The sequence below is a fragment of the Haliotis rufescens genome, unplaced genomic scaffold (assembly GCF_023055435.1).
Source record: "Haliotis rufescens isolate VD_foot unplaced genomic scaffold, xgHalRufe1.0.p SCAF_131, whole genome shotgun sequence".
In the NCBI taxonomy this organism is placed as follows: Eukaryota; Metazoa; Mollusca; class Gastropoda; order Lepetellida; family Haliotidae; genus Haliotis; species Haliotis rufescens.
In genome coordinates this window covers 563,512-624,530 of record NW_025963815.1, presented here as the reverse complement: position 1 = coordinate 624,530, position 61,019 = coordinate 563,512, and the positions used below count along the sequence as shown (strand labels likewise).

Here is a 61,019-nt window from a genome sequence, read left to right as displayed (position 1 = left end):
AGGAAAATATGGAGCCATATAGCTGTAGGTGTGTATTACGTATTGCCTGTTTGGCTTTGATAACGTTAAAAACACACTTCCATGTGCATGTGCATGTGCATGTGCATGTGATCAATCCACCGCCACTGGTTACTTCTGAACATGACCGTGTACCCACCCTGCACCAGTTTAACGTTACTTCAGGTCGTGGCGCACTGCACACGGAATGTGCAGTTTATCACAGAACTTTTCCTTCAAATTGAACATTTAATTTAAAGACTTTGAATCAGTGAAAATTCTATGCTCTGCAGCTAATCATAATGACAGATGTTGTATAGTCGCTATGTTGGGGTAACTATATTCCAGAACGTTCTCTTATCTTCCTCCATAACAATGCGGGTGTTTGTTTTCTCGCCGATAACTGGGCCCGAACAAAGTGATCCTACCCCGATAGAGTTATTCATGAAACCCATGAATTTAATACCTGGAATTAATATACAATGCACAATTTAGTAGTCACCAAAATGTTGATACAGTTTGCTTGCAGCAACATACCCCACTCTCTGTATCCCTGTTCGTGACATTCCTTAACTCGTTATATCAGTGTTCAGGACATCCGTTATATCCGTGTTCGTGACATCTGTTAAATCGTTATATCAGTGTTCGTGACATCCGTTAACTCGTTATATCCGTGTTCGTGACATCTGTTAAATCGTTATATCAATGTTCGTGATATCCATTAAATCGTTATATCCGTGTTCGTCATATCCATTTATTCGTTATATCCGTGTTCGTGATATCAGTTAAATTGTTATATCAGTTTTCGTGACATCCGATAAATAGTTATATCAGTGTTCGTGATATCCATTAAATCGTTATATCCGTGTTCGTGATATCCATTAAATCGTTATATCCGTGTTCGTGATATCCGTTAACTCGTTATATCCATGTTCGTGATATCCGTTAAATCGTTATATCAGTGTTCGTGACATCCGTTTAATAGTTATATCAGTGTTCGTGATATCCGTTAACTCGTTATATCCATGTTCGTGATATTCATTAAATCGTTTTATCCGTGTTCATGATAGCCGTTAAATAGTTATATCCGTGTTCGTGATATCCGTTAACTCATTATATCCGTGTTCGTGATATCCGTTAACTCGTTATATCCGTGTTCGTGATATCCGTTAACTCATTATATCCGTGTTCGTGATATCCGTTAACTCGTTATATCCGTGTTCGTGATATCCGTTAAATCGTTATATCAGTGTTCGTGACATCCGTTAAATCGTTATATCAGTGTTCGTGATAGCCGTTAAATAGTTATATCAGTGTTCGTGACATCCGTTAAATAGTTATATCAGTGTTCGTCATAGCCGTTAAATAGTTATATCAGTGTTCGTGATAGCCGTTAAATCGTTACATCTGTGTTCGTAGCATCCGTTAGAGCGTTATATCCGTGTTCCTGACATCCGTTAACTTGTTATATGTATGTATGTATCTTTGTTCGCGATTTTCGTTAAGTCATTGTATCTGTTTTCGGGTAAGTGAGTGATTGAGTGGGAATTACGCCGTTTTTACCAATATTCCATGAATATTGCGACGGGAGACACGAGAAATGTCTAACTGCTTGGCTACTCCCCCGTACTTCTGGTGAATAGTGTGGGCGGTCGGGTAGCCTGGTGGTTAAAGCGTCCGTACGTCACGCATAATACCCGGGTTCAAGTCCCCACATAGAATATTGCAAAAAGCGGCGTAAAACCACACTCACTCACTGACACATGGTGTCGCACATATTGCTCTGATATGGAGACGCAACGTTAATTAAGATAAATTGATATATAATCTGTATATTATTTTATGCTTACATTGCCAAAAATGTATTAAAGGGGTGGTTTAAGGCGCAGCAATTCCCCGTACAGAGTTGCGACTTTCAGGATGCCACAAATCTATGGTCGTGGATACCTATCGAAGAATCGCACTGATTCCTTTTCCAGGTTTGTCAGCATCTACACACGGAAATATAGATCTATAATTTTACAATTCCTAATATGATATCAACACAATCACATTGATCACGGTAAGAAATTTGATATTTAATACGAAAACGCAGCTGTTTTGACATGCATATGCCTTATCGTGTATGCTGCAGGGACATCGTTTGGTAAATGGAACCATTTGATGATATAAGAAAGCACTTCTACAAATGTTTGTGCGTGCAGTAGAGTGATTAGCACGAGTCGCAGATGGGGAGATGAGGCCAAGAAATAAACCCCATGCCACACATCTGGCCCGGGGGGGGGGGGGGGGGGGGGGGGGGGGGGGGGAAGTTACGTCGTAAGTACACATGAAGAGAGAACTACATGAGCCCTTGAACGTGAAATAACCCTCTCCAATACAACCATTTATATATCAGATAGGTAAATCTACAGAGGTTGTAATCAATTATTCTTCGAAATCCGCGCCCTATATATACTCTTAAAAAAGAAAAGCAATACGAATATTTTGGCCATAAAAGCAAAATTAGCAGCACTATGAACGGTATTAAAGTGCAGGTTGTTTGATTGCCTGCCATCTGTGACAATCGAACAGTGACAGTTCAACAACATGCCATGATTAACAGAAGTGCAAAGAAACAACGTCATTGGCAGCTTGCAGGTAGGGGAATCCCGATCAACTGTAGCCAGGGTTTTCAAAGTAGCGCCATCACAAGGCTATTCGATCGGTTTCAACAGCATGGGTTAACACGGGACAACCAAAAGTACCCCCACCTCCGCCCAAAATCGCTACATCCGACTGCGCCACCTTCGTGAAAGGAGGACCACAGCCACTCAACCGCATCCCAAATACCCGGACTGCGCAGAATCTCCGACCAGACCGTACGAAGCCGCTTAAGAACAGCAGGTCTACGAGCAAGACGTCCTGTTCGACGCGTCATGTTGAGTCAACATCGACTGCATTGGTGTCGTCAACACAGGGTATGGACTCAACTGCTATGGAGAAATGTCAGGTTCAGCGACGAATCAAGATTTCTTCTCCTTCCAGGGATGGAAGAGAACGGGTCAACAGACGTTGGGGAGAACGTTACGCCGGAAACTGCGTACAGGAAGTGGACGGGTTTGGTTGGGGTAGCGTTATAATGTGGGCGACTATCTCTCATCATGAAAGGACAGGTTTGGTCCATATCTTACGGCTCAACGATACATCAACGAAATTCTCCTACCACACGTCCTCCCAACTGCAGCCAACGGCAAAGGTGTATTTCAGTAGGACAACGAGCGTCCTGTACGCAACCATGTACTGACGGTGGGTTTGATTCCCAAATTGGTTAACCTGATCCACGCATGTACGTGTTCATATCAGCAGACTTCTTAGATTTTGTTATTATAAAGACAGTAAACATTTTCATGCTAATCATTTTTATTGTACGCTGGTTCTAGTGACTACAAAATACTACATAGTACATTACGACTAAATGTATCGACATAAATACTACAGTGGTGTATATGTACACGGGGAAAGAGAAACTAAGTACCCTTTACAGCCTTTACATCTTCTATGTACAACAGACAACCTGTGCATCTACAGTGGAAGTGAACAAGAGTCTATTTGTTTGTTCAGCCATGTCACTGTAGATCAGTGTTAAATATGTCAATGCTTTTGTAACAGTTACACAAATGTCTCTTTCTTCGCACGTCATTGCGAGGTCTTTAATATCTAGAGGACAGAGTGTCTATTTGTCTGGGTAGGGTCCGGCCATGACCTTGGAGATGAAGTCCTCGTACTTGACGTTGCCCTCCAGATCCTCTCTCAAGTCGGTGCACTTGATGATGTCGTCCATCTGGGTGTCGGTCAGTCTGTCTCCCAGAGATGTCAGAACGTGCCTCAGCTCAGCAGATGAGATGAAGCCCTGGCCTTCCCTGTCGAATGTCTTGAAAGCCTCCATGAAGTCGGCGTAGGTGCCTGTGTCCTTGATCTGCATGACGGTCTGGTAGATGGGCAGGAACTCCTCCAGTTTGTAGTTCTTCTCTCCGAACTTCTCCACACCTCCGTTCTTCATGATGGTGGTCATGGTAGGGTTGAGGCCCAGACAGTACAACATGTCGCCGGTCTTGGCAGCGTCGACGGCGCCATCACGACCATCCCAGAAATCGAAAAGATCGAACACCTCGGTGACCTCCTCGATTTCGTCTTTTGATAGTTGAGGCTGAAACACAAATGACACGTTATCAGAATACAAATATAGGAACAAAGAATGATTATATATTCAGTCTAAACTGTGCACAACTCTGGCAGGTTACGTTACGTATCCCAGTTCAAACAACGTCATTTTTCTTAAACCATTCAAGGAAAAAAATACATTAAAATTTCAATTTCTTAAATATGCTTTCTGAATTCTTGTTTTTCCAATTAGCATTGGAAAGTGAAATCTAATAGCGAATGAGGTAGTGAGTGTACGCTTTCATCAACAATATTCCGACAATCTACATCCTCAATAGGTGCCAGGATCAGTGTGTGTGTGTGTGTGTGTGTGTGTGTGTGTGTGTGTGTGTGTGTGTGTGTGTGTGTGTGTGTGTGTGTGTGTGTGTGTGTCCCTGCGTCGAACCTATTATCGGCGTATGAGAGCAAATATGATAAATCAGTGAGTGAGTTAGTGAGTGGCATGTCAGTTCGTAGACACAACAGCAAGACGATGGCTTGTCGAGTATTGTCGGGGATGACCTATGATTCGAACACACGACCAGAATATCCTGGCAGGATAAGGGACGCAACTCTGCATGTAGACCAGAAGTAAAATAAAGGTGGCGTCAGTTATTCTTACCATGATGCGACTTGAGGAGCTGGACAGACCAAGTGATTCAGCGGCTGCAGGGAGGGTTGTGAAGTCAGGATGCTGTCCGGTCGTATTTGTAACCCCAGTGACCTCACCGCACCGCGGGGGTACTGACAAGATACACTTGGGTAGCTTCCAAGCCACGCCCATTGCATCATGATAAACTATTTCCCCATCTCCTCCATGCTTATGTGTACATTATATCCGATATCGAGTTAACTTTGACAAAGAATTTGTTGAAAAATGTTTACAATTCTTAAACTTCGATGACACATGTTAATTATGCGATAATTTGTGACGATGATGTACTGGGGCTTTTCTAGGGCATTTTGCTCGTTTTCTGCCGCATGGCGTTGCATATTAATACTTGTAAATAAATAAAAGCAGATTAATATTATCCAAAAACCCACATAATACTGATATCTTCATGATTGAAACTGTCCTCTTTTCAAGTCACAAGACGAAATAATCATGTCACTTGACAATAAATGTCATATGCTAGATTTATTGTGTATCTTTTTACTAATCTTCGTCGAAAATCATAATGACATTCCAGAATAAAGTGTTATTCCCCGTTATTATTTCAGTTCGATTGAAATATCTTTTTTCATATCTTCAGAAATATTACATCATCACTAAACGCATATAATTTTCTCTTCTTTTCTTTATACGACCTTCCCAGGATCCAGGAACTGGGGATAATAATCAAGTATTTAGTCACAACAAATTTATCATTTGTTTGTCGGATGTTTGTTGACAGCTACACGGAGATAGATCTTGAATTGTGTACATTATTTTTTAAAATAACAGTGAGGTCATCTTGCAGAAGACCGCATCTACAACTACAGCAACTGAAGTTTGTTTGGTTTTGTGATTAATCATAATAAGCGTCAAAACATTTCCATAATCTTCAGGAATCTTTAATCTTAAGGATTCCATAGTGCGTCCGACGATATGATGAGCATGTGTTTATGAATAATTAATTTTCTGATGATACTTGATATTGGCGAGAAAGTGGGCGTATCCTGGTGGCATCCGTCACAAACACATGCAAAGGCAAGTCAATTGTTCACATGAAAAAAACATCACACGGGAACATATGGTTCAAGTCAAAATAACGAATTGTATCGGACATCATTTTGGTCACTGATGCATCAAATTTGGAATTGTGCTCATCATCTTCACCATAATACTTTTTGAAAGCTTTACTGAGGCCTTGAATGTTGTAACCTTGATCAAGCAACTTCTGAGCAAAATTAGTATGACGCTCTTTGAAACCTTCTTAGTAAAAACATGCTCGATTGTCCCTCAAAAGTTGTGAAATTTAGTTTTGAAATCAAAGGATGGAGCTGCAGGAATATTGCTCGACATAAGAGAAATTGAATATTAAGTTGAAGTCATCCCTCTTTTTATACAGTCTTGTGGAGAGTGTTTTGTCTCTCTGAATAAAGCCATCAATGAAACCATTTCACACTCTTATTATTGCTGGTGTTTTGATTTTCAAGTTTATGTTATCAAGTAAGGTAAAACGTAGCGTTTTCTTCCCGTTAATAATTGATATAACCTGTGGATCAAGTGATCAATAAATTACACCCCGACACTAACTCTGTTACGACCGGGGTTCTTAAAACACAATTACGTAGTCATTGTATATCATGATATTCATTCAGGAATAAAAAAATGCATATGGCTAACAACTTATGGTTTATAGCATGTCGTATTATCAAACAGTTAAAAAATACATTGTGAAGCTTCGATGTCTTTGTCAGTTATTTATGATCAACAGATAGAGATGTGTATGTTTACACATTTAGAAAGTTCCCGAGAATAGTAAACTGGTAAATGGTTATAGGCTATTACAAACTAATACTACGCATGTTTGTGAACAACGATTACATAACTAACATCATCCTTTTCTCATCAGCATAACGTAAGGGCATCTAGTGTACATCGTCCATCCATTAGAAGCTCCACTGTCCTCAGTTCTTATATAATCTAATCGTAATGAGCCTCCGATACCAGCATGTGCCTCTATACGCCTGCTGGGTCACCCCAGGGGTGCGGGGGGATGAACGGGGGTCGGGACCACGCGCCGGACACATGGCTCGTCAGCGAGGGAATAGGGGGAGGGGTGGTGGGGGTGTGTGTCCGCTGGGTATAAGAAGCTCGGACAACGGTTAACAGTCATCACTCAACAAGCACCTGCCCTCAGTTTTTCGGTTGTCAGACTCAAGCAGACCCTGCTAGAAACATGGTGAGTTTACAACAGATCCAGGCTGGATCAGAGTCTGTGGAGTGTTGTTTCTATAGACGTCTACAATCAGCACACACCATCACTATCGTCTGTTTGTTTAATGCCACACTCAGCAATATTCCAGCTCTAAGACGGCGGTCTGTAAATAATCTGCTGGACAGGCAATCCAGTGATTGACATCAAGAGCATCTATCTACGCAGTTGGGATACGATGACATGCATCAACCAAGTCAGCGAGCCTGATCACCCAATCCTGTTAATCGCCTCTTACAAGCATGGGTATCTGAAGACCAATTCTCTGCCGGACCTTCACGGGTCTCTCTACTTCTGTTTAAAATTACCTAATCATCTTCATATACTGAACATTGCTGTTATCATCGTTTATATTGTTGATCAGTTACTGCTATAAATTTTGTTAACTTACTGCAGCCAAAGTTATTCATCACACACTGCAGACTTGAGTCAAAAGGTGCCCCAGTCGTCTAAGGCGTTGTAATTCGCTGTGCAGAGTTGCGTCCCTTAGGCATTCCAGAAATCTATGTTTGTGGGTTCGATTCCCGTTTCGCTCCAATTACGTTTCAAGGTTTGTCAGCACCATACCCGTGCTCGTGGGTTTCACCAAAGTGATAAACGTCTGAGACCTGCATCACTTTCTCCGTCATTCGGCTGACACGCCATGATATAACTGGAATATAACTCACTCACTCACCCCCTTGAACTTCATAAACGGGACATGTTCTTCAGTGGATGTTCAATGCTTTGTTGCTGATATCTGTGTTTTGTGTTTCAGCCTCAACTATCAAAGGATGAAATCGAGGAGGTCACCGAGGTGTTCGATCTTTTCGATTTCTGGGATGGTCGTGATGGCGCCGTCGACGCTGCCAAGACCGGCGACATGTTGTACTGTCTGGGCCTCAACCCTACCATGACCACCATCATGAAGAACGGCGGTGTGGAGAAGTTTGGAGAGAAGAACTACAAACTGGAGGAGTTCCTGCCCATCTACCAGACCGTCATGCAGATCAAGGACACAGGCACCTACGCCGACTTCATGGAGGCTTTCAAGACATTCGACAGGGAGGGCCAGGGCTTCATCTCATCTGCTGAGCTGAGGCACGTTCTGACATCTCTGGGAGACAGACTGACCGACACCCAGATGGACGACATCATCAAGTGCACCGACTTGAGAGAGGATCTGGAGGGCAACGTCAAGTACGAGGACTTCATCTCCAAGGTCATGGCCGGACCCTACCCAGACAAATAGACACTCTGTCCTCTAGATATTAAAGACCTCGCAATGACGTGCGAAGAAAGAGACATATGTGTGACTTCTACAAAAGCATTGACATATTTAGCACTGATCTACAATGACATGGCTGGACAAACAAACAGACTCTTGTCCACTTCCACTGTAGATGCACAGGTTTTCTGTTGTACATAGAAGATGCCTGCAATGGGCAGATAGTTTCCCATCCATGTAAATATATACCACTGTAGTATGTAGCTGTAGTATGTAGTATGTAGTTGTGGAACCAGTGTAGAATAAAGACGATTAGCATTAAAACATTTGCTATCTGTTTATACCACAGCATGAATTGAATTTTGTCAGTTGTGCTGAGTGAGTGAGTGAGTGAGTGAACAAAAGTAACCAAGTCCTATTGTACCCATCGAGGTCAAACTTTGTCTTACAGCTCGCAATGGAGATCTTCAAGCTATGATGCGCATTGGTCTACGAATATTACTTGCTGATGTGACGTTAAGCAATAATCACTCACTCAAAACGTATATAAATAGTTTCCTGTTCGAGGTCTGTGTCAGGGCTGGGGCTCATTAGGTTCTCTCTTCGTGTGTACCTACATCATTCCTACCTCCCGCCCACGCCCGATGTGGCACGGTGTCTGCTTCTTGGGCTAATCTCAGCTTCTCGTGTTAATCACTCTACTAGATGCACAAACATTTGCTGGAGTGGTTTCTTGTAGCATAAATAGAAGAGATCATTTATTATGTACTTGTATTTCGCGAATGTTGGCGGGCACCATAGTGCTTATTCCTGTTACAGGATATCCGCCATCCCAACAAACACGAATGATTACCTACATTTTATGTCATTCTTACATTCATCGAAAAGGATTTCTCACAAACGGTACATGAACACTGCATGTTTCCTGGAATGTGCGCGTTATTATATTACGTCATAAGCTCGTCACAAGCTACACTTGTCAGAGGGGTACACAATGTACGTGATCTACACTACCAGTTGTCGGAATTTCATTTTTTTAACGTCGGTGGCTGATTGGGTTGGATCGTTGACTTAGTTGCTGGCAATTAGGGGTGTCTAGCCGGGAGAGCCACATTTCAGAAATGGCTATTGCCGGTAGAGCCACATTTTCAGCTGAGTGCATTTCACCTAATCTAGCGGGTAATTTCTTAATCCGATTACCGATACCTTTAAATGAGTGTCCCACATTTAAATTACTAAGCGTGGTGTTACTTACTTACTTACTTATATTGGAGATTTAACGTGCGCTTTCCGACTGCAAGCGTATGTCGCACACGGGCCCGGCCAGGCCATTTAATGTGTTTCCAAAAAGGGGAAAGTGAGTTTGTGCAACCCAGGAGGGGGGCTTTAGGGGTTGCTTATATAGTAATTTTGAAATTTGGAAAGAATGCCAAGAGTGGGTGGGGGACGAACTAAGGGAGCTTGCCAAGAAGTGCCACCCGACCATCTACGAGGTAGTGAAGCTATTTCAGCGAGAGCAGTCACTCAAAGTGGTTACAGTCCTGAGACTCTCTCACCAGTGGTCAGAACCTTCACGAAGAAAGAAGTACAAGGCAATCGATGCACGTATTGCGTCCCTCAAGATCCAGCTCCTGAACCAACACCTGAGTGAGATGGAATATGCTGACCACGTGGGCGGCCACCTTTCTTCTGCAGTAATGACCTAAAATCCATTATGCTATTCATATGCTATTCATATTCATCAATGTAAAGTTTTGATGAATATGTTACTGTTATCCTTGTTGAATAAAAAATGAGAAAACAAGACTTGTTTTGTTATATACGGTAACCTGTTAGAATCACAAAGCATGTTTTGACAGCATAGCCGCGAGAGTCACATTATACAATCACGCAACCATAACCATTGCCGCGAGAGCCACATCAATTTGGGCTATCTATTTTCGAAATGTGGCTTTGCCGGCCTGTAACCCAATTAGGTGCCTCACTCTGGCAGTGTGGGTTCGAATCTATGATAGGACTCAACCAAAAAAGTACTAGAATCTGTACTTTACTCGGGATGTCCTACTCCAAATACACAAGTTATTGCATTGCGGTCAACATTGTACCTCTGCCACGGGCGGGCGAGATGTGACGGTCAGTGATTCAATATATTGCATGTGTTTTTCATTTGTTTCATGGCGAGCCTACACGTTTAGATAAAATATATCAAGAAATGTTTAACTTTCATTGTGAAAATATCCTAAAACGTAAAAAAACTATAATAGTTTGCGTAGTCGTCCTGTGTGTACGTTGGTTGTACGGCTCCACGTGCTGTCATCGAAGCCTAACGGAGAGCTAGCGATACGGTCACCTTGATGTTTTAAGGGATATTGTCAGGTACCTCGCTGTCGCAGTTGTAGTAGCATATCTATATAATTATGTAGAGGAATATGTGAAGAGCACCGAAAGTCTGGCATTAAGCCAGTTCTGCTCCGATTTCAAATACGAGCGTATGTTTACAAACAAAAGAAACATCCGGTCACGTGATATTCAAATTAGCGCGTGGCAGTGGTGTATTTCTCAGTCATCATTCCACCGGAGCGTGCCGACAGACAAGAGCGACGCCATGTTTGCAAACATCGAAAGTATCACCTACCTGAACTTTTTATGTTGCATATTTATCTGTAAATGACCCCAAAGGTATACCATTTGTTTTATCCGTTTGATTTATCCGTAAGTGTATATTCTCGTCTATAACAGACATATAAAACATACACAAAACACAAACAAAGCACACACTATATTATTAGTCTGTCATACAGACCCTGAAACAAATGTATCCGATACACTCCCATCTTTCCGAGGCAAGCGTGTCCACTAGCCCATATCATAACCTTCTTTGTGGAACAAGACTTTGATAAAAAGGCTCGTGGACGCTCTTGCCTCGGGAAGATGCCGAGAGTAAACCTAACCGTTTTGCTGATCTGTCTGTCGAAGAACATGGCGTTATATTCGACAATATAGATGCGAAAAATACCAAACGATCTACTTCGAAAGCGGTGAAGGTATATCGGGAGTGTTAAGCTCAGAAAGGAAACACGGTTGTTTTTGCATTTTTTTCAATCGAAGAATTGGACAGAACGCAAGCGAAATTCTAACTTGAAGACAGACGATGAAGGCGACCATTACAAGAAAGTATGGTCTATCAGCATAGTATTCAATGACACCTTGAACATTCCACTCCTTTCTTCTGTCGATAAAATGTATATAACAAGCATAAACAGTGAAATAACAAAATCGGAAATGAAGCTTTTACTGTCTCAACTGACGCACACCTGTGAAGGTCCGTGTAGAGAATAGGTCTTGACAATCCAGTGATTGACACCATGAGCATCGATCCCCTGTTGGGATACGATGACATGCATCAACCAAGTCAGAGAGCCTGACCACCCGATCCCTTTAGTCGCCTCTCACGACAAGCTTAGTCGCCATTTACGGCAAGCATGGGTTGCTGAAGACCTATTCTACCCCGGATCTTCACGGGTCTGGAAATTTTACGAAATGATCACAGAAAATCAGTTATGAAACCAGGTGTTCGTGAACAGGGTAAGCACGTCCTGTCCTACCGGTAGCACCAGCTACTCGGAGGATGTGCATTAACAAGTATGTGTTTGTTCCCTCACGCCGCAGATCAGCAGTCCTGACCTACGAGGCGGCCCCTTAACAAATGAGACTTGTCCAGACAATAAAGTGATGTGAACAGGTTCTATATATTGTAAAATGTTCAGTATTAAACTTAACATAACTCGCACACTACATCACAGTGAGGTCAGGTGTAGTCTGGGGACATGGCATCTCACGTTGAGAAAGGATTCAGGACACTATTGATCAGCTGTATACATATATATATTATAGCTGAATGTTTTCAACATTAACATCCCATGTATTTATATATTCAGGCAATTAAAGTCGTAGGATTTCATCTCTGGCCCAAACAACCTCCCCGGGAGTCGGGATGATGCAATGGCTGGCGGGTGGTTGCAGGAGGTTAGAGATGCGAGGGGGTAATAAGGCACTTAGAAACAGTAGGGTCTACCTCTGTTGTCAGCATCCCCCGGGTGTTGGGCGGGGTGGGGTGGGGTTGCAGCGTGATGCAAGGGGGTGGTGGTGGTTGCTGCGTTGATGCATTATTGAGATATACGAGGGTAATAAGAGACTGAAAAACGGTAGGATCTACTTCTGCTGTTAGGGGGTGCGGGTTTAGGTGGGTGGGTATGGGGGATAGCGAGTGTTGCAGTGTGATGCAAGGGATCGGGTATAACGGCCACATGGCCTCACAAAAGTGGTTGGAGGGTGGGGGGCCGCCCTTGTGATGGGGATGGGGCACGGTAGGGGTGGGGCACGGTGGGGGTGGGGCACGGCGGGGGTGGGGCACGGCGGGGTGGCCTCTGGTGGTTACCCGTGGGTATAAGTAGTCCCAGCACACACTCATTTCACAACACTCATCTTTTCTTTAAGGATTCGACAATAGTCAGATCTGCACAGATCCAGCAATCAACATGGTAAGTTTACTGGCGAGTCTGTCATTGTGATGAAACGTTATCTTCATTGAAATGTTTACCTTCATTCGAAATGCATGATGATTCCTGTTTTATATGTAAATAATACAGAATAATATCTTTGATGGCCTTGCCGCATATAACAACAATTAATGGAGAGTGAGTGAGTGAGTGAGTGAGTGTTGTTTTACGCCTCGTTTAGCAATATTCCAGCAATATCACGGAGGGGGACAACAGAAAGAGGTTTGTCACATTGTACCCATGTGGGGAATCGAACCCGGGTCATCGGCGTGACGAGCGAACACTTGACAATAGTAAAGGCATGAATACACAATACCATGTAGAATGTGGTCATATATAACAATTACAATCTGGATTACTATTTAGTAAAGTACACATTTTGGTACTTTTTTGGGTTGTATTCCATTCGGAATTCGTACTCACGCTCTCAGAGTGAGACACCTAAACCTCGTCTCTCTTCCTGAACTGTACATGACGTGTGTGAAATGTTTCTTAAAGAGGAAAGTTAAATATGGGCTCTCTGTGTGACGTTACAGCCGACGCTTTAATGCTATCCTTCATTACATCATTATTTGATCCTATAATTAACAGGTGCGGTCGGGTAGCCTAGTGGTTAAAGCGTTCGCTTGTCACGACGAAGATCCGGGTTCGATTCCAGACATGGGCACAATGTGTGAATCCCATTTCTGGTGTCCCCCGCCGTGATATTGCTGGAATATTCCTAAAAGCGGCGTAAAACCATACTCACTCACTCACTTACTATAATAAACAATACATGAAGGTTTAAAACTTCGTTGCATATAACACTTCATGTCATTTGTGTTTCAGCCTCAACTATCAAAAGATGAAATTGAGGAGGTCACCGAGGTGTTCGATCTTTTCGATTTCTGGGATGGTCGTGATGGCGCCGTAGACGCTGCCAAGACCGGCGACATGTTGTACTGTCTGGGCCTCAACCCTACCATGACCACCATCATGAAGAACGGAGGTGTGGAGAAGTTTGGAGAGAAGAACTACAAACTGGAGGAGTTCCTGCCCATCTACCAGACCGTCATGCAGATCAAGGACACAGGCACCTACGCCGACTTCATGGAGGCTTTCAAGACATTCGACAGGGAGGGCCAGGGCTTCATCTCATCTGCTGAGCTGAGGCACGTTCTGACATCTCTGGGAGACAGACTGACCGATACCCAGATGGACGACATCATCAAGTGCACCGACTTGAGAGAGGATCTGGAGGGCAACGTCAAGTACGAGGACTTCATCTCCAAGGTCATGGCCGGACCCTACCCAGACAAATAGACAGTCTGTCCTCTAGATATTAAAGACCACGCAATGTTACAAAAGCTTTGGCATATTTAGCACTGATCTACAATGACATGGTCGACAGCTGGACAAACAAACAGACTCTTGTTCAATTCCACTGTAGATACACGTGTTTTCTGTTGTACATAGAAGATGCCTGCAATGGGAAGATCGTTGCCCTTGTACATAGTAACCACTGTAGTATTTAACTGAAGTATACTGAGTATTATTTAGAAGAAGTGTAGTAAGTACTATTTAGAAGTACTGTAGTATGTAGTCTTTAGAAGTAGTGTAGTATGTAGTATTTAGCTGTAGTATAGTAAGCATTATTTAGAAGAAGTGTAGTATGTAGTATTTAGCAGTAGTGTCGTATGTAGTATTTAGCTGTAGTGTAGTATGTAGTATTTAGCAGTAGTGTAGTATGTAGTATTTATCAGTAGTGTAGTATGTACTATTTAGCAGTAGTGTAGTATGTAGTATGTATCAGTAGTGTAGTATGTAGTATTTAGCAGTAGTGTAGTATGTAGTATTTAGCAGTAGTGCAGTATGTAGTATTTAGCAGTTGTGTAGTATGTAGTATTTAGCAGTAGTGTATTATGTAGTATTTAGCAGTAATGCGGTATGTAGTATTTAGCAGTTATGTAGTATGTAGTATTTAGCAGTAGTGTATTATGTAGTATTTAGCAGTAATGCAGTATGTAGTATTTAGTAGTAGTGCAGTATGTAGTATTTAGCAGTTGTGTAGTATGTAGTATTTAGCAGAAGTGTAGTATGTAGTATTCAGCAGTAGTGTAGTATGTACTATTTAGCAGAAGTGTAGTATGTAGTATTCAGCAGTAGTGTAGTATGTACTATTTAGCAATAGTATAGTATGTAGTATTTAGCAGTAGTGTAGTATGTAGTATTTAGCAGTAGTGTAGTATGTAGTATTTAGCAGTAGTGTAGTATGTACTATTTAGCAATAGTATAGTATGTAGTATTTAGCAGTAGTGTAGTATGTAGTATTTAGCAGCAGTGTAGTATGTAGTATGTAGTAGTAGTGTAGTATGTAGTATTTAGCAGCAGTGTAGTATGTAGTATTTAGCAGTAGTATAGTTTGTAGTATATATTATTTAGCTGTAGTGCAATATGTAGTATCTATTATATTGGTCTAGTGTAATGTTTAGTATCTACTATTTAGCTGTAGTGTAGTATGTAGTATTTAGCTGTAGTGTAGTATTTATCAGTAGTGTAGTATGTAGTATTTATCAGTAGTGTAGTATGTAGTAATAAGCAGTAGTGTAGTATGTAGCAGTAGTGTAGTATGTAGTATTTAGCAGTACTGTAGTATGTAGCAGCAGTGTAGTATGTAGTATTTATCAGTAGTGTAGTATGTAGCATTTAGCTGTTGTGCAGTATGTAGTATTATTATTTAGCTGAAGTGAAGTATGTAGTATTTAGCAGTGGTGAAGTATGTAGTATCTAGCTATAGTGTAGAATGCAGTATTTAGCAGTAGTCTAGTATGTAGTATTTAGCAGTAGTGTAGTATGTAGTATTTAGCAGTAGTGTAGTATTTAGCAATAGTGTAGTATGTAGTATATATTATTTAGCTGTAGTGCAATATGTAGTATCTATTTTATTAGTGTAGTGTACTGTTTAGTATCTACTTTTTAGCAGTAGTGTAGTATGTAGTATTTAGCTGTAGTGTAGTATGTAGTATTTAGCAGTAGTGTAGTATGTAGCAGTGGTGTAGTATGTAGTATTTAGCTGTAGTGTAGTATTTAGTATTTAGCAGTAGTGTAGTATGTAGCAGTAGTGTAGTATGTAGTATTTAGCTGTAGTGTAGTATGTAGTATTTAGCAGTAGTGTAGTATGTAGCAGTAGTGTAGTATGTAGTATTTAGCTGTAGTGTAGTATGTAGTATTTAGCAGTAGTGTAGTATTTAGCAATAGTGTAGTATGTAGTATTTAGCAGTAGTGTAGTATGTACTATTTAGCAGTAGTGTAGTATGAAGTAGTAGCGTAGTATGTAGTATTTAGCAGTAGTATAGTATGTAGTATTTAGCAGTAGTGTAGTATGTAGTATTTAGCAGTAGTGTAGTATTTAGCAATAGTGTAGTATGTAGTATTTAGCAGTAGTGTAGTATGTACTATTTAGCAGTAGTGTAGTATGAAGTAGTAGCGTAGTATGTAGTATTTAGCAGTAGTATAGTATGTAGTATTTAGCAGTAGTGTAGTATGTAGTATTTAGCAGTAGTGTAGTATGTAGTATGTAGCAGTAGTGTAGTATGTAGTATTTAGCAGTAGTGTAGTATGTAGTATTTAGCAATAGCGTAGTATGTAGTATTTAGCAGTAGTGTAGTATGTAGTATTTAGCAGTAGTGTAGTATGTAGTACTTATCAGTAGTGTAGTATGTAGTATTTAGCAGTAGTGTAGTATGTAGTATTTAGCAGTAGTGTAGTATGTAGTATTTTAGCAGTTGTGTAGTATGTAGGAATAGTGTAGTATGTAGTATGTAGCAGTAGTGTAGTATGTAGTATTTAGCAGTAGTGTAGTATGTAGTATTTAGCAATAGCGTAGTATGTAGTATTTAGCAGTAGTGTAGTATGTAGTATTAAGCAGTAGTGTAGTATGTAGTATTTAGCAGTAGTGCAGTATGTAGTATGTATCAGTAGTGTAGTATGTAGTATTTAGCAGTAGTGTAGTATGTAGTATTTAGCTGTAGTGTAGTATGTAGTATTTTAGCAGTAGTGTAGTATGTAGCAGTAGTGTAGTATGTAGTATTTAGCAGTAGTGTAGTATGTAGTATGTTGTATTTAGCAGTAATGTAGTATGTAGTATTTATCAGTAGTGTAGTATGAAGTAGTAGTGTAGTATGTAGTATTTAGCAGTAGTATAGTATGTAGTATTTAGCAGTAGTATAGTATGTAGTATTTAGCAGTAGTGTAGTATGTAGTATTTAGCAGTATTGTAGTATGTACTATTTATCAGTAGTGTAGTATGAAGTAGTAGTGTAGTATGTAGTATTTAGCAGTGGTATAGTATGTAGTATTTAGCAGTAGTATAGTATGTAGTATTTAGCAGTAGTGTAGTATGTAGTATTTAGCAGTAGTGTAGTATGTAGTATGTAGCAGTAGTGTAGTATGTATTATTTAGCAGTAGTGTAGTATGTAGTATTTAGCAATAGTGTAGTATGTAGTATTTAGCAGTAGTGTAGTATGTAGTATTAAGCAGTGTGTAGTATGTAGTATCAATTATTTAGCTGTAGTGCAGTATGTAGTATCTATTATTTAGCTGTAGTGTAGTATGTAGTATCTATTATTTAGCTGCTGTGCAATATGAAGTATCTATAACATTGGTGTAGTGTAGTGTTTAGTATCTACGATTTAGCTGTAATGTAGTATGTATCATTATTATATTGGTGTAGTGTAGTATGTAGTATCTACTATTTAGATGTAGTGTAGAATGTATTATCTGTTATTTAGCTGCAGTTTAGTATGTAGCATTATTATTTAGCTGTAGTGCTGTATGTAGCATTATTATATTGGTGTAGTGTAGTATGTAGTATCTATTATTTAGCTGTAGTGCTGTATGTAGTATCTATTATTTAGCTGTAGTGTAGTATGTAGTATCTATTATTTAGCTGCTGTGCAATATGTAGTATCTATTACATTGGTGTAGTGTAGTGTTTAGTATCTACTATTTAGCTGTAGTGTAGTATGTAGCATTATTATATTGGTGTAGTGTAGTATGTAGTATCTACTATTTAGCTGTAGTGTAGTATGTAGTATCTATTATTTAGCTGTAGTTTAGTATGTAGCATTATTATTTAGCTGTAGTGCAGTATGTGATGCTGTGTAGGTAATTGAGTTGAGAAGCTGTAGGCCACGAGTAGAATAAAGACTATGAACATTACATCTACAATCTGTCCTCAAATATTACCATGTACGCAATGGCGAGGGAAGAACACTACATTTGTATTTCTGCTACAAAAGGCCGGACATATTTTGCACTCATACGATAACAAATACCTCGGAAACTAAGCAAACAGACTCTTGTCCTCGTCTACTGCAGCTGCACGGGTCTTCTCAAATGTCGTACCTACAAGCGGCTTTTAGTTTGGTGGAGAGTACTTTTTACAGTGTAAAACACAATCCTGTGTAGTATGTATGTACTTCCCTAAGAGAAGAAAGAATGTCCAAGAGAAGAAATCTTTAACTATATGTTGAAATCAATATCACATTTTGCTTGTTTGTGAGGCTTATACAGATCTGTGTCAAATGCTATATACACCCCAGTTTACAGAAATATAATATTCTATTGTCTGTTGATAACATTGAAATTGTTAGACATTCGTTTGTATTTCATGGAATGCAATAAACGAACAATAGTGTTAATGTGTAATTCAAAGACTGCTAGTTGCTGCAGTGTAACGTAAGACGTATGGGCCGATGGCCGACATCCACGCTGCTGCTGCTGTAGTGTGGTGTACTCGTCCCGGGTCACTCGGTGTGTGGAAATATAACATATAGAAGCATCCAGATGATGTCTGTCTTCTTGTACAGAGCCGCTGACAGAATGTGACCGACCTTTCAACCCGACGTGCTTGTACACTTCATGAGAATTATTGACGACTAAATGGGAGAAACGTTTGTGACCTGGACAAAGTAGTGAATTGGTCCTGATGCTGCGCTGGGAATGTGTTGTAGTACATGATGCTACTAGTATATTATTCCCAGGGCGTTGTGTAGCCGAGGGGTGAAGGCGTTGACTCGTCACTCTGAATACCAGGTTCAGAGACCATATATCGGTATATGGTCTCTGCCAGGTTCAATTCCTCCAGGCGGACATTGTGCAACACCCATTCTGTGTGTCCCCTTCAGTCTAGGACAGGATATCAGGGTAAACCATCCTCAAAGGTGAACACACGTGCGTGAGTTTCAAGTCTCAAGGTGCAGTAAAATCCAAACATCAACTCCAAAGAATAATCAGTCTCGATTATCTGCCAAAACAAATTCCATTAGGGGTAAAAGAAAAAAAAGGGTTCAAAATTATATGAATCTATCTTAGCTATTTCCTGGTAGGAACCTTGCCCAGACCAGGGAGAGCGGTATGATATATGTACACCCCCACTACATTGCTAGGTGTTGTATATCACCGGGTACTTCCCTTCAGTTCCGGTTATTCAGTTCTGCAGGTACATACACGTATACATCTGCACAGACACCATGTCGAGTCCGGGGTACCATGGGTTTTCATCAACCTATGCTTGTCGTAAGAGGCGACTAACGGGGTGGAGATGTCAGTATCGCTGCTCATGATGTTAGTCACTTGATTGTCTGGTCCAGACTCGATTATTAGCAGTTATTGTTTAGCTATTTTATATGACACATGGCAGTTTACTGAAACTGGTGCAAAACGTATGCGATTCTACTAGATAATACATTGGAACTTTTATATCCAGCTACTCGACGCCGGTCTAGATCTGTACATGATCGAGTCTATTTGTCACCACTCTCATCTTTCCGTAACCTACCCCCGGAAATGTATGAGTAGGTCACGAATGAATCGAGTCTGGACCAGACAATCCAGTGATCGATATTATGGGCAACGATCCACGCCGTCAGGGTACGAGGACACGCTACGAACCAAGTCACCGAGCCTGACCACCCGAGCCATGCGGTCGCTTCTTATGACAAGGATAGACTGCGACGTATGTAATGCACAATGCATTCAAATTTACTCAACTCTGAACCTTATCAGCTAAGATTGTCAGAAAGTAATTCGCTGTCCAGGCTGCAACATAGCTGGTGTTAATCAATACTCACTCACTCACTCACTCACTCACTCACTCACTCACTCACTCACTCACTCACTCACTCACTCACTCACTCACTCACTCACTCATATTAAAACGAGGCCGTGTAATATCCCGCATATACACATTACCTAAGACGTGTATTCAGCTTACTGAATACGCTCTGTTGCTGAATATTACATTTTATTGACAAACACACACAGTCGAGCGGGATAACTTTACTTGTACAACGAATTTCAAACCTCATGAAACAGAAATATTGACCCAGCCATACAAATAGCTCCGCTATGGATAACAACGATAACACTAAAAATAACGAAATACGTATATGAAAAACACGTAAGTGACCAACACATACGTAACGAATACGTACATGAAAACACACAAATAACTAACACTTAGATAACGAAATACGTATATGAAGAACACGTATGTGACCAACACGTACATAACGAATGCGTACATGAAAACACGTAAATAACGAACACTTAGATAACGAAGTACGTATATGACAGCCACGTACATAACGAACACTGAAATAACGAAACACACATATGAAGAATACGTATGTGACCACCACGTACATAACGAACACTGAAATAACGAAACACACATATGAAGAATACGTATATGACAGCCACGTACATAACGAACACTGAAATAACGAAACACACATATGAAGAATACGTATGTGACCACCACGTACATAACGATTGCGTCTATAAAGAACACGAATGTGACCAATACGTACATGACAGATACGTACATGAAAACACACAAATAACGAACACTTAAATAACGAAATACGTATATGAAGAACACGTATGTGACCAACACGTACATAACGAATACGTACATGAAAACACACAAATAACGAACACTTAGATAACGAAATACGTATATGAAAAACACGTAAATAACGAACACTTAGATAACGAAATACGTATATGAAAACACACAAATAACGAACACTTAGATAACGAAATACGTATATGAATAAACACATAAATAACGAACACTTAGATAACGAAATACGTACATGAAAACACACAAATAACGAACACTTAGATAACGAAATACGTACATGAAAACACGTAAATAACGAACACTTCGATAACGAAATACGTATATGAAAAACACGTATGTGACCAACACGTACATAACGAATACGTACATGAAAACACACAAATAACGAACACTTAAATAACGAAATACGTATATGACAGCCACGTACATAACGAACATTGAAATAACGAAACACACATATGAAGAATATGTATGTGACCACCACGTACATGACGGATACGTATATGATGAATACGTAAATAACGAAACACCTTTATGACCAACACGTACATAACGAACACTTACATGACGAACAGGTACATATAATAAACCGACACAACCCTTTCCATATTCGCAAGAAATCTCTGCTAAAAGCAGAGTCAATTGTACGATTCTGACTATATCATGAGCATGTGTTAATGGATCACTATCAAACAGTGATGATACCAGGTGTTTGCGAAAGGGAGAGAGTATCCTGCCCCACCGATGCCCCCTACACAAACACATGCAAGGGCAAGTCAATTTTTCACCTCAAATAAAACGGGAACATATGGTACAAGCCAAAATAGGGAACTGCATCGGACATCATTTTGGTCACTGATGCGTCAGATTTGGGAATGTCCTCCACATGTCTACGATAAATCATTTTGAAAGCTTTACTGAGAACTTGAATGCTGTAATCTTGATCAAACAACGAGAGCATGAGTCGCACGACGCTCCTCGAAATCTTGGTTGAAAGAGCATGCTCGACTGTACCTCAAGAGTTGTGAATGTAGACACTAAGGGCTGGAGCTGCAGGAATATTGGTCGACATAAAGGGAAAGTTGACTGTTGGAAAGTTGACAGTCATCCCCTTGTCATACAGTCTTGTGGAGAGTTGCTTTGTCGCCCTGAATCTTTATGCATAGATCCAAATATGAAACAGACGGTGTCCAGTATTTCTAATTGAAGGGAATTGGAACTTTGACCGTTGATTAACGATATTAGATCACCGATATACCTGATTCTTGGCCAAATTCTCTTGTTGTGACTTTGCCAATCCGAGCAGAAGTTCTGATATCACATGCATAACGAAACAGATCAGCAGGACGGGGAGCACCATTGGTGCCCATGGGGATGCCAACGTCTTGCCTAAATGTCTACTAAAGTCCAGCCTTTCACATGCTGGAAACCAGGTGACATGTGCTTTGACTTCTGACAGATTGTCCTGAACCTGTACGTGAATCGGGGAATGAAGCTATCTCTGACGTTTGTCTCGTGGGATAGTGGTGTACAAAGTTGAAAAACATACACTTACGAAACGAAAAAGTTTAAAAGGTACACTTACTGTGCAACATAATGAAGATGTACCAAACAAACACTTACATCAGGATCACGAATGTAACTAGCTGTTATCACGACCTCACCCATAAACCTAACTGATGGATATAGAGAACAGTTTTGTTTGTTTGTGTGTTGTTTAACGCCGCACTCAGCAATTATACAGAATACGACGGCGGTCTGTAAATAATCGAGTCTGGACAAGACAATCCAGTGATTGACATCATGAGCATCGACCCACGCAAATGGGATACGATGACATGCATCAACCAAGTCCGCGAGCCTGACCACCCGATCCCGTTAGTCGCGTCTAACCGACAAACATGGGTTGCGGAAGACCTATTCTACCCCGGATCTACACGGGTCACAGTGTTGTTTAACGCCGGCAGAGAACACGTATATGAGGAAGACGTATATGAGGAAGACGTATATGAGGAAGACGTATATGAGGAAGACGTATATGAGGTACTGATCACAAACAAACGGATGTAACGAATGAATAGTGCCAAGTTAATTCAGTACGTGTATGTAAAGGTAATGTGAACATTGCTGAAATACACGTGTACCACAGATTAGTTTTCGTTCTTTTTCAAATTTCTTACTTACTAACCAGTTAAAATTATTTAAAATATATCACCTTAAAAGTCACCTTATGTTTTTATGACATTGTAAATACTATGTAAAAATTAACACGTAATGATTTTATATTTATATATAAAACATATTAATGTTTAAAAATCGACTAATGGCAAATTACCTATAAATACTTTCTTTAGTAGTATGAATGAAGCTCAATGAAGGTGTCCCCCGCTGTGATATTGCTGGAATATTGCCAAAAGCGGCGTAAAACCATACTCACTCACTCATTAGTACGCATATATTGACAAGACCATGGGCAGGTATAAGCAACACACATTGTCGTTCTGTCTCGTCCATATATGTATAATGTTGAGAGGGATCTCATAACGATGAGCTGATCAGCTTACTTGCGCTATTCAGTGTGTATTAAACGTTATCCAACCCAAACAGTCTTGACGTAATTAGGCACTTAGAGACGCGGTGTTCTATCTTCGCTCTCATCCTTAGCTGTGATGCAAGGGGCGGGGGTCGGTGGCAGAGGGGGGTAGGGGGAGAATGGAGCGGTGTATAGGGTATGATGCAAGAGGGTGGAGAGGGGGGGGGGGGGTAGTGGTAGGGGGGTCGGGATGGAGGGGGTATGAGGGACATGTGCGGCGTGATGCAAGGTCCTGGCACCCCGTGGACGACACATGGCCTCACATCAGTGGTTGGGGATGGGAAAATACTGAAGGGGGTGGGGGAGTGGGGAGAAGCGGTCATCCCAGGGTATATAAAGACAGAGTGGTCACTCATCTCACAACAATCTCCTGTTCGGCAAGACAACCTCACCGTCAGATCTACTCATTTCCAGCCACCGACATGGTAAGTTTACTACTTACTGTTCCAACTTACAAAATACACACTTGACCTCTAAATGTATAATGCTTTGGGGGAACACAGCTGGATAGACTTGCTGTTGGTTATCTAGATTGATTGAAGAAAATACATGTATGTCAATCGTGCCGCAGGAGAAGTGTAGACTGTAGTCATAGAGGAAGACTTGCACAAGTCTCGAAGTCAATACTTATTAGTTTAAATCATAATTTCTAGCAAATGTAAATAATAAGAACAAGTTATACTGTCCACATATCTAGACTTGTCTATAAGAAGGATAGAATTACTACACATCCATTGACCTTTCTTTCAGTACAGCCTTGGAGCAAGGCTAGCATATATATGAGACAAAGGGAAAACATGACCGTTCATCTAACAGTATTAATGTTTGTTTGTTTGTTGTTTATATGGCTTTCTATATGACGGCGGTCTGTAAATAATCGAGTGTGGACCAGACAATCCAATTTCTTTCAATGAATGTCTGCGTGTATTGGCCCTCAGTATTCACTTAAGGGATGGTAGCCTGGTGGTCAAAGCATTAGCATTAAAGCACCGAGCACCCGGGTTCCATTCTCGACAAAGTTAAATCGATGTCCACTTCTTGTGTCCTCAGCTGTAATCTTACTGAAATATTGCTAAAAGCGATGGAAAACAATATGCACTCTGTATTCCTCTATTTCATCGCTGTTTGGCCACAGTGTATTCTGTAGACCATCAATCGAACCACCCGCCGGTAGCCTACACTCATTCAGTCACTGGTATATGCTTCAGCGATTGACAAGGCTGATTGTCACAGCGATTGTCACTAATGCTGTGGTGTGGAATATTCTCAAAGACTTTGTAATTATTGTGACGTGCCAGCTGTTGAAGATGAGTTCCATTTCATGTTAGTATGTCCATATTATAAGCATTTAAGAAACATATATTTCCTAAAATAGTATTGTCATAACCCATGTTTAAGAAAAATGTACTCTCTAGTGTCATGCAATAAGCAATTGATGTTGATTAATTGTGCAAAGTTTATATACAACTCTCTATTTGTTAGACAAAACGCACATCTGTTTCAAAATTGTTTTTTTATATTTACCCCCCCCTGGGCCAATGGCCTTTCTTCTGAAATAAACTTTGAAGTATACGCTTGATAATTGGATTTGACTAAAACATTACAAAACATATCAGAATGTTTCGAGATGAAAAGGTCGATGGGGTAAAGCGTTCTCTCGTCACGCCGAAGACCCGGGTTCCATTGGGTACAATGTGTGTGAAGCCCATTTCTGGTGTCCTCCGCTGTGATATTGCTGAATACTGCTCAAAGCGGCGTAAAACCATACTTACTTACTCACTCACTCACCATGCTGAAAACGGTCGCCGAAACACTGCAAACGTAGGTGCGAAACACAGCTGTGATACCCGTATCAAATACGTCACCATCGAATAACCATTTCTTGAATGTTTCAGCTTTAGCCACCATCAAACATAGGTGTATGTCTTTCGTTTGCCAGGCAGTTTACTATCACGTGTTTTTCACAGACATAAGTCCGATTGCGCAACTAATTCAAATGTAGATGATAAATAATTACTTTATGAAGATCGGCAAAACATATTATACATAACTACACCAGCGTCCACCAGTGTCAAGGGCACTGTGTCAACATTCGTTTCGGCACACATCGATCTATTAGAGGTCTGTTGAAGCGATATCATATTCTTATATTTAATATGGTTAAATATTATGTATTTTGAGAGTACGACATATAAACCTATTCATAAATACCATCATTATGCCCTCATGAATATCCGGGTTAGAATTGGTCTTCAGCAACCCATGCTTGTCGGAAAAGACAACTAACGGGATCGGGTGGTATATTAAAGATCTGTGAAGATCCGGGGTATAACAGGTCTTCAGCAACCCATGCCGTAAAAGGCGACTATGCTTGTCGTAAGAAGCGACTTGCGGGATCGGGTGGTCAGGCTCGCTGACTTGGTTGATGCATGTCATCGTATCCGTTTTGCGTAGATCGATGCTCATGATGTTAATCACTGGATTATCTTGTCCATACTCGATTGTTTACAAACCGCCATCATATAGCTGTGATATTGCTGGGATCGTGCGGCGTTAAACAGGAAATATACAAACAAACAAACAAGATCGAACATGATGATATGTATCATCTTTGTGATTTGTTGTTGACTGAGTGTTGATACACTCTTACTGAATACATTTGTGTTTCAGCCTCAGCTATCAAAGGATGAAATTGAGGAGGTCACCGAGGTGTTCGACCTTTTCGATTTCTGGGATGGTCGTGATGGCGCCGTCGACGCTGCCAAGACCGGCGACATGTTGTACTGTCTGGGCCTCAACCCTACCATGACCACCATCATGAAGAACGGAGGTGTGGAGAAGTTTGGAGAGAAGAACTACAAACTGGAGGAGTTCCTGCCCATCTACCAGACCGTCATGCAGATCAAGGACACAGGCACCTACGCCGACTTCATGGAGGCTTTCAAGACATTCGACAGGGAGGGCCAAGGCTTCATCTCATCTGCTGAGCTGAGGCACGTTCTGACATCTCTGGGAGACAGACTGACCGACACCCAGATGGACGACATCATCAAGTGCACAGACTTGAGAGAGGATCTGGAGGGCAACGTCAAGTACGAGGACTTCATCTCCAAGGTCATGGCCGGACCCTACCCAGATAAATAGACAATGTTCTCCCAATGCTGATAAACACTTAAAATGAAAGACACTTACAACTGGACCAGAAACCGGACGCCAATGCGAACAGGCGCTCAAATCAATGACATATTTCAGTTCCTCTTCCAAGCAATGTTGACCAAACATACATAATACCGGAAGAAAAGTAATTATTTAAAATCCAATTTAAATCCTATTTTCAAACTATGGTACTATAATATCATACACATGAAATTATCTTTATCAAAGTGTAGATAACTGTATAGAAACTATACCACCTTCCTCAACTTAAAGCTGGCCATGTTAGTATGTAGCCGCTGATACACTGGAAAGTCAGAATGTCAATGAAAATAAAAATTATTAACATATGATGTATTGTGGTTTTTTTATAGTTAGCGAGTAATAAAAAAATAATTCTTGCTGTTAAATGTAAAGATGGATTTTCCATTTTATGGGAGAAATAAGTAAATAATAGATACATATTAAATTATTAATATGGGAAATCTGGGCCTGGTGCCACAAAACGATCTAAGCCCAACGACCTGTACCTTTTCAGGTTTAAAATGGACTTTGATTTGTATGTGTTTGTGATTTGTATGTGTTTGTGATAGCATACATTCGCCTTTTCGCGAACACAAGGTATCATCCCTATTTGATAGTTATTCATAAACACATGCTCGGAATCGTGCAATCTAATATTCCTTATGATTATAGAATTGTTTTTCCGATTCTATTTACTATTAATTATTGTGGAAAGAATCATGTGTTTTGACTAAGTTTTTGTATGACCATCACTCAAACATGTCTTGTGAGGTTAATCCGAAGACTCTATTGGTTTTGCAAACTAAGCAATGGTATCATCTACGTCACTGTGAGGTTAACGTGTGGCAAAAGACCATGTGTAGTAATAACAAGAGATGGATCATACAGCTGTCCAGATGCTGCAGTAATATTGAGAACCCGTGAAGATCCGGGTTAGAATAGGTCTTCAGCAACCCATGCTTGCCGTAAAAAGCGACTATGCTTGTCGTAAGAGGCGACTAACGGGATCGGGTGGTCAGGCTCGCGGACTTGGTTGATGCATGTCAATGATTCCCAATTGCGTGGATCGATGCTCATGATGTCAATCACTGGATTGTCTGGTCCAGACTCGATTATTTACAGACCGCCGTCATATAGCTGGAATATAGCCGAGTGCGGTGTTAAATAACAAAATTAAAAAAACAAACAAACTTGCACTATCCTCTGAAACAATGTCAGCTTGGACATATAAGTAAGCCTCGATTGTTTACAGACCGCAATCTATGGCAGGAGTATTGCTGTGCGGAGTTAGACAACAAACACCTACTTTACCCTCAAATTGTGTGAGTGGTGGGTTCTACATGTAAAGCAGGACATATTACCCTTTTCGCTAACACCTGGCGTCATAACTTATTTTCAGTGATCCATTCATATAATTGTCTCCACTAATTTCTCCAGATATTTGTGACATTAATTAATTTCTGGCGTTTTATGTGTCAATATGTGATGAAGGTTTTACATGCAGTCAATAGGACTTCCTTACAGGGAACTGGTCACCAAGGTAACCGAATCGACCTACACGGGATGCACGTGCGTGGGAGATGTCACGGTCAAGCGATGTGGTATATGGAAGCATATACTCTGGGGAGATGATGGATGATGAGGTAAGTATCCTATTGATATGCATGAGTGACCTTCCTTAGAGGGAGTCGACACTGGATTTTATTTAGACCATTTGTGAACCCGTTTCATCTCCGCTGTTCCCTTGCCGTCATATTAAAAAAATGCTATTGCGGATGTTTTTATCGGTTAAACATTCGCTATGATACATGTTTAAATGATGGATTGAGTAAATATATGAAAATTATAAGAATATAGTTAGTTTTGGGTGCCCTTACCTGGCGAGACGATAACTATCACGGTATTTCTTACACTGTATACATGCATCACAAATCTGAAACTCGCGACCTGTAGATTTTGCCGATAAGAGATCTAATTTGTCTTTTATCATATGCGAATAAACATTAATGACACTATAAACAAGGAAAAACAATCAGATGAAAATACAATAATATACTGTCTCAGAATTAACGGTAACATTGATCGACTTTCTCTGTTATTTGTATGTCAAGGGCACTGTGTCAACATTCGTGTCGGCACACATCGATCTATTAGAGGTCTGTTGAAGCGATATTTTATTCTCATATTTAATATGTATAAATATTATGTATTTTGAGAGTACGACATATAAACCTATTCATAAATACCATCATTATGCCCTCATGAATATCCGGGTTAGAATTGGTCTTCAGCAACCCATGCTTGTCGGAAAAGACAACTAACGGGATCGGGTGGTATATTAAAGACCTGTGAAGATTCGGGGGAGAATAGGTCTTCAGCAACCCATGCTTGCCGTAAAAGGCGACTATTCTTTTCGTTTAGAGGCGGCTAACAGGATCGGGTTGTCAGGCTCGCTGACTCGGTTGATGCATGTCATCGTATCACAATTGCGTGAATCGATGCCCATAATGTCAATCACTGGAATGTGTGGTCCAGACTGGATTATTTACAGACCGCCGTCATATAGCTGGAATATTGCTGAGTGCGGCGTTAAACAACAAACAAATCTTTTCTTGTGTGAATATAACTCGCTGTAACTGATTACCGCAGTTTGTATGGTTCACTCTTGCTCTGTTGATGATATGGCTTGAGGTTTGACTCTCTTCATCACGAGTGTTTTTTAATATGGGAAATATCAACCGAGTCTTAGTTAATCGGTATTTGCCGAGCCTTTGGCGAAACCAAAGTAAACAATTCGCTGAGAAAAAAAGTTCCTCGGATTATTTTAAACAAAATACTTGAACAGACTTTTGCAGAATAATTGAAACTTTAATAACGGTTACAACAACGATTCTGTGTAATCTGATTATATCTCTGGTGTAACTTCACTTATAATATATAGTTTCAAATCAAACCGCTCGCTCTTCCGGTTATCTAATTTGCATATCTAATTTGCATACTTATGTCATTGGGGTATGACATACATGTTTTTATGTCATAAGCTTATGTCATGGATAAATGCTTAAGTTAAATGATAAATGAAGATATTACACCCCCGTACCATAATGTCCTGAAGTAACAGGCTACAAATTGAGTTGATCTATTGCACATAATGACACAGAGGAACCTTTTTCTTACAATATGAGCTAAAAATATGAATCGGCATTTGATTGGCTAACCAAGCATTTTTTATTGCATCAACATAAAAAAACATAAACATTAGGCCGCGCCCCCAAACGGGCGACTGTTCCCTGATTGGCTGATAATAAAATGGGCAGGACTTGTCTTGCATTATTGTGCTGAACGAAATCACTGATTTCGTTTTGTTTTCCATTTTGTGTGTGCGTTAATGATTAAATAAACAGTCTGTGAAGCTATAGTTATTGACGTAGTTATATAAGAATTTACTTCAAGATGTTTATAAAGTTCATAAAGTTTATAAACGCAACATCCGGCTGCACGCGTTTCCAGGATTTTACAGTTCGCACACCTGGTTATATTTTTATGCCTCCATAAACGCAACATTTAATCAAGTCAATTCATAAATCACCGCACCGAGGGACCCCGTAGGGCCAGATGGGCCTGTTTAGACCCAGGCCCCTGTGGCAAGTTAGTAATGAAACACACATATGTTATACAAACGTGTATGGACCGGGGGGGGGGGGGGGGGGGGGGGGGGGGAATGAGGCGGCCCGAGTAATGAGCTCGATCTACGCCCTGATTCATCGGCCATAAACAACACAACTATGTCTCGGTCGGCCATGTCCCGAGTCGGTGCTTCAAGCCCAGGAATACGAACCTGTACGTACATACAAGGGTCAATTATTTTTTTCGTATTCCTTAACTAGTTCTTATTATTTACATAATTTAGAAATTATACCTTAAACTAATACTTTTTGCCTTAGAGACTTGTGCAAGTCTATATTCAAGGTGTACTCAGCTTGGGCTATCACCATTCATCTCCTTCCTGTTAGTTTAACTCGTTGGACTATAGGTAAAATATATAGTAGCCTATAGACGGGAATCAGTTGTCTGACTGTTTGCATTGAAGGATGCGTATTTCCTTCACTAAGTCTTCACTGGTTCCGTGTCTCCTGCTGTCAAAGAAGTGAAGTAAAGTGAAGTATGGGACGGCATGTGTGTAGGTGTCATCGTGAGAGTCGTACATGATGTGTGTAGTGTAGTGAAGGTTATGTGGCGGGGGTGTGGGAGGTGTGTCTCCTGCTGTCAAAGAAGTGAAGTATGGGACGGCATGTATGTAGGTGTCATCGTGAGAGTCGTACATGATGTGTGTAGTGTAGTGAAGGTTATGTGGCGGGGGTGTGGGAGGTGTGTCTCCTGCTGTCAAAGAAGTGAAGTATGGGACGGCATGTGTGTAGGTGTCATCGTGAGAGTCGTACATGATGTGTGTAGTGTGGTGAAGGTTATGTGGCGGGGGTGTGGGAGGTGTGTCTCCTGCTGTCAAAGAAGTGAAGTAAAGTGAAGTATGGGACGGCATGTGTGTAGGTGTCATCGTGAGAGTCGTACATGATGTGTGTAGTGTAGTGAAGGTTATGTGGCGGGGGTGTGGGAGGTGTGTCTCCTGCTGTCAAAGAAGTGAAGTAAAGTGAAGTATGGGACGGCATGTGTGTAGGTGTCATCGTGAGAGTCGTACGTGATGTGTGTCGTGCATGCGCAGTGAAGGTTATGTGGCGGGTGTGTGTGAGGTGTGTCTTTCGTCAGAGAAGGTATCAAATGGTTTAGGTGTCTTAGGTGTACGTGGTTCGTTGTTCAGTTGACTCTGTGGTCCAGCGTGTTGGAGTATATTTCACATGTTTCGGTTGTTTGGATCTGAGTGAGTGAGTGAGTATGGTTTTACGCCGCTTTTAGCACTATTCCAGCAATATCACGGCGGGGGACACCAGAAATGGGCTTCACACATTGTACCCATGTCGGGAATCGAACCCGGGTCTTCGGCGTGACGAGCGAACGCTTAAACCACTAGGCTACCCGACCGCCCCTGTTTGGATCTGATCGTTATGGATAGAAACAAGTGAAATACATAGAACCTACATCAATGTCACGATGGCACGGTGTGGCGGTATTTGTTCACCAGCCTGCATCACTTCCGGCTTTCCTCCCACATGAGGCTGACAGGCAGTGACGTAACTAAAATACCGTCCAAAGCGAGGTTATCCGTGAACATCCGGGTTACCATTGGACTTCAGCAACCCATGCTTGTCGACTAACGGGATCGGGTGGTCAGGCTCGCTGACTTAAGATCGATTGCATGTCATCGTATCCCAATTGCGTAGATAGATGCTCATTATGTCAATCTCTGGATTGCCTTGTCAGATTCGATTATTTACAGACCGTCGTCATATAGCTGGAATATTGCTGAGTGAGACGATAACAAACAAACAAACAAACAAACAAAGTGTTCACGGTGCATCCCATGACAACAAAGTAATTTAACTAAAATAAAACCCCACTTTCGGTAGGCCGACCTAGCCTTGCTCCAAGGCTGTACTCAATGCTACGACCATGGATGTATACTTAATTCTATCCTTATAACAGGCAAGTCAAGATGGTAAGAGTTTAAAGACGCCAGTCTTTTATAAAGACAACTTATTCTTATCATTTAAATAATCTAGAGATTATGATTTAAACTAATAATTATTGCCTTAGAGATTTGTGCAAGTATTCATCGTGCAGTTGTGAAGAGTTTTTCTTGCTGTGAACATCATATGTGGTATGTAGTGAGGGGGTGGGATTTTACGCCTCTTTTAACAACATTTCAACAATATCGAACACAAGGTACGTGCTTCAAAAATGGTACCGACGTGTGTATTGAATTGAAAATAATTTACAGAAAAGTAACGTTGTTAAATTATTTTAATACAATAAAGTAAAGGGGAGCCCAGAAACTTCATTTATGCAGTAATCTTGACTTGCCAACTATTATAGACTTGCATGGGTTGTATTGGATATATTTGTTTCAGGGTCTGTATGACAACTTACGACGTGTGTTGAACGAAATTTTTGTTTCATAAACCAAGGATTCATAAGTGTGTATCTCGTTCAGACCCATACCATATATATTACCCAATCGTAATCCAAAAGTAACTCAAGGTCACGTTGGCTCCCTTACGATTCAATGAATCGACTTCGCGGACACAAATTTATGGATTATATCAAATTAAAAAAACTTTATTGAGTTCCACTATACATGTATACCCTTAACTACCCCGTTATATATACACCTGCTGTATTTCTTTCAGTGAATCCTTTGCTCGGTTTACTGGAGCGTCAGGGACGCGTTGTGGTTTGGCCACCAGGGTTTGCTTTAAAATAGCAATAAGGACAGTGGTACTTAACTAAGTGTCGAGGATGAAGTGGGTGGGTTTGACGTCTTGGGACAGTTATATGTGTATATCACAGAAGACGTATAATGCCGCATGTCTTACAGGTTCACCACTTTGGTTAAACCCGCGGATATCTGGTATCGACATACCAAGGTTCATCACATTGGTGAAACCCGCGGATATATGGTATCGACATACCAAGGTTCATCACTTTGGTGAAACCCGCGGATATATGGTATCGACATACCAAGGTTCATCACTTTGGTTAAACCCGCGGATATATGGTATCGACATACCAAGGTTCATCACTTTGGTGAAACCCGTGGATATATGGTATCGACATACCAAGGTTCATCACTTTGGTGAAACCCGTGGATATATGGTATCGACATACCAAGGTTCATCACTTTGGTGAAACCCGCGGATATATGGTATCGACATACCAAGGTTCCCCACTTTGGTGAAACCCGCGGATATATGGTATCGACATACCAAGGTTCACCACTTTGGTGAAACCCGCGGATATATGGTATCGACATACCAAGGTTCCCCACTTTGGTGAAACCCGCGGATATATGGTATCGACATACCAAGGTTCCCCACTTTGGTGAAACCCGCGGATATATGGTATCGACATACCAAGGTTCATCACTTTGGTGAAACCCGCGGATATCTGGTATCGACATACCAAGGTTCATCACTTTGGTGAAACCCGCGGATATCTGGTATCGACATACCAAGGTTCATCACTTTGGTTAAACCCGCGGATATCTGGTATCGACATACCAAGGTTCATCACTTTGGTTAAACCCGCGGATATCTGGTATCGACATACCAAGGTTCATCACTTTGGTTAAACCCGCGGATATCTGGTATCGACATACCAAGGTTCATCACTTTGGTGAAACCCGCGGATATATGGTATCGACATACCAAGGTTCATCACTTTGGTGAAACCCGCGGATATATGGTATCGACATACCAAGGTTCATCACTTTGGTGAAACCCGCGGATATATGGTATCGACATACCAAGGTTCACCACTTTGGTGAAACCCGTGGATATATGGTATCGACATACCAAGGTTCACCACTTTGGTGAAACCCGTGGATATATGGTATCGACATACCAAGGTTCACCACTTTGGTGAAACCCGTGGATATATGGTATCGACATACCAAGGTTCACCACTTTGGTGAAACCCGTGGATATATGGTATCGACATACCAAGGTTCATCACTTTGGTGAAACCCGCGGATATATGGTATCGACATACAGAGGTTCATCACTTTGGTGAAACCCGTGGATATGAGGTATTGACATACCAAGGTTCATCACTTTGGTGAAACCCGTGGATATGAGGTATTGACATACCAAGGTTCATCACTTTGGTGAAACCTGTGGATATGAGGTATCGACATACCAAGGTTCATCACTTTGGTGAAACCCGTGGATATATGGTATCGACATACCAAGGTTCATCACTTTGGTTAAACCCGCGGATATATGGTATCGACATACCAAGGTTCACCACTTTGGTGAAACCCGTGGATATATGGTATCGACATACCAAGGTTCATCACTTTGGTGAAACCCGTGGATATATGGTATCGACATACCAAGGTTCATCACTTTGGTTAAACCCGCGGATATATGGTATCGACATACCAAGGTTCACCACTTTGGTGAAACCCGTGGATATATGGTATCGACATACCAAGGTTCATCACTTTGGTGAAACCCGTGGATATATGGTATCGACATACCAAGGTTCACCACTTTGGTGAAACCCGTGGATATATGGTATCGACATACCAAGGTTCACCACTTTGGTGAAACCCGTGGATATATGGTATCGACATACAAAGGTTCATCACTTTGGTGAAACCCGTGGATATATGGTATCGACATACCAAGGTTCATCACTTTGGTTAAACCCGCGGATATATGGTATCGACATACCAAGGTTCACCACTTTGGTGAAACCCGTGGATATATGGTATCGACATACCAAGGTTCATCACTTTGGTGAAACCCGTGGATATATGGTATCGACATACCAAGGTTCATCACTTTGGTGAAACCCGTGGATATATGGTATCGACATACCAAGGTTCATCACTTTGGTGAAACCCGTGGATATATGGTATCGACATACCAAGGTTCATCACTTTGGTGAAACCCGTGGATATATGGTATCGACATACCAAGGTTCACCACTTTGGTGAAACCCGTGGATATATGGTATTGACATACCAAGGTTCATCACTTTGGTGAAACCCGTGGATATATGGTATCGACATACCAAGGTTCACCACTTTGGTGAAACCCGTGGATATATGGTATCGACATACAAAGGTTCATCACTTTGGTGAAACCCGTGGATATATGGTATCGACATACAAAGGTTCATCACTTTGGTGAAACCCGTGGATATGAGGTATCGACAATCGTATCGTATTCAATCTTTACCTAATTAACGATGATGATCTCTATAAAGATGTGTGTTCAACAGTCGCCTAATCGTTATGTTGTCACGCCGATGTCCCGGGTTCGAATCCCCACATGGGTACAATGCGTGATGTTGCTGAAATATTGCTAAACCATACTAACTCACTCACTCACTCACTCACGATAAACGTATTCGTCCTTTGAGTCTGAATGCGTTACTGTCAGTAGGTCTTCCATCAAAGCAAGAACAGTTCCTGTATTACGGATATAACGAATACGTAATGAGTTCGTGATAACCGACTTTATTATGCATCACACAGCCTTAATGAGCGGACCACACATTCTCCAGAGAGGAGCTCAACACAACAAAAATGGTTCGTGACTAAATATTTAATCGGGGAATTTCATTGCACAGTTTAAAACGCCTAACCTTCGCCATGTTAGATATGTACATTTTCCCATGTAAATAAATTAGGAGGTATATACACTGAGCTGTATCAAGTTACACATAGATCACATCAAGAGGCGCGAGTCTCACAACCTGAGGGCCGAAAGACGGCGTTGCTGTTTGGTTGAACAGAAGAGCATTGCCTGTGTCACGAAATGCCATTGGTTTCACAATTTCAGTCCAAGACATGACCTTCTCAGGGACATTGCACAGAAGCGGGCCACAGAGTGGAGGTTAATCTTTGCTCTTGGGTCAGAGCTTTTGATAATGTTTAGATGAAGGAAACGTCTTTGGTTGACCTTGTACAACAGACCAACGTGGAAGTCATGAAAATTGTGAGACGTTGTTTGGAGATTTATTTTTATGTGTGCGTTTATTTGTCTGGGTAGGGTCCGGCCATGACTCTGGAGATGAAGTCCTCGTACTTGACGTTGCCCTCCAGATCCTCTCTCAAGTCTGTGCACCTGATGATTTCATCAACGTCGTTGTCTGACAATCTGTCTCCCAGAGATGTCAGAACGTGCCTCAGCTCAGCAGATGAGATGAAGCCCTGGCCCTCCCTGTCGAATGTCTTGAAAGCCTCCATGAAGTCGGCGTAGGTGCCTGTGTCCTTGATCTGCATGACGGTCTGGTAGATGGGCAGGAACTCCTCCAGTTTGTAGTTCTTCTCTCCGAACTTTTGAACACCGCCGTTCTTCATGATGGTGCTCATTGTAGGGTTGAGGCCCAGACAGTACAACATGTCGCCGGTCTTGGCAGCGTCGACGGCGCCATCACGACCATCCCAGAAATCGAAAAGGTCGAACACCTCGGTGACCTCCTCAATTTCGTCTCGTGATAGTTCGGGCTGAAAATAATGATATGATATTAGATCTCCAAAAGAAAAAGAAAGTCGTTACAATTTCAAAGAAATACCAAAACACTGCGGACATTGTTGACACTACCAACACTGCGGACATTGTTGACACTACCAACACTGCGGACATTGCTGACACTACCAACACTGCGGACACTGTTGACCCTCCAACACTGCGGACATTGCTGACACTACCAACACTGCGGACACTGTTGACACTACCAACACTGCGGACACTACCAACACTGCGGACATTGTTGACACTACCAACACTGCGGACACTGTTGACACTACCAACACTGCGGACACTGTTGACACTACCAACACTGCGGACACTGTTGACACCACCAACACTTCTGACACTGTTGACAATACCAACACTTCTGACACTGTTGACACTACCAACACTGCGGACACTACCAACACTGCTGACACTGTTGACACTACCAACTCTGCGGACATTGTTGACACTACCAACACTGCGGACACTGTTGACACTACCAACACTGCGGACACTGTTGACACTACCAACACTTCTGACATTGTTGACACTACCAACACTTCTGACATTGTTGACACTACCAACACTGCGGACAGTGTTGACACTACCAACACTGCGGACACTGTTGACACTACCAACACTGCGGACATTGTTGACACTACCAACACTGCGGACACTGTTGACACTACCAACACTGCGGACACTGTTGACACTACCAACACTGCGGACACTGTTGACACTACCAACACTGCGGACATTGCTGACACTACCAACACTGCGGACACTGTTGACACTACCAACACTGCGGACACTGTTGACACTACCAACACTGCTGACACTGTTGACACTACCAACACTGCGGACAGTGTTGACACTACCAACACTGCTGACACTGTTGACACTACCAACACTTCTGACATTGTTGACACTACCAACACTGCGGACACTGTTGACACTACCAACACTGCCCTCGATTATCTGGCATGACTCAAATGCGCCGATATTCCCTCGACTAACATCTAGTCTCTGAAATAAACATCTTTTACAGAAAAAAACAGTTGTTAAATTATAGTAATAAAATATATGATAAGAAGGAGGCCAGAGACTTTCTTCATTTTCAGATTTCCTGATACTGCAGTAATCTAGACTTGCCAATTATAATAGACTTGCATGGGATTTATTGGATATGTGTGTGTCAGGGTCTGTATGACAGACTAGATATCCCCCTTTAACAGACAACTACGAACACAAGTTGCTCTATTGGTTTTGATCAACAGCCAAAGTATGGCGTTAATTACCCTCTAATCCAAAGAAAAGCCGACAAAATCACTATGAAAACATTTTATTTGAGGTTTTAAGTTAAACCTCGATATTGTATGTGATTTGAGGTTTAAAGTTAATAATCGATATTGTGTGTGCAACTTCCTATATATCTGTATTTAAAATATAGGAGACAACTATCACGTTTCCCCAAAACTGTTTCGTATAATGCTCAGTGATATGTGTGATTAATGCTAAAACAGCTTAGCTCAGCAAAGTGAACTGCTTACAGAAGCTATTTTACCACTGCCTTATGACTATATGAGAGCAAGTGTTTTATCATTCCCAAACTCTCAACCATAGTATCATTCTAACCTCCGACAACTTCGTTGCCATGGTAGCACTTTCTTGTAATCAAACGAGCTACTAAAGGGCGAAGTTGGTAAAAAGCAAGCTCTGGGAAAGTGAAGTCTGTTCTGCCAGTGAACCCACGCACGACAGGCGGTGCTGCTGTTTGCCTTAGTCATGGCGTTTAGTCGCTGCTGCAGCCGTACCCACCGAGCGCTAGTTACTGTGTCCGGGGATGGCGGCTGTAATTAGAACCAGGTGCCATCTACGGTTCTGGGGATACCTCGCGTGCCGGGGAAATTGAACCCCCCTCGAGGAGACAAACACGATACCTGTACATGGGTTGATGTTAGATACGTTTACCACGAGAATTCTAAACGCGCATGGACTTCCTTTCACGTCGCATTGAACATTCACATGCACAGCAGGCTTACATCAACGTGCTGGGGAGTTTAGATGCCATGACAGCGGTTTGTAAATAAACGAGTCCTGGCCAGACAATCCAGAGATTGACATCATGAACATCGATCTTCGAAATTAGGATACGATGACATGCATCAACCACGCGACCCTGACCACCCGATCCCGTTAGTCGTCTCTTACGACAATCATGAGGTGAGGTGAAATTGGGTTTAACGTCGCGTCCAAGATTATATAGCGACGTGCATGCATCTGTGTGTGTGTTTGGCTGCTTGTAGTAGTCCGGACTGATGCCGATTTATAGTGCTAGCTCACTGAGATACCATGCCGCAGTTTAACATGAATACCCCACTCAGACACAGTATACTGACTCCGAGACTCCTTGTTTTAGCCCCTTAATGCCGAGCGCCAGACAGGGTAACAACAAGTACCATCTTTTATCGTCTTTTGGTATGACGCGGCCGGGAATCAAACCCCGGACCTTCCGCTCTCCGGGCGGACGCTCTACAACTAGACCACGGAGGCGGTCTACGACAATCATGGGTTGCTTAAGCCCACTTCAAACGCAGAATTTCACGTATTACACCAATGTCACGCCTTTGGGTCTCTTTGTGGAGCGTGTTTGGTTTAACGCCGCTGTACACAGTGTTTTAGTTACCTCACGGCGTCGCACCCACGACTATCGGATCGTGGTATGACAGAAGGGCGCTAACCACTCGGCCACCCTAGCGATCATGCCTAGTTTCATTCCCCGTGGGTGTATGAATGTTGTGTTGTAATGAAATGTTTACAGCACGAATAACGCCGAAAAGGGTAAAATGTTGATGATGACGATGACTACGTTATCTCGTGATAGAAACTACCTGTATGTACATCATGCTAACAATCACGACCAGCGTTAATCGGGACACGCTCACCCTAACGATGCGCGTTACCCTCAGGAAACGATCCCCCCCAGGATGTGCTCCCAACTGTGGTGCGTGACTCCCAACTGAGTGCGACGTTAAACAAAACCAAAACCAAAACCAAAACCAAAACAAATCCTATATGCTGTCACACCAAATCACCCTCTTAAGTAAACAAGGGGGCACGGGTGGCTCAGTCGTCTAAGGCGCTGCGATTCGCTTTGCAGAGTTGCGTCCCCTTGGCACGCCAGAAACCTATGATTGTGGGTTCGAATCCCGGTTCGCCCCGATTATGTTTCTAGGTTTGTCAGCACCATACCCGTGCTCGTGGGTTTCACCGAAGTGGTAAACGTCTAAGACCTGCATCACTTCGGGCTTTCCTCCCACATTAAGCTGACACGCCGTGATATAACTGGAATAATGTTGATGCGGCGTTAAACCCAACTCACTCACTCACCCACTTAAATAAACACAGTGAGAAGAGTACCTGTCTCAGGTTGTAGTTAACGTTGTTTTACGTTTCCCAATAAAAACACAGTAGAGTTCACATAAGCTGCTAAATGTTTATCAATCAGTGAAGAAAACATATATAGTATTCGAACTAGACCACACTGAACCATCTGTAAAAACAAATTACGCTGAGACGTTAAATACTTAAAAAAATACCTGCCAGAAAGGAAACACCCACTTATTTATTCAACAAGTATCCCTTAACCTAGCCTTGCTCCAAGGTTGTACTGATAGAGAAGTCCATGGATGTGTTGTAATTCTATCCTCTAATAGGCAAGTCTAGATATGTGGACAATACACCCAGTCTCTTATAGGGACAACTTGTTCTTATTATTTATATAATCTAGAAATTATGATTTAGCTTCTAATTAATATGCCCTAGAGATTTGTGCAAGTCTACCGTTAACCTCTTTCTGGTGTTCGAGTGCTGCAACATGGCCGCCAGGTGAGTACTTTCAGGCGATATATAGCTAGCGATGGATTTCAGAAACCAACTATAGCCGGTAATAAGCTAATGTGTTAGTGTGACTTGTGTATGCTGCTGATTACCGGCGCAGCAGCACATGTTTGGAAGTGGAATGAGCGACGCGGTAACTCGATACTGGTCCCTCCATTACAACCAGTCACAACTGCCAGGCAGGCAAGTAGTGCCAACGCGTAGGAATACATACGTTCTTTGTTGAACGTTGTCTGCTCCTGACGCATTAGAAGAAACAGTGCGCCATGGCAACCTAACACCTTACTTTTAGGCCTCTACTTAATGCACCTTTTGTAATTAACCAAATCGCAGACTCGCGGGTTGGTTTTATGTTATCGTTCTGGGAAAGCGTTTATAACTAATGGGAATTATGTAAGGTGAATTAAGGTGAAATGACATGGATGTGGCGGCTTCAAAGTAGCCTTGTTCCACGGCTTTACTGAAAGAAAGTCTATGGATGTGTAGTAAGTCTATCCTCCTCCCAAGCAGGGACTCCAGTTTCTTATATTGGGACAATTTGTTCTTATTATTTACATAATCTAGAAATTATGATTTAAACTAATAATTATTGCCTTAGACACTTCTATGAGGTGAGCTACGGTGTGTCTTGTCTTATTAGTTACATAATCTAGAAATTATGATTTAAACTAATAATTATTGCCTTAGACACTTCTATGAGGTGAGCTACGGTGTGTCTTGTCTGAACACAAGCATCAAGTATGTTAGTATAGATTCGTACATAGTTGTTCTAGTATTCCTTTCAGTTTGACCTTGATGGTTAATCTTACAAAGTGGAGAACGCACGATGGCAAAGCTCGTCAGTCCGCAACTAACCCGAGCCCACAAACACGTATGTTTTGGTTTATGATACATCGAACAGGCAGCGTTCAGCTAAATATAGCACATTTTTGAGGATGGAAAAATCATTACTTGGCTGTCTTAAAAAGGCGATAAGGAAACTTGCCTCTCCGACTTTTGTTGAGCAGTCGAGTCATGCTTCGTGTAAGTGTGTAAGATAGTGTATCAATACTTGAAAGACATGTTGGCACGGGCGGCCCAGTCGTCTAAGGCGCCGCAATTCGCTTTGCAGAGTTGCGTCCCTTGGGCACGCCAGAAACATATGATTGTGGTTCGCATCCCGGCTCACCCCGATTATGTTTCTAGGTTTGTCAGCACCATACCCTTGCTCGTGGGTTTCACTAAAGTAAACATCTAAGACTTGCATCACTTCGGGTTTTCCTCCCACATTAAGCTGACACGCCGCGATATAACAAGGATATTGTTGAAAGCTGCGTTAAACACAACTAACATGAAAGACATGTTTTGTTCTAACGATGTTCTTTCGGGGTAAAACGGGTCCTGAAACTAAATTCACACTGTCTGGTGCGTGATTCTGACGGAAGCGCAACATGGACGTTTCGACATAACGGGGGTTCGATACAGACGAAGTGATACTGATGTACAGATACCAACGTCCCTCTGTCGATGTTATCGCTGCTAATACTATACGTGTCGAGGGGTAGCTCGTACTTACGACCTGCATCACTTCGGGCTTTCCTCCGACATCAAGCTGATATGCTATTCAAAGCGTCGATAAACTCACTCACTCACATACTTACGATTGCATTTACGCGAAGATTGTTTAAAGGGGTTTTGAGTTAACCAGGTTCGTAACACCGGAAGTCGACTGAATCTATACCACTCAAAAGAAGTTCAGGACCACCGATTCTTTCATATTACTATAGTTAATATATCATGGCACCAATTCTTTCATATTATTATAGTTAATCTATCATGGCACCAATTCTTTCATATTATTATAGTTAATCTATCATGGCACCAATTATTTCATATTACTATAGTTAATCTATCATGGCACCAATTCTTTCATATTACTTTAGTTAATCTATCATGGCACCAATTCTTTCATATTGCTATAGTTAATATATCATGGCACCAATTCTTTCATATTGCTATAGTTAATATATCATGGCACCAATTCTTTCATATTGCTATAGTTAATATATCATGGCACCAATTCTTTCATATTACTTTAGTTAATCTATAATGGCACCAATTCTTTCATATCGACTTTGTCATTGCATGAACTATAGAAATGTGTAACAATTGGACGGTCCTTGACTTGTTGTGAGCAGTATATCTTGATAGAAGGGAATCTAGCCCCTGTAACCCAACCCACAATGACAAGCTATCTCGCAAATAAATTATGAACGTAAAAGAGACGAGCCCGAACAACTGCCTATAGAGATACCGGGGCTCTGAAGGCGTCTATCAGCTCTGTCAGCATAAACAGCGCATCTTCCCTCCTCCAGCCGGCTAGGGTTAAACACTTTCGATCACGTGACTTGAAGATGAGCGAGATAAAAAACCAGACGTTTAAACTCCAAAAAGAATAGAAGATAAGGTCGTATATACACATTCCGCTGATGAAGGAATAAAACCATTTACACGATCTCCTCAAACATGTAATTGTTTAATGTAAAATTTTCTGACACACAGAAATACAAACCTACGCAACAATAAATCTGCATAAGATTCCACTCGTTAGATAAGACGTGATGGCTTGGACAAAGAGGCCCAATCTAAGTCATCGTTTGTCTGGTACCGCTGACTTAACCAATGACCTCTAACGCCCTTGATAATCCAAAGAGAGCTTAAGAAAAACCGTGAACGCTATTCAATGCATTATGGAGTTTAAAACTGAAAGTATGAAAGTTAAATTTTGAAACAGCTTTTAAAGAACAAAGTGCAAAAAGGTGTTTAAAATTCAACACAGGAAAGGTACGGTAGGTGGTACATACCATGGTTATTTGTTGAGCAAGTTGCGGAGAAGTCCCGAGGCGTTGAAGGGCTGAGAGTAACTGAACGTTCTACTCGAGGACGGGCGACGCTGCTATATTTATACCAGCCTCTGAACGTTGCCATACTAGGGGGCTGCCATGTGCCCTGATACCTGAGACGGTGCTGCATCCCAAGGATGGGGGGTAGCCTGGTCACTGTGGGGGCAGGGGGGACGTCGCGCGGGGGAGAGGGGAGACGTATGATAATATGGTCAGTATGGCGCGGAGAGATTAAGTTGAGCGTTATAATGAAGTAGATGCGTAACTTAAGCAACGGTTGGTGGTGACAGAGGATGAAGGTTCTAGATACATGACGTTATGTCGGGGGTGGAGCTATTCTGGAGTAGGGAAGGGGGGTGGTAAGTTAATGCAGTAAAGTTTCAGTGCATTAAATTCCTCAGAAACGTGTATATTTATTACACATTTTCGTCTGTTTGGTTTTGAAAGACGTGTTGTTGCAATGCGCAGTGTGTGAGTGTATGGCGAATGTTCAAAACGGTAGATGTTACATGTGTTGTCTCCACGCTCTCCTTGTATCCCTGTAATTGCTGTGATGGTACCGCATGCTAAAGAAGTTGCACTTGCTATCTCCTGGCGACAGTAGTGGCACACATATTCATCATGGCTTTTTGGAAGCCGCATAATTGTAACATGACCGAATAACTTTCGTTGAGATCTGCGCAACGTTCTGTGGAACTGGAAAAAAGCATTGTACAGCATTGTGTGAAGATTTGATTATTCAAGTAGATAATATTGTTTCTGCAGACACGCTAGGATTTGTTTCAGCTTAGCTTTGTGGGAAGATATTGTTTTACGACGCTTTCAGTAGTTTTCCAGAAATGGGCATCCCACATTGTACCCTTGTAGGGAATCAAAACCGGGTCTTGGGGGTGTCGAGAGAACTAGGCTACCCTACCGTCCTTTAGCTGAAGGACATCAGTCTGCAAGTCAAGTGGTACCGCTGTATACCGCAATGGGGAACTGGTCAGGTTCACTCACAGGTTTGCCTGATCCTGACAAGAATATTTACAGGTTGTGATCCAGCTTGATATTGCTAACTGCGGCGTAAAAGAATATTCCCTCACCCGTTGCTCTTCACACAGACGCGTATCCTCCACTAGTGATACGCAATAAGAATCATACAGTCAGTGAGTGAGTATGGTTTTACGCCGCGTTTAGCAATATTCCCGCATTGTCCAGGCGGGGACCACGGGTCCCGCTTGCACAAGGCGATCGTAGTGCTACGACTATCGTAAATCTGTGTTAAAGTGTGGGACTGACGATTGTCGTAACGTTAAGATGACTTTATGCAAGTGGATCCAGTGTGCCGTTGTACAAAGCGATCTTAGCGCTAAGGTGATCGTAAATCCCATACCATAGACTTACGACAGTCGTTGCGCTTAGGTTGTTTTGTATATCGGCACCCGGGAATATATCATATATTAATAATTTCTTGTCACGTGCAGATACAGATCCACATGCTACTTATCTCGTTTATCAGCTGGAAACTTATCAGCTTACGATCGTCTCAGCGCTAGAAAGCTTTGTGGGACGGGACCCAGTAGGGCGGGGTTACTGGATCGAGTCCCAGAGTCAGCCTACCAGAACCTTGGTCTGTTGGTCTGTCCACTGGTTTGTGTTCATGGCTTTCACCAAATGACCAGCGTAATCACCGTGGTATGGCTGCAACCCCCCCCCCCCCCCCCCCCCCCCAACACAAGCCCCAAGTCCCCCACCCCACCCCTACATTGCTGAGTTGAAGTTGTATATCGGACACTCACTTATCAATGATTGTACCCGTGTTCCACCATAGTCACTGTGATATCCCCGTGAAGATCCGGGCTAGAATTTGGCCTTCAGCTCCCAACGGGATCGGGTCGTCAGGCTCGCTGACTTGGTTGATGCATGTCATCGTATCCCAGTTGCGTAGATCGATGCTCATGATGTCAATCACTGGATTGTCTGGTCAAGGTTCGATTATATATAGACTGCCATCATATACCTGGAATATTGCTGAGTGTGGCGTTAAACAACAAACAAAATGATTGTACCCAGAAATCATGACAAATAGCATGATAACAGGTGACAAAATGTAAGCTTTTGCTTTGTGTACGGGTAACTAGGATCATCAGAGGCCCAGAAAAACCGAGTATTTGTTTAAAATATATAAATCACCATTATCCAATTAATTATAGGGTGCTTGTGTACAAATACGCGTAAAACTTTACAAAAACAACAGTTAATAACACTGTGCGTAATTACCCAATGAAGCTATTCCAGCGTGCGTATCTGTAGAATCTCATTAAAGTCAGATCTATGTTCTGATTTTAATGAGATTGGTATCTGTATTTCTTTACCCTCTGCATAACCTATAAACTAACTGTGGATAACTGCCCCTCTTGTAACGCAGACATGCATTTCGCTACTGTGATATGGGACACTGGCGGTTGCATTTTAAGCACTGCTCCTTGTTTTAAAAATACCCAATAGACTTACCAAAGGGAATATAAATATATTATTACCCAGAGAAAGACCATCAATACCCAGGGTGAATGATAACATACAATCTTCAAAAAGTGAGTGAGTGAGTATGGTTTTACGCCGCTTTAAGCAATATTCCAGCAATATCACCAGAAATGGGCTTTCCACAGTGTACCCATGTCGGGAATCGAAACCGGGTCTTCGGCGTGACGAGCGAACGCTTTAACCACTAGGCTCTTAAAAAAGAAACGCACAGGTAGTATGTAGTTCATTGAACCTGACTACACAAAAAACCAGGCATATTAATTGGATATATGTTATTGGAAAATGTTGGTGGCCTGATATTCGACAAACGATGCGTCAAAAAGCAGCCATTGTCGACTTGCGTTGGTGCCATACCTTACAGCCTTGAGAAACTGGAGACGAGTGTGGTTCAGCGGTGAATCACGATTTTTCTTCACTGGCGAGATGGAAGACAACGTTTTTATCGTCGTCGAAATGTGCGATTTCGACAATTCGTGTCAGGGTGTGGGGGGCCATATCCTTCACCAGGAGATTTGACTTGGTTGAGGTTCAGGGAACTTTGACAGCAAATCGCTACATGAATCAAATTCTTCAACCTCACCGTCTTCCAATCATTGACCGCCAGAGAGAGCTGTTTCAACAGGACAACGTTCCACCGCACACAGTTCGTGTCACGGTAGACTACCTTCATAATGCCATCATCAACGGCTTGCTCTGGCCATCGAGATCTCCAGATCTCAACCCAATCGAACACCTCGGGGATGAACTCGATCGACGTGTACGTCAACGTCAGAACACGCCACAGACACTCCCAAAATTGGCCAACGCGTTACAAGCAGAAGGGCGCAGAATTCCGCAGGACATAATTCGTACACTTATCTAGTCAGTGCCGAGGAGATGCAAAAACGTGATTGCTGCCCGGGGCGGTCACACGACGAGATAATGAGCTCAGCGCAACCTTGTGGCCTTATGTGACATGACAATGAACAGTTTTCAATGCTTTTGTACAACGACATGTGACTATCGAGTTCCAAAATATAATATTTGTATCTATGATATTAAATTGAATAAATCGACTTTATTAGATACAATAAATCTACCAAAAATCTACCCGTACGTTTCTTTTTTTTGAAGCGTGTATGTGTTAATAAGGATCAAACTTTTATATGAAGAGTATGTTGTTCAAGACAATGTCCACACTCTTAAAAGCAAAATATACTGAGGAGTAAAAGAAACTATACCTTATTTTTTATCATGTTTGATTTTCAAGTTAGCAATACATGATAATGAAATGTCAGGTCTCAAAGAATACTTGGATTTATTTTCAAAAATATATTTTGATTTGAATTTTAAAACAATATAAAGATTTTTTTCAATTGCATCATACACAACTGCTGATGGGTATCTTAGACGTTTTATCATTGAAAAACAATAAATTTGCTTTTCTGGGCACAAATTTACAATATTTCAAACATGATAGCAGTCTTGTGATAGCAAATTCATTTCTTGCCCCAGACTTCATTGAACCAGTTTATTTTTAGACTTAACTACTCAGCCACAGATCACTCTTTACAATTTGTTGCAGGAATGACCGATGGTAGCATAGACATTATCAAATTTAACAACAATTTTAAATTACATAAAAAAAACAAAAACAAGTGCGGCGTATAGCAACAAAGAAACAAAAAACAAAAATACATAAAAAAACGAACACGATATACTTTCTTCTGCCCCTAAGTTTATAAGGTATCCACAGAAAAAGTGGTTCGGTGCAATAATACAGCGAGGAATGGAGACAGCGCCACGGACAAGTTTAGGCTGGCTGCCCTGGGGTGACATCTCACCCTGACCACTCGTAATGACGTCACACACTGTTGTATCCGAAGAGGGCACAGGCTGCCACGTCGCATAGTTCACTCCGAGGTCGAGGTCAGAGTTGCGCCCCTTCCTGGTTTTAGGATCTGCCTATCGTATTTACTCCATGTTTGCTCCGACTATACTATAATTCTTGTTTTGACAGCCTCATTCCCGTCTTCGTAGGTTCACTAAAGTGACTTGCGTTCTTTAATTCCTGTGATATTAATTATCAAATATAACTCACTCACATACTCACCGCCTCCATGGTCTAGTGGTAGAGCGTCCGCCCGAAAAGCGGAAGGTCCGGGGTTCGATCCCCTGCCGCGTCATACCAAAAGACGTTAAAAGATGGTACTTGTTGTTACCCTGTCTGGCGCTCGGCATTAAGGGGCTAAAACAAGGACTGGTCGGCTCGGAGTCAGTATACTGTGTCTGAGTGGGGTATTCATGTTAAACTGTGGCATGGTATCTCAGTGAGCTAGCACTATAAATCGGCATCAGTCCGGACTACTACAAGCAGCCACACAAACACACACACGTACATGCACGTCACTATATAAGTGCAATAATCTTGGACGCGACGTTAAACCCAATATCACCTCACCTCACTCACATACTTACATATATATCTGTGAGAGATCGACTGTTTTATATTCTGGCGGGAGAAAAGCCACCGTTCGGCCACCCCGAAATCGCAGGTTCGACTCTCTAGGATACAGTGGACAAATACAAGCGTTGTTTGAGCCACCACAGGCTCTAAAACACTTTTACTATCAACCACTTATCCGGACTAAGCTAATGTACGTCTTCATCTAAATTATTCTCATTCATAAACCAAAGTGTGTAAAACATGCATTGCCAAGCACCAAAGTCTCTTCATTAAATAGGGCACGTGTGAATGCTTCAGATTCCTTGAGTAGGATCTTCAAGATTGCAAACATTCATTAACACAGATAAGAGAACCTATATCATGCGAATGTGAAATCTTAATGAGCATAGTTAAAGATAACGAAGCATAACCCAGTGAAATTCATCTTATTTTTTGTGTGTGAGTGTTTGAAACCATGTTTTGCTAGTTCACTTGTCTCAGCCGCGCTTGCGTGGGATGGGAGCGTGCCATCATCTAAAGTCTGTTTCGACAAAATTGTGCTGGTTTGACACATGTATCTGACACAGACATGATATAAGTTTAATAATGCGCAGCATTATCTATGTGATATATTAAGATGCTCATATCATGCTAACGTGACACTCAAATCTCTGCAGATTGCATTCTAACTTGACTTAAGAGAAACATAAGGTTTTCTTGTTCAAGGGACTATTTATCTTATTTTAAAAAGCGTCGACTGCGGCCACTGGGAGTTTATTCTGTTTTGCGAAGACCTATTGAGTTGTCTGGCTACTTTGTCACCGTGAACGACGTCTCCTCTTCCCGAGGAAAGGGAGTTGACTGACTATAAAAGTCCTGTTTACACCCTTGCCGAACAGAACTGGCATTATGGAGTTAAATTTTGGCTGGATTAACGAGTCTATGCATAGTCCAATCAAATTCACGTAATGAATCAACATCCGGTTCGTAAAGTCGAGTGCAGATTTCGGGCGATTGCAGGATTTGTCAAGCATGTGTACCGTCAAATTAGCGTCAACAGATATTTTCCAAATCTTTAAATGCTTGTAATCAAGGTGCTCACATGATGTAAATTTACTTCGGTAAGTGACACCCGTTTTGTTACAATACAGATCTTGAACAGGTAGTCTTGACTGGGCGCCGCCATTGCAAATGCAAGTGATATGAGAGGTTAAATCTGATTGGTCAATAGGAGGGACAGAGAAGGGACATAACTTGTAAAAACCACGGGTGGCGCTACGACCGAACCCAGAAACCTAGTTCGGCAAGTTCGTCAGTTCATCCCTTACCTCCGGAAGATGGTTTTTATGACGCACTGCATCAGCATGGGTTTTATGCCCCCCAGGGAATGAGAATGATAACTGGACATAAGACCTATGAAGATTCGGGGTAGAATAGGTCTTCAGCACTTCAGCAAACTATGCTTGCCGTAAAATGCGACTGTGCTTGTCGTAAGAGGCGACTAACGGGATCGGGTGGTGAGGCTCGCTGACTTGATGCATGTCATCGTATCCTAATTGCGTGGATCGATGCTCATGATATCAATCAATGGATTGTGTGGTCCAGCCTCGATTGTTAACAGACCGCCGTCATATAACTGGATTATTGCTGAGTGCGGCGTTAACAAACAAACAAACGATAACTGGAATGCAAACGGATCCGCTGGTCGGGGGAAAATAGTACCGCATCAGAGTCGATACCTTCCTGGATACCTGCGGTATACAAATGTGTAATAATATATTTTTTGCGTATTTTAGTCAGATACACAGCTCATCTGAAGCTCTGTAAATTCCTAGTTACACAAAAAGCAGAAGCTTCAATGTTGTCGTGTTATTTGTCATGATGATGTCTCAGCTGCTTCAGGGGACATGACTGGGTCAAGCTATGTGATGGCGGTCTGTAAATAATCTAGTAGGAACCAGAGAATCCAGTGGTTGACATCATGAGCAATTGTGCAAGTGGATCCCGATGACCCCGCCATGACATTGCGGAATATTACTAAAACCATACTCTCTCACTCACTATATGATTGTTGGTTACCTCTTGTTATTAATGTACGCGTCTGTGTGAAGAGAACGAGTGAGTGAGTGAATGTTCTTTTACGCCAGTCATCAGTATATGCAGCCATATACAACAGCTACACCAACGATGTGGTGGTTATCCACGTTATAACAACCGCTTGAACAATGATTAACCAACTCGCCATTTATGCATTGATAATTTCCCCCAGTATATAACCCTGACCTTGTAAAATTCCCCACACCTAGACGATGCATACAGTTATTTTTACACCGAGTGCAGAATCTTGTCATATGCTTAACCCGAATCCAAAGAAAACATCTCAGGCCCAGTTCCTGTATTAATAAGCAGTAATTATGGGAAAATACATTTAGCACTTAACGATCGGCACCGTGTGTTTAGATATGCGGTCTGTTTCAATAACGCCATGATAATCTCCCACCCAAGGCAAGCTCCGTACAGTGTTGAAGCAGGGTTCGCAGAAGATAGCAGGCATCGGCATGTGCTTGGAGGAGGGCCAGATAATATACGTGTTTTTACACCGACTATACAGGAGATGTGCGGAGTTAGTGGGGAATACACCGGGGGGTATTAGCTGTCGACTTATTATGTCCTGTTTCAGACGTGTTATATCTCAGTAATAGGATTCGTGTGAGATATGTGATTGAGATCTGGGTGTCGGCGATGCTTGTTACCTCTGGTATGGAAGAGGACATGTTGTTTTGTACACGTGTCATGAACATAGTCATGCCATGAATGGTATTGATCTGCATGTCGACTGACGGCACGGTCGACATATAACAGTGAGTGAGCGGGTGGGTGGGTAAGTGAGTGAGTGATTGAATGGGCGGACGGACGGGCGAGCGAGCGAACGAGGGAGGGAGGGATACGGTAGAGTGAGTGAGTGAGTGAGTGAGTGAGTGAGTGAGTGAGAATCCGCTTGACGCATTGTACATTTCGGAAATAGAACCCCGAACCACGAACCACGAACCACGAACCCCGAACCACGAACTATAAAAGTCCAGTTTCAACCCTTGGCCAATCAAAATCGCGTAACGAAGTCGACATCCGGTTCGTAAATTCGGTCGACTGCAGGATTTGCAAAACATGTGTACCGTCAACTTATCTTCAACAGATGACCGCCTCCGTGGTCTAATGGTAGAGCGTCCGCCAGGAGAGCGGAAGGTCCGGGGTTCGACGTTAAAAGATGTTACTTGTTGTTACCCTGTCTAGCGCTCGGCATTAAGGGGCTAAAACAAGGACTGGTCGGCTCGGAGTCAGTATACTGTGTCTGAGTGGGGTATTCATGTTAAACTGCGGCATGGTATCGCAGTGAGCTAGCACTATAAATCGGCATCAGTCCGGACTACTACAAGCAGCCACACAAACACACACACGTACGTTCACGTCGCTATATAAGTGCAATAATCTTGGACGCGACGTTAACCCCCCTTTTCACCTCACCTCACCTTACTCCCTCAATTGTTATTAGTATCTTGTTTGTTTATTGTCTAAAAATAACTGACCAGGAATTTCAGTGATGGCGCGATGAGCATTGATCTCCGCAACTGGGATACGATGACATGCATCAACTAAGTCAGTGAGCCTGACTACCCGATCCCGGTAGTCGCTTCTTACGACAAGCATGGGTTGCTGAAGATCAATTCTAACCAATTCTTCTTGAGTACCTATTAGTATGACTTACATGTATTTTCTATGGCGACATCTGGGTCACCGTACCCGCGTTCTGTCGGGGAGGGTCTGGTGTTCAGTCCTGACATGGCTTCTCTGACAGTCTGAGTCACCTCCTGCACGTCTTCACGGAGCAGCATGCAGCTGGTAGGGAAGTCAATATTGAAACTGCTGAAACAACTTATTGTGCACATGTTGTTGTTTCAGCTGAGGGTGAGTTTCATGTCATGGGAGGTGCGGTGGGGTAGTCTAGTGGTTAGAGCGTTCGCTCGCCACGCCGAAGACCCCGGTTCGATTCCCCACATGGGTACAATGTGCAAAGCCCGCCGTGGCATTCCTGGAATATTGCTAAAAGCGGCGTAAAACCTTACTCACTGATGTCAGGATCTGCATGGTAGGTCTAGCTAATGTTAACTACTTTAATGCATCCCCATAAAACAGGATTTGCACAACATGCATAAGAGTAACTTTAGAGTGCACGTGCCGTGCCGTGCCGTGCAGTGCAGAGTTACTTCCCTTAGTTGCCCGGATCCCGATTACGTTGCAAGTTACGCCGGTTTTAGCGATATTCCAGCAATATCACGACGGCGGACAAACAGAAATGGGCTTCTCACAATATGGGGAATCGAACCCGGCCTGCGAACGCTTAACCCACTACGTTCCAAGGTTTGTCGGCACCATAACCACTCTCATTGTACTGTTACTTCGCTTTGTTCTTATGTTGACTTATGGCTTGAGACAATGGCTGCTATGAGTTCAAAATGGGTTCTATTCCCAAGGGAGACCAACATTGTAACAATGCCGTATATCCTCCAATAAAACTCGCGTTATCGTTCATGCACCGGACTTTAGTCAACAAACATCCAAGGCATTTTAAAAAAACCCAAACTCGTTCAGAATAATTATGTATTTTGTAATTTTTAATTTTTCGGAAAGCATATCCGATGACCAGCTCTTCCGACTACTAACTCTAGGGCGCGTCTCCATGCTATCTAGAACTACACACGCCCATACGGAAACATTTCCTTTAGATGCTGTTCTTGTTATTCATCAACACATTATACTTTGCGCCTATTGACACAGAGTTGCACTGTGTATCGGTATATTTGTGTTACAGACAGTGCTGACTTATCGGCAGCATCAATTCCACTCTCCTCCTCATGAAAATGTTCTCTCCAACTTTTTAAACAATGCAGCAGTTGCATAACTCATGCATCAACACACATTTTTTCAACCACCATTTTGAATTCAGTGCAAGCAGTGCCAAGGTCTTGCCTCCCACAATGTCGCGGCGTTAAAACAACAGGGAGTGCCTAGCAACCCGAGGTCGATTACCAGGCGTGCTGGCTACCCGTAGACGTCTGTTACCTGGCGTGCTGGCTACCTGTAGACGTCTGTGACCTGGCGTGCTGGCTACCCGTAGACGTCTGTTACCTGGCGTGCTAGCGACCTGTAGACGTCTGTTACCTGGCGTGCTGGCTACCTGTAGACGTCTGTTACCTGGCGTGCTGGCTACCTGTAGACGTCTGTTACCTGGCGTGCTGGCTACCCGTAGACGTCTGTTACCTGGCGTGCTGGCTACCTTTAGACGTCTGTTACCTGGCGTGCAAACTACCTCTAGACGTCTGTTACCTGGCGTGTTGGCTACCTGTAGACGTCTGTTACCTGGCGTGCTGGCTACCCGTAGACGTCTGTTACCTGGCGTGCTAGCGACCTGTAGACGTCTGTTACCTGGCGTGCTGGCTACCCGTAGATGTCTGTTACCGGGCGTGCTAGCGACCTGTAGACGTCTGTTACCTGGCGTGCTAGCGACCTGTAGACGTCTGTTACCTGGCGTGCTGGCTACCCGTAGATGTCTGTTACCTGGCGTGCTAGCGACCTGTAGACGTCTGTTACCTGGCGTGCTGGCTACCCGTAGATGTCTGTTACCTGGCGTGCTAGCGACCTGTAGACGTCTGTTACCTGGCGTGCTGGCTACCTGTAGACGTCTGTTACCTGGCGTGCTAGCGACCTGTAGACGTCTGTTACCTGGCGTGCTGGCTACCCGAAGACGTCTGTTACCTGGCGTGCTGGCTACCCGTAGATGTCTGTTACCTGGCGTGCTGGCTACCCGTAGATGTCTTTTACCTGGCGTGCTGGCTACCCGTAGACGTCTGTTACCTGGCGTGCTGGCTACCCGTAGATGTCTGTTACCTGGCGTGCTGGCCACCCGTAGACGTCTGTTACCTGGCGTGCTAGCGACCTGTAGACGTCTGTTACCTGGCGTGCTGGCTACCCGTAGACGTCTGTTACCTGGCGTGCTGGCTACCCGTAGATGTCTGTTACCTGGCGTGCTGGCTACCCGTTGACGTCTGTTACCTGGCGTGCTGGCTACCCGTAGATGTCTGTTACCTGGCGTGCTGGCTACCTGTAGACGTCTGTTACCTGGCGTGCTGGCTACCCGTAGATGTCTGTTACCTGGCGTGCTGGCTACCTGTAGACGTCTGTTACCTGGCGTGCTGGCTACCCGTAGACGTCTGTTACCTGGCGTGCTAGCTACCTGTAGACGTCTGTGATCTGGCGTGCTGGCTACCCGTAGACGTCTGTTACCGGGCGTGCTTGCGACCCGTATATGTCTGTTACCTGGCGTGCTGGCTACCTGTAGACGTCTGTTACCTGGCGTGCTGGCTACCCGTAGATGTCTGTTACCTGGCGTGCTGGCTACCTGTAGACGTCTGTTACCTGGAGTGCTGGCTACCCGTAGATGTCTGTTACCTGGCGTGCTGGCTACCCGTAGACGTCTGATACCTGGCGTGTTGGCTACATGTAGACGTCTGTGACCTGGCGTGTTGGCTACCTGTAGACGTCTGTTAACTGGCGTGCTGGCTACCTGTAGACGTCTGTTACCTGGCGTGCTAGCTACCTGTAGACGTCTGTGATCTGGCGTGCTGGCTACCCGTAGACGTCTGTTACCGGGCGTGCTTGCGACCCGTATATGTCTGTTACCTGGCGTGCTGGCTACCTGTAGACGTCTGTTACCTGGCGTGCTAGCTACCTGTAGACGTCTGTTACCCGGCGTGCTGGCGGGGTGGTTTGTGGGGTGAGGGTGGGGTGCGGGGAGGTGATGGTGGTAGGGTTTAGGGTGGTTGGCTGGTGGCGGGGTGGTTTGTGGGGTGAGGGTGGGGTGCGGGGAGGTGATGGTGGTAGGGTTTAGGGTGGTTGGCTGGTGGCGGGGTGGTTTGTGGGGTGAGGGTGGGGTGAGGGGAGGTGATGGTGGTAGGGTTTAGGGTGGTTGGCTGGTGGTGGGATGGTTTGTGGGGTGAGGGTGGGGTGCGGGGAGGTGATGGTGGTAGGGTTTAGGGTGGTTGGCTGGTGGCGGGGTGGTTTGTGGGGTGAGGGTGGGGTGCGGGGAGGTGATGGTGGTAGGGTTTGGGGTGGTTGGCTGGTGGCGGGGTGGTTTGTGGGGTGAGGGTGGGGTGCGGGGAGGTGATGGTGGTAGGGTTTGGGGTGGTTGGCTGGTGGTGGGATGGTTTGTGGGGTGAGGGTGGGGTGCGGGGAGGTGATGGTGGTAGGGTTTAGGGTGGTTCGCTGGTGGTGGGATGGTTTGTGGGGTGAGGGTGGGGTGCGGGGAGGTGATGGTGGTAGGGTTTGGGGTGGTTGGCTGGTGGTGGGATGGTTTGTGGGGTGAGGGTGGGGTGCGGGGAGGTGATGGTGGTAGGGTTTGGGGTGGTTGGCTGGTGGCGGGGTGGTTTGTGGGGTGAGGGTGGGGTGCGGGGAGGTGATGGTGGTAGGGTTTGGGGTGGTTGGCTGGTGGTGGGATGGTTTGTGGGGTGAGGGTGGGGTGCGGGGAGGTGATGGTGGTAGGGTTTAGGGTGGTTGGCTGGTGGTGGGATGGTTTGTGGGGTGAGGGTGGGGTGCGGGGAGGTGATGGTGGTAGGGTTTAGGGTGGTTGGCTGGTGGTGGGATGGTTTGTGGGGTGAGGGTGGGGTGCGGGGAGGTGATGGTGGTAGGGTTTGGGGTGGTTGGCTGGTGGTGGGATGGTTTGTGGGGTGAGGGTGGGGTGCGGGGAGGTGATGGTGGTAGGGTTTGGGGTGGTTGGCTGGTGGCGGGGTGGTTTGTGGGGTGAGGGTGGGGTGCGGGGAGGTGATGGTGGTAGGGTTTGGGGTGGTTGGCTGGTGGTGGGATGGTTTGTGGGGTGAGGGTGGGGTGCGGGGAGGTGATGGTGGTAGGGTTTAGGGTGGTTGGCTGGTGGTGGGATGGTTTGTGGGGTGAGGGTGGGGTGCGGGGAGGTGATGGTGGTAGGGTTTGGGGTGGTTGGCTGGTGGTGGGATGGTTTGTGGGGTGAGGGTGGGGTGCGGGGAGGTGATGGTGGTAGGGTTTGGGGTGGTTGGCTGGTGGTGGGATGGTTTGTGGGGTGAGGGTGGGGTGCGGGGAGGTGATGGTGGTAGGGTTTGGGGTGGTTGGCTGGTGGTGGGGTGGTTTGTGGGGTGAGGGTGGGGTGCGGGGAGGTGATGGTGGTAGGGTTTAGGGTGGTTGGCTGGTGGTGGTGTGGTTTGTGGGGTGAGGGTGGGGTGCGGGGAGGTGATGGTGGTAGGGTTTGGGGTGGTTGGCTGGTGGTGGGGTGGTTTGTGGGGTGAGGGTGGGGTGCGGGGAGGTGATGGTGGTAGGGTTTAGGGTGGTTGGCTGGTGGTGGGATGGTTTGTGGGGTGAGGGTGGGGTGCGGGGAGGTGATGGTGGTAGGGTTTAGGGTGGTTGGCTGGTGGTGGGATGGTTTGTGGGGTGAGGGTGGGGTGCGGGGAGGTGATGGTGGTAGGGTTTAGGGTGGTTGGCTGGTGGTGGGGTGGTTTGTGGGGTGAGGGTGGGGTGCGGGGAGGTGATGGTGGTAGGGTTTAGGGTGGTTGGCTGGTGGTGGGATGGTTTGTGGGGTGAGGGTGGGGTGCGGGGAGGTGATGGTGGTAGGGTTTGGGGTGGTTGGCTGGTGGTGGGATGGTTTGTGGGGTGAGGGTGGGGTGCGGGGAGGTGATGGTGGTAGGGTTTAGGGTGGTTGGCTGGTGGTGGGATGGTTTGTGGGGTGAGGGTGGGGTGCGGGGAGGTGATGGTGGGATGGTTTGTGGGGTGAGGGTGGGGTGCGGGGAGGTGATGGTGGTAGGGTTTAGGGTGGTTGGCTGGTGGTGGGATGGTTTGTGGGGTGAGGGTGGGGTGCGGGGAGGTGATGGTGGGAGGGTTTGGGGTGGTTGGCTGGTGGTGGGATGGTTTGTGGGGTGAGGGTGGGGTGCGGGGAGGTGATGGTGGTAGGGTTTAGGGTGGTTGGCTGGTGGTGGGATGGTTTGTGGGGTGAGGGTGGGGTGCGGGGAGGTGATGGTGGGATGGTTTGTGGGGTGAGGGTGGGGTGCGGGGAGGTGATGGTGGTAGGGTTTGGGGTGGTTGGCTGGTGGTGGGGTGGTTTGTGGGGTGAGGGTGGGGTGCGGGGAGGTGATGGTGGTAGGGTTTAGGGTGGTTGGCTGGTGGTGGTGTGGTTTGTGGGGTGAGGGTGGGGTGCGGGGAGGTGATGGTGGTAGGGTTTGGGGTGGTTGGCTGGTGGTGGGGTGGTTTGTGGGGTGAGGGTGGGGTGCGGGGAGGTGATGGTGGTAGGGTTTAGGGTGGTTGGCTGGTGGTGGGATGGTTTGTGGGGTGAGGGTGGGGTGCGGGGAGGTGATGGTGGTAGGGTTTAGGGTGGTTGGCTGGTGGTGGGATGGTTTGTGGGGTGAGGGTGGGGTGCGGGGAGGTGATGGTGGTAGGGTTTAGGGTGGTTGGCTGGTGGTGGGGTGGTTTGTGGGGTGAGGGTGGGGTGCGGGGAGGTGATGGTGGTAGGGTTTAGGGTGGTTGGCTGGTGGTGGGATGGTTTGTGGGGTGAGGGTGGGGTGCGGGGAGGTGATGGTGGTAGGGTTTGGGGTGGTTGGCTGGTGGTGGGATGGTTTGTGGGGTGAGGGTGGGGTGCGGGGAGGTGATGGTGGTAGGGTTTAGGGTGGTTGGCTGGTGGTGGGATGGTTTGTGGGGTGAGGGTGGGGTGCGGGGAGGTGATGGTGGGGTGGTTTGTGGGGTGAGGGTGGGGTGCGGGGAGGTGATGGTGGGATGGTTTGTGGGGTGAGGGTGGGGTGCGGGGAGGTGATGGTGGTAGGGTTTGGGGTGGTTGGCTGGTGGTGGGATGGTTTGTGGGGTGAGGGTGGGGTGCGGGGAGTTGATGGTGGTAGGGTTTGGGGTGGTTGGCTGGTGGTGGGATGGTTTGTGGGGTGAGGGTGGGGTGCGGGGAGGTGATGGTGGTAGGGTTTAGGGTGGTTGGCTGGTGGTGGGATGGTTTGTGGGGTGAGGGTGGGGTGCGGGGAGGTGATGGTGGGAGGGTTTGGGGTGGTTGGCTGGTGGTGGGATGGTTTGTGGGGTGAGGGTGGGGTGCGGGGAGGTGATGGTGGTAGGGTTTAGGGTGGTTGGCTGGTGGTGGGATGGTTTGTGGGGTGAGGGTGGGGTGCGGGGAGGTGATGGTGGGATGGTTTGTGGGGTGAGGGTGGGGTGCGGGGAGGTGATGGTGGTAGGGTTTAGGGTGGTTGGCTGGTGGTGGGATGGTTTGTGGGGTGAGGGTGGGGTGCGGGGAGGTGATGGTGGGAGGGTTTGGGGTGGTTGGCTGGTGGTGGGATGGTTTGTGGGGTGAGGGTGGGGTGCGGGGAGGTGATGGTGGTAGGGTTTAGGGTGGTTGGCTGGTGGTGGGATGGTTTGTGGGGTGAGGGTGGGGTGCGGGGAGGTGATGGTGGGATGGTTTGTGGGGTGAGGGTGGGGTGCGGGGAGGTGATGGTGGTAGGGTTTGGGGTGGTTAGCTGGTGGTGGGATGGTTTGTGGGGTGAGGGTGGGGTGCGGGGAGGTGATGGTGGTAGGGTTTGGGGTGGTTGGCTGGTGGTGGGATGGTTTGTGGGGTGAGGGTGGGGTGCGGGGAGGTGATGGTGGTAGGGTTTAGGGTGGTTGGCTGGTGGTGGGATGGTTTGTGGGGTGAGGGTGGGGTGCGTGGAGGTGATGGTGGGAGGGTTTGGGGTGGTTGGCTGGTGGTGGGATGGTTTGTGGGGTGAGGGTGGGGTGCGGGGAGGTGATGGTGGTAGGGTTTAGGGTGGTTGGCTGGTGGTGGGATGGTTTGTGGGGTGAGGGTGGGGTGCGGGGAGGTGATGGTGGGATGGTTTGTGGGGTGAGGGTGGGGTGCGGGGAGGTGATGGTGGTAGGGTTTAGGGTGGTTGGCTGGTGGTGGGATGGTTTGTGGGGTGAGGGTGGGGTGCGGGGAGGTGATGGTGGTAGGGTTTGGGGTGGTTGGCTGGTGGTGGGATGGTTTGTGGGGTGAGGGTGGGGTGCGGGGAGGTGATGGTGGTAGGGTTTGGGGTGGTTGGCTGGTGGTGGGATGGTTTGTGGGGTGAGGGTGGGGTGCGGGGAGGTGATGGTGGTAGGGTTTAGGGTGGTTGGCTGGTGGTGGGATGGTTTGTGGGGTGAGGGTGGGGTGCGGGGAGGTGATGGTGGTAGGGTTTAGGGTGGTTGGCTGGTGGTGGGATGGTTTGTGGGGTGAGGGTGGGGTGCGGGGAGGTGATGGTGGGAGGGTTTGGGGTGGTTGGCTGGTGGTGGGATGGTTTGTGGGGTGAGGGTGGGGTGCGGGGAGGTGATGGTGGTAGGGTTTAGGGTGGTTGGCTGGTGGTGGGATGGTTTGTGGGGTGAGGGTGGGGTGCGGGGAGGTGATGGTGGGAGGGTTTGGGGTGGTTGGCTGGTGGTGGGATGGTTTGTGGGGTGAGGGTGGGGTGCGGGGAGGTGATGGTGGGAGGGTTTAGGGTGGTTGGCTGGTGGTGGGATGGTTTGTGGGGTGAGGGTGGGTAGGGGTGCGGGGAGGTGATGGTGGTAGGGTTTAGGGTGGTTGGCTGGTGGTGGGGTGGTTTGTGGGGTGAGGGTGGGGTGTAAGGAGGTGCTGGTTGGTCAACAGGGGTCGTTTTAAACTTTCATTGACGAGTATCAAAAGCCACAGAGGTGAGATTCTATTTATCATCCAACTTTTTCAGTTTGTAAACAGTAATACCCAGTGTCTTGAGCATGTAACTTACAGCGAACCAGCTTCAGTGGCGGGGAGATAAGTGATGTCGTTTGACGAAGATGAGTTTCTTCTAACTCAATTAGAATTCTTACCAGTGAGGTGCACATGTTTCACGTCGGGGGAACCCCTCGCCGCCTGGAGAAACCGATAATGATAACACGACGAATCAGCAATGTTTCTGCTGCGCATGCATGTGAGCCTCCACGACTGAGTGTTTAAAATAGTACATATGCCGAAACTTCAGACAGAGAACTGTCACCCGGGTTCTTGGAAAGTTAACATAAGCCGTTAGCGCCACTGGTGTACAGAAGTAGCCCCACTGGTGTACAGAAGTAGCCCCACGCGTGTACAGAAGTAGCCCCACGCGTGTACAGAAGTAGCCCCACGCGTGTACAGAAGTAGCCCCACGCGTGTACAGAAGTAGCCCCACGCGTGTACAGAAGTAGCCCCACGCGTGTACAGAAGTAGTCCCACGCGTGTACAGAAGTAGACCAACGCGTGTACAGAAGTAGACCAACGCGTGTACAGAAGTAGCCCCACGCGTGTACAAAAGTAGACCAACGCGTGTACAGAAGTAGCCCCACGCGTGTACAGAAGTAGCCCCACGCGTGTTCAGAAGTAGCCCCACGCGTGTACAGAAGTAGCCCCACGCGTGTACAGAAGTAGCCTCACGCGTGTACAGATGTAGCCTCACGCGTGTACAGAAGTAGCCCCACGCGTGTACAGAAGTAGCCCCACGCGTGTACAGAAGTAGCCCCATGCTAGTACAGAAGTAGCCCCACGCTA

General features: G+C 44.4%; 6 protein-coding genes across 6 annotated transcripts; 3 read left to right on the top strand and 3 right to left on the bottom strand.

Moving 5' to 3' along the window:
* Positions 1 to 3,381: 3,381 nt before the first annotated feature.
* On the bottom strand, positions 3,382 to 4,859 carry LOC124143226 (myosin essential light chain, striated adductor muscle-like). The gene is made up of 2 exons (XM_046512107.2): positions 4,802 to 4,859; positions 3,382 to 4,186 (listed from the first exon to the last, which is right to left on the bottom strand). The coding sequence occupies exons 1-2, from the start codon at positions 4,802 to 4,804 to the stop codon at positions 3,713 to 3,715; spliced, it is 477 nt and encodes a 158-aa protein (XP_046368063.1). The 5' UTR covers positions 4,805 to 4,859; the 3' UTR covers positions 3,382 to 3,712.
* A 2,127-nt stretch (positions 4,860 to 6,986) lies between these two features.
* LOC124143225 (myosin essential light chain, striated adductor muscle-like) lies at positions 6,987 to 8,631 on the top strand. The gene is made up of 2 exons (XM_046512106.2): positions 6,987 to 7,067; positions 7,858 to 8,631. Exons 1-2 carry the CDS (start codon positions 7,065 to 7,067, stop codon positions 8,329 to 8,331), a joined length of 477 nt encoding a protein of 158 aa, XP_046368062.1. The 5' UTR covers positions 6,987 to 7,064; the 3' UTR covers positions 8,332 to 8,631.
* Positions 8,632 to 11,867: 3,236 nt separating this feature from the next.
* Positions 11,868 to 14,168, top strand: LOC124143212 (myosin essential light chain, striated adductor muscle-like). Its single transcript, XM_046512094.2, has 3 exons — positions 11,868 to 11,892; positions 12,805 to 12,848; positions 13,695 to 14,168. The coding sequence occupies exons 1-3, from the start codon at positions 11,868 to 11,870 to the stop codon at positions 14,166 to 14,168; spliced, it is 543 nt and encodes a 180-aa protein (XP_046368050.2).
* Positions 14,169 to 23,657: 9,489 nt separating this feature from the next.
* LOC124143151 (myosin essential light chain, striated adductor muscle-like) lies at positions 23,658 to 26,869 on the top strand. The gene is made up of 2 exons (XM_046511986.2): positions 23,658 to 23,794; positions 26,040 to 26,869. Exons 1-2 carry the CDS (start codon positions 23,792 to 23,794, stop codon positions 26,511 to 26,513), a joined length of 477 nt encoding a protein of 158 aa, XP_046367942.1. The 5' UTR covers positions 23,658 to 23,791; the 3' UTR covers positions 26,514 to 26,869.
* Positions 26,870 to 35,755: 8,886 nt separating this feature from the next.
* Positions 35,756 to 43,767, bottom strand: LOC124143150 (myosin essential light chain, striated adductor muscle-like). The gene is made up of 2 exons (XM_046511984.1): positions 43,429 to 43,767; positions 35,756 to 36,675 (listed from the first exon to the last, which is right to left on the bottom strand). The coding sequence occupies exons 1-2, from the start codon at positions 43,429 to 43,431 to the stop codon at positions 36,202 to 36,204; spliced, it is 477 nt and encodes a 158-aa protein (XP_046367940.1). The 5' UTR covers positions 43,432 to 43,767; the 3' UTR covers positions 35,756 to 36,201.
* Positions 43,768 to 58,988: 15,221 nt separating this feature from the next.
* Positions 58,989 to 60,340, bottom strand: LOC125378945 (vegetative cell wall protein gp1-like). Its single transcript, XM_048394914.1, has 2 exons — positions 60,326 to 60,340; positions 58,989 to 59,912 (listed from the first exon to the last, which is right to left on the bottom strand). Exons 1-2 carry the CDS (start codon positions 60,338 to 60,340, stop codon positions 58,989 to 58,991), a joined length of 939 nt encoding a protein of 312 aa, XP_048250871.1.
* Positions 60,341 to 61,019: the final 679 nt, after the last annotated feature.

Bases quoted from the DNA above. Each gene is read 5' to 3' on its own strand.
- LOC124143212 (XM_046512094.2), top strand. From the start codon at position 11,868: ATGAAACCAGGTGTTCGTGAACAGG. The intron at 11,893-12,804 runs GTAAGCACGTCC...CTTTTCTTTAAG, and splicing joins ACCAGGTGTTCGTGAACAGG to GATTCGACAATAGTCAGATC. The intron at 12,849-13,694 runs GTAAGTTTACTG...TTTGTGTTTCAG, and splicing joins CAGATCCAGCAATCAACATG to CCTCAACTATCAAAAGATGA.